Source organism: Macrotis lagotis, chromosome X (genome assembly GCF_037893015.1).
Source record: "Macrotis lagotis isolate mMagLag1 chromosome X, bilby.v1.9.chrom.fasta, whole genome shotgun sequence".
NCBI lineage: Eukaryota > Metazoa > Chordata > Mammalia > Peramelemorphia > Peramelidae > Macrotis > Macrotis lagotis.
Genome location: NC_133666.1, coordinates 39435534 through 39507622, shown reverse-complemented (window position 1 = coordinate 39507622; position 72089 = coordinate 39435534).

Sequence of the window (72089 nt, the reverse complement as noted above, 5' to 3'; positions counted from 1 at the left end):
ATACATTCCCAATTTTGTCTAGAAATTTATCCTACCCTACAGGGAAGTAGGAGGAAAAAAGCGAAAAATCCAGTGTGAGGCAGGCAACAGTCAGAAGCAAAATGCTGGTAAGAAGGGATAAGGGAAAAGAGAAAGAAAAGTGCAAATAAGGGGAAGATAGGATGGAGGAGAAACAAAAGATTTTTTCACAAATAAAACCCATGCAACAAAGATATGAAGAAACAATGAAAACTAGGAAACAATTTTCACAGCTAGTGTTTCTGATAAAGGACTCATTTCTAAAATACATAGAGAACCATGTTAACTATATAAGAACACAAATCATTCTCCCATTGTTAAATAGTCAAAGGATATGAATAGGCAGTTGTTAATTGAGGAAAGTAAAACTATAGTCACATGAAAAAATGCTACAAATAATTGGTGATCAGAGAAATACAAATTAAAGTAATTCTGAGGTACCACCTCTCACCAACAGATTGGCTAAAATGATAAAAAAGAGTAATTATCAATATTTGAAAGGATGGGAGAAACTGGGACATTAATGCACTGTTGGTGAAGTTGTAATCTGATCCAACCATTCTGGAGAGCAATTTGGAATTAGGTCCGATGGGTAATAAAACTGCTCAGGGATATGCAGTGGGATCCATGTTTGGGGAGGCAAGAACTGTATCAGAGTCAGAATTTTCACTATATGAGCCTAATAGAAGAAGCATAGGCACATGCTTTTTGTATGTGCTCAACCCAGTTTGTGAGGGATTATTCAGTTTGAGATGAGGCACAGCTCTGCCTCCTCTGCCTCCCTTGACCACACATCTGCTACCCTTTGATCTAGTAATACCACTAATAGTTCTATCACAAAGAGATCACAAAAGGGGGGGGGAAGTTCCACAATGTACAAAAATATTTATAGCAGCTCATTTTGTAGTGGCAAAGGATTGGAAATTGATGGGATGCTATCAATTGGAGAATAACTGAACAAGTTATGGTATATGAATATGATGGAAACTATTGTTCTATAAGAAATCATGAGAGGTGGGACTTCAGAAAAGCTTGGAAAAACTTACATGAACTGATGTTGAGTGAAGTGAGTACAACCAGGAGAACACCATATACATTAACAACAACATTGAGATGATCAGCAATGCTGAACTATGCTTTTCTCAGCATTTCAGTGAGCAAGGACAATCCTGAGAACCTGTTAAGGAAAATGCTATCCACATTCCGAGAACCAACTACGGAGTGTAAATGCAGAGCATAACTTACTTATGTTCATCTTTTAAAACTTCTATTATGTTGTTTCTTTCCTCTTTCATGATCTTCCACCCACCCCTTAGTTCTAATTCTTCCTTCACAACATATCTAATAAGGAAATATGTTAAACATGGTTGTACATGTAAAACCTATATCAGATTGTTTGCTGCCTTGGGAGCGAATCGAGGGTGGTAGAAAATGGGGAACTCAAAAGTTTGCAAAAGCATGAACGTTGAAAACTAACTTTGTATGTAAATGGAAAATTTTTTTTAAAAAATGAAAAAGAAAAAAGAAACTTCTAACCATTGCTCCTAATTTTGTATTCTGGAGCCAGGCAGAACAAATCTAATCTCTCTTCCATGTGATTCCTTTCATGCATTTGAATACAGCCCTCATAGTCCCACTGAGTCTTTTCATCCTCCAGGCTAAATGTTCTTACTTCCTTCAACTGCTTTTCCTATATTTTGGTTTCAACTATCTTCCAAATCTTCATCTTTACTTGGATATGTTCCAACTTGTCAAAGTTCTTCCTAAAATATTATGTTGAGAACTAAGAAAAAATAGCCCCAAAATGTTCTGGTTAAGGAATTTCTGCATTCTGCAGTCTAAGATTTTATTTGCACTTTTGAGTGCCATGTTGATTTATTGATTTATATTGATCTGGCAGTCTATTAAAAACCCAAGATCCTTTACCTCGTAATGTTGTGTAGTTTCATAGTCAATGAGTGTAATCTGGTCTTGTCCATTTTGTTCTTATATAGTTGATTTTTTTGATCATAAGGTTAAGACTTTGCCTTTATCTCTACTAAGTTTTGTCTTATTAGTTTTGCACCAACATTTTAAGATATTTTTGGATCTCAATTCTATTATTCAGTATAGCAATTACCCCTGGAAAATTGGTATACTCTACAGATTTGGTAAACATGCAATTTTCAACTAAGTCATTTATAAAAATTTTGAATATTACATGATTGTGGACCATGACATTTTACAGGAAGGCCATTGACTTATATTTCAAAGATCTTTCAGTCTACATCTCTCATCCAGGTATATTTGATTTAACCTAACCCTTTTCTCAGGAAAAAAAAATATCTAATCGATTAATTCTGTAATTATTGAATGGAAATCTGGCCTAAAGTGCTTTCTCCAAACCTGGAGTTTCTTCTGTGCTAGAAGGTGACTAACATACTCTTGGGGGAATCTAATGTAGATTTAAGGCTAAGATCCTAGATGTGAATGTAGTCTATGTTGTAGAGATATATGCATGGATTTTGCTAGCCTCTTCATATGCAGTTCAAGGTTTTATTTAAGGTGCATTATGTCTATTTTGCATCCGAAGATTGTCCTCTATATTTAAACATTTATAGATCCTCAACTTTTGCTGAAGTCTCCTTGGGTCACAGTCTCATATCTAAAAGAGTATTTTCATGTTTGCTGACTTAAAAAGACATACAAGAACAAATCATAAATATTAATACATACCTGTTGGAAAATGCTTTAACATAAATAGTGCTGACCCCACCAAAATGGCAAACTATTATTATTCCTTTTCCCTTTTTGGCAGAATCAGAAATTTGACTTTAACTACTTAAAGATGGTGGATTTTGTATTTTGTTAATATTGTTAGGCTTTTGATGCACTTACTATATTTCATTTTACAGTCCCCAAAGTATGCACTAAAGCTGTTATTACATAGTTGTTGGTAGCTTTTAAAATGATCTTCCCATATAGCTTTGAGAATTGTGTATCAATACATCTCTTATTATATTAAATCACAGTTTTCTCCTTGATGGTGTGACATTTCTTGTGTCTTGACTGAAGGAATCTAAATTTTCTGATATGCTTTTGTATTCCTGATTACTCTCTTTTTGTGTATTTTACATAGGTAATATAGTAATCAATGTGTGAGTTAGTGAGATATTAATATACTCTCTTTATGTAGACCTTCAGCAGCTCTCTCAAGTTGTTTCTGTCATCATGATATATTGGATACCTATCTTATGGCTGTTGCTCAATAGCTCCATAGTGCCCCTATGGTTCTGATTGTGACTGTGGTTGCTACATTGACTGCTATGTATTCTCCAAATACTTTTGGAGAATGCATTTATGAAGTTTATAGAAAATTATAGATTTTTCACATTCCTCAGTTTTCATGTGATTCATGCTATTCTACTCAAAAAACTTTGAAATTCTATCCTAAGTGTGACCATTTTCTTTTTTCAAAATCACGTAAGTTTTCAGTGTTGTTTTTGCTATCCATTTCATTATAATTTCTGGAATTTGTGTCAAATGATTATTTTAAATGATTATAGTTTCTTCCATGTTTTGCTCCACAAATTTTAGGTGTGGGGAACAGCTAGTGAACAAATACAGCATCAGTAGATGGAGTACAGATTGTAAGGAAGGAACAACATGCAGGTCAATAGAGCCAGGTGGAGAGGAGTCAAGGGTAAGAAGACTAAAAATGTAGGAAGAAGCAAGATTGTAGTAAACATTAAATACAAAACAGTACATTTGATATTTCATTCTGGAGTTAACAGGAATTAATATTGGAGTGAATATTTGTGCTTTAAAACAATCCTTGTGGCATCTGAATGGAGGATGAATTGGATAGAGGAGAATCTTGAGACAGGAGGGTGTGTCAATTAGTGACTATTGCAACAGTCCAGACAAGAGGTGATGAGGGCTTGGGCTTGGATGGAGGTGGTGGGAGTGGAATTAAAATAAGATTAAACAAGAGGTATTATAAAGGTAGAAATGAGTAGAGCAATGGAATGGATATTTAGGATAAGGAAGAGTGGGGAGTCAAGGTCAGATTGTGGTCATAGTGACTGGGAATATAATGCTGCCTCAAGAATAGCAGGAAATTTGGTAGGAAGGAAGGTTTTGGGGTGAAGGAAAGAAAACTAGTTCTTTTTGGGATGGAAGGAGTTTGGTAAACCTATGGTAAATTCATAATGAAAAACAGTTGTTGATGTAGGAATAGAACTCAGAATGCAGATTATGTTTAAAGATATAAATCAAAAAATTATTCATATTTAGAGAAATACATATTATATTTATATAAATTATATATATACATATATATATGTATATATATATATATATATATATATATATATATATATACTGATCATTGAATTACCAAGCAAAATAGTATAGAGGAAAAAGAAAGGAGGGTCCCAGATAGAATCCTGACAGATAACTATTGTCAGTGTTCATAATCTAGATGATGATCCAGCAAATGATATTGAGAAAGAGGAGAGAACAGTGTCACAAAAATCTAGAGGGGAGACAAGGTCCAGAAGATAAAGGTGATTGACTTTGTCACAGATTGCAGAGAAATCAAGAAGAAGGCAAATAAAAAACAAAAAAAAGATGGTTAATTATGGAGCAGGTATTCTAGAGAGCACAGTGGAAAGAGAAGTTAGATCTGGAATAGGATAATGGGATGACAAGGTTGAGGAGAGATGGGAGCAAGGAAGTGGATTTGTAGGGATAGGGAATGTGGCTTGAACATTCGTAGTTGATGGCTTAGAATTCCTGGAAAAAGTATGATTGATTGGTAATAAATTAACCTTTGAGGAATGATTCTGAGCAGGATATATGGTTGTAGAGAAGTTCGCTGAGGGAGTCAGACTGTTCAAGGACCCTCCTTGAGATCTCTCATCATGGGAATCCATTTTCTGGTATATGATGGACCAGGCAGAAAAAGCATGACTAGATATGTATGTATAGTGCTTTGGAGGCCTTGACCTGAACAAAATAAGATTAGCCATGAGTATTTGCTCTGCTCTCCTCTGTATCAAAATGATTCTCACAATGCTTTCAAATGGAGCCAGACTATAACCCTATGCCACTCCATCTATTTCTTTGAATCTTAAGAGCATTTGAATCCCAATGACTGGGGTACTAACTGAATCAATGAGCATCTCCAGAACTAGTGCATGAGGCTTTCACAAATACCCATAGCAATCTTGGAGTACATGAAGTACTCATCTTACATTGCTCTGACTGACATTTCTATATTTTGCAATTGCTCCCCACCTCCAACCTTCCTAGCATGGATTATGAGTTGGAGTTGAAGAGATTACTATAATTATTATTATATTACCATCATCATTATTATATTCACATTTATAGACCTACCACTGAACATATCCATGGAAGCCAGAAATTTCCTCTATAATAAATTTTATGCAGAACTGTACAATGTCAATTATGAAATTTCAACTGGAGGCCCAATTTGGATAATGCTATTATTAGAGTAACCCACAAGAATCTCATATGAATTTTTCTGTGCTAATCCTTAGTTTTTGTTCACCAAAATTTGTCAGAAAAGCACATTGTCCAGTTCATTTTCTAAGATAACTGCATAGGGAAAAAACCTATCTTCTCACAGTTGTTCAGATTTTTCTTTCAACATTCTTGGTTCCCTACTGTCCACAAACCCTGTCCCCAAATAAGGTCATTTGGGAAAATGTATGGTTTCAAAATGAGAGTCCGATTTGAAACATTCCCAGTGGGATCCCTGATTCCCAAAAGGTTTTTAAGTATCCAAGTTATGAGTTATGGAGAACAATTAAATAAAAGATACCTGTGTGAACTGAGGATCTTTATCCCAACTCTCTCTCTCTCTCTCTCTCTCTCTCTCTCTCTCTCTCTCTCTCTCAGAAGAGTCTTCAGCATCCATAGCTTTGTTCTCAAATGATTTCGGTTATAAATTAGGTTGATTATTTATGTGTATTGCCAGTATCCTCAGTCTATCTAAACCTTTCTCCTTATGCAATGTCATTCATTCCAAGTACTTTTAATGCTTCTTTTTAGGACTACCAGTAATGTCTTCATTTTCATTGGAAGCACCATTCTCTTTTATTTATTTCACTCTAGTTTAGGGCCTGTCATCTTAAGTTCTTGTGGCTCTTTCATCTATGTGACTAGTCACCACATCCTGTTGATTCTACCTTCTCAGCATCTCTCACATTTGTCCCATCTCCTCTGCCCCAGTCACACAGCTACCACTCTACTTCAGGACCTCATTACTCCTTTCCTGGACAACTTTAAGAACCTACTGCTTTGTCTCTTTCCTCTCCTTCTTCCAACCCATCTTCCACATAACTACCAGATTGATCTTCTTAAGTCATAGATCCCATCAGGTCTTTCTCTTGTTGTAGAAGCTTAAGTGGGTCCTTATGGTCTCTAGAATAAAGCTCAACCTCTTTTGTTTGCCATTTAAAGCCCTTCAGAACATCCTGCTTCAGCCTACCTTTCCAATTGATTTCCCGTCATACTCTTTACATAGGTCAACTGATCTATTTGCTGTTCTCCCACCTCTGAGCATGTAATGATCCTTTTCCTACTATCACCCTTCAAAGTTCAACTCAGGTTATTTTTCTTGCATAGGACCTTTCTCATTCCTTCAAGTTGTTTATACTTTTCCAAGAGTTATAGTGTCCTTACTTTGCATATGTTTTGGATTTATTTTGCTTATTTTCACCCAGGAGAATGTAAGCTCCTTGCAGGCAGGAACTTTTTCACTTTGTCTTTCTTTCTCCAGGACCAAACACAAGACTGGGCACATACTAGGCACTTGAGAAATGTTTGATGAATGACTGAATGACATTGAATGATGTAACTCTTCAAGCTTTGCAATATGCTTTTCATATATCCTAGATTCTTTTACTAGAATTGCCATTAGCTTATCGTGTGGCTGTGTTGTGCATCATTCGCCTTGCATGGCCAATTGACATAATGCCAAGTGGCCCCTCATTCAGTATTAGCTTGTGATGTTGTTGAAGCTCCTCTCAGCAAGTACTTCTTTCTCCTTCCTGTTCTGGGTGGCTCCTATATCAAGTGGACTCCTCCCAGGCCATTGTCACTTCTTTTCCACTGATTCATAAATTACTCAGCAGCGTAAATGGCACTGGCCCTGCAGCTATCACAAGTGACAGAAGTCCCTTTTGAAGAGTGACCGGGTGCCAGAAGATAATGGGATGGCTGTCATTATAACCCAGAGAGTAAAGATGAGCCAGGCTAAATGAAATTGACCAGTTAGTTCCTATCAAGGCCGGCCAAAAGGATGCCTTTAAGGTTTGACTTCAGTCTGCCCTTCCTTTGGTCTGGCTTACATCTTTGCTCTTCCTCCAGCCTCAAAATGACAAGTCTCACTTTCTAAGAATTGAACTTATACAAATAAAGCAGGATCCTCTAGAAGACAGTATGAGCAAGGGGACTGTATTCTTCACCTGGCTTTCAACTGAGCTGTTTTGTCAGTTTACATTGGATTATCAACTATATGAGCTTCACTTGAACCTAGTTAACAGAAAACAGCTAAAGAAACACAATATTCAAAGATGGGATGCAGCATAGGCGGAACTACAGGAAACCAAGCCATTTTTTATTACTCTCACTAACCCTGTAAACAATACTCAGAGGAAAAAAAATATCATAGACAATGCCTAAATATTTTAGATATCAAAGAACTCTTAGAGTTCATTTTATCCAATTCTCTTACATTAGTGAGGAAGAAATTGAGGCCTAGAGAGGTTAAGTGATTTGCCCAAGGTCATCCTGATAGTGTATGGCAGAGGCATGATTCAAACCCAGGTAATCTGGCATTAGCCAAATAAATCTAGTGTTCTAATTTCTACTTTATAGGGGCAGCTGGAGACATAGTGGATAGAATGTTGGGCCTGGACTCAGGAAAACCTGAATTCAAATCTAGCCTCAGATATTTACTGGTTCTGTAATCCTGGGTAAATTGCTTCACCTCTCTGTCTCAGTTTCCTTATCTGTAAAGTAGGAGTCCCAACAGTTATCACTCTCCCAGAGTTGTGTAAGTCAAATGGCGTAAGCTTTGTAAAGCACTTAGCTTCCTGCGGTACTTAATAAATTCTTAATAAATAAGTGCTTTCTATGTGGACAAATTAGGGAAGAAGAAAGCCCCAGGGATGCATCTCTGCTCTCAAAGGGTATCACAACTTCAATGCACAAGATCCTGGCATTCATTTAGTTTCTGAGGTCCAGAGAGTAAACAAGCCTTGTGCAAGGTCACACAACTAGTGAACAGCATAGTAGGCACATTAAAGCAAGGTCTTCCAGTCTCTGGTCTAGCATCATTTTCCTGACTTTCAGTGGCATACATAGCGATAAGTTAGTTACTCAACAGAATGCATCAAATATGGGCCCAGTAACAAAAGAAAACAAAACAATAAACTGAGTCACCAAATGAAGAACAACATGGGTGGATCAACTGGTCATCACATATCTGTAGCAGTTCAAAGGGCCATACTCCTACTCCTATTAACCTGCTCTATTATTTCTTAGAATTGTTTCCTTATTATGCATTCATCATCTTCTGCTACTGACATAAATCCTACCTCAAGGCAAATGGCACCTGATGTAATCCCTGTAAATCCTACCATACCTTAAGTGTAAGGATGTATCATTTTGTAACATAACTAACTTTATGCTTTGTGATAGTAAAGGCTGCTTGGTTCACAACTATAACTATTGCTGACTCAAGTTATCAGAAAGTCTATAATAATATGCTTTCAGACTCTTTCCAGCATAGTTACATATTACTTCACATATTCTTCACATTCAATCTATAGTCAATCTATAATCAATAATTTAATAGGTAAGTAAACATTTATTAAGGACCTACTATATGGCAGTAGGAGTTACAAAAAGAGACAAAAGATGGTTCTCAATAAGCTGATAGTCTAATGGATTACATTCTAATTACAATCAAATTCCAGTCAAACTGACCAGTTTGTGGTTTTTCCATGTCTAGGCCTTTGTGATGGCTGTCCCCCATGCCTGGAATGTTCTCCTCTTCACATCTGCATCTTAGAATCCCTGACTTCTTTCAAAGGTTGACTCAGATCTCCATGACCTACATGAAGACTTTCTTGATCTCCCAGATATTAGTGATTCCCTACTACATAGCTTTACATATATTATTTATTTGCATGTGTTTTCTTCCCAGTAAGTTTCATGAGAGAAGAAGCAATTTCATTTTTGTCTCAGTATTCCCAGCTCCTGTTTCAGTGCCTGGCATATGTTGAATTGACTTGATCCACCACGAGTTGACTCCTTCCTTGGTTCAAATGTAAACCTTGAGTAAAAAGTTTTATTGAATTGATAGAGCCGGCATAGTTTGATTTCTTCTGGTTGGCCCAGATTAACAAAATATCTTACCTGGATTATTTTGCCCAAGTTACTTTGGTATGTATCCTCCTTGGACCTGAAGTAGGGGAATGGGAGTGAACTTAAGCTTTTTACTCCAAACTCCAATTCTTTGTTAGTAAAAAATAAGATTGTAGGGGCAGCTAGGTGGTGCAGTGGATAGAGCACAAGCCCTGGAGTCAGGAGTACCTGAGTTCAAATCCAGTCTCAGACACTTAATAATTGCCTAACTGTGTGACCTTGGGCAAGTCACTTAACCCCATTTACTTAAATAAATAAAATTTTAATATTATATATTATAAAAAAGATTGTAGAGAAAATTCAAAGCTTCCTGTGTACTAAATCTGGGATTATTGAGTTAAAATAATAATCTCTGAGGGCTTCTTTTCTTCCCAGGTTCCTGTTATTTACCCTAAAACCAACAGAAGAGGTTTGTTTGAGAAGAGAATTTGCAGGGACATTGTTGAATCTTTCCCTTCACATTAGGATGGAAAATTGAAAGGAATTGAAAGAGGAAAAAACCCATGATATTAATCAAGGTACTATTTGAAGTCTCTTTATGGAATTGTAAAATATATCAGAGTTGGAAGAGACATCAGAGTTCAATTCATCCAATGTCTTCATTTTTACAGATGATAAAAGTGAAGCCTAGAGAGGGTGCAGTGACTTGCCTGTGGTCGCACAAATCTTTGTCTTGTTTTCTTTTTCATTTACTAGTAACTGGTAATTTATGCAGTTCACTTTTGCAGAATTCAATTAGATGCTTAACAAATAAATTAGGTCCTATAGGAAGATTCTATTTTGGCAGAGAAAAGGGTAAAATCTAGGTGTTCTGATCACAGAATTTTAGGGTGGGAAGGGTCCTCTGCAGTCATCTCCAGGTCAAGTCTAAGCTATAATTGGGAATCTCCTCTACCAAATCTCTGACAAGGTGTCATTCTGCCTATACTTAAAGACCTCCGGGGAAAGGGAATCCTTCTCTAGGCATCCCATGCCACTTCTTTGTTGTTCGAATTAGTCCTTATATCTAGTCCTAGATTTATCTTTTTTGTAAACACCCCCCCCAGGCAGATTGGAAGGAGCTCAAAGAAAATGTGTGATGCCTAAGTTCAGAGTACCCATCCTAGGTGTTCACATGGACTATTTGTGGTAGAACATTCCGAGCTCATAATGATCTGATCAGCCACAGTTGGGCACTATGTCTCAAACATAGTGATGTCACTTTGATATTCTTTGATAATGAAGTACACGAATCAACCAACCAACCAATTCTGATTTCTAGGGATAATGAGAATAATTGTAACCCCTCTTTCACCTGTTAGTCCTTCACATACTTGAAGACCTCCACTTCCTTCAATTGATCCTTTCATGGTATAAACTTGAGGCCCATCACTGATCTGTTTTCCCTTTCTCAATATTTTCCAACTTAGCAAATATCTTCTTAGAATACAGTATGTGTAAGTGAACTCAATACTCCAGATATGATATACTCAGGGAATCTTGCAATGGGACTATCACTTTCATATTTGGTAGTTTTTATATTATATTACTTTCCAAAAATTCTTTCTTCCACAACCCAATCCCAGCCATTTTTTGTTTTTTTTTAGGTTTATTGCAAGGCAAATGGGGTTCAGTGGCTTGCCCAAGGCCACACAGCTAGGTCATTATTAAGTGTCTGAGACCTGATTTGAATCCAGGTACTCCTGACTCCAGGGCTGGTGCTTTATCCACTGCGCCACCTAGCTGCCCCCAACCATCTTTTGTAACAAATAGAAGAGGGGAAAATTCTCCTCCACCTTAGACCTATGAAATTGATTTTTTGAATCCAAATTTTAAGGCTTTACATTGATTCCTAATTCCAGTGTCCATTGCACTTCCTCACCATGTCTTTTCAGTTAGTTGGCCATCATAACTGATGACAGTTCCATATCTATAGTGCTATAAGATCGATGAGATCCTTTCCTCATAACAACCTTATCAGATATTACTGCTACTTATTTACCGATGAGGTCCCATGACTCAGAGAACTTGGCCACAATCATGCAACTAATAAGTGTGAATGGCAGAATCAGAACCCAGGCTTCCCTACTCCAAGTCGCAGTTCTCTTTCCATCATACTAGGTTAAGTTGTTTCTACTTCCATTCCTATAGAATAAAACAAACCAAGAAAAAAACACATCAAAAAACCACATCAGGCTCATTAAAAGCCAGATGAGTCAAACTTGAGTTTTAAATTCTTCCAGTTGAATGTCCTTGAGCCTGACAGTCTGAAATAGATATTATCCTGTGAAGGCCCCTGTGTGGCCAAGAGGCTCCCATCATCCTAGCCTGTGATCAAACGCGGCTGCTCAGTCGAGATAGGATGCAAGGGATCTCTTTGTATTCCCACTCACAAGCTTCACAGGATGCTGGAATATCATTGTCCCCCAGAAGCCAAATTTGTTATTAGCTGCATGGTGGGATTAGGGTAAAGATGAATTATCTAAATTGCTAGTTGGACTGAGAAGAAATATGTTTCATAAAATAACTAGTTGTTGCTTAGAAACCACAGCTCTTACAATGTTTTTTCCCCATATACTTTGGAATCCAGTGGCTAAAATGAGAATTGTGTACATATGTGTGTTTTAGTTGTTAACCTACATTTATTAGTTGAGTTCAAAATGATTAAGGCTGATCTTAATGAAGGTTCCAAACTAATGAAACTTCTAGATTGCATTTAATTATGAGTGTGGGTGGTTTGGTGTACAGCTATCACCATGATTAGAAAAATGATTCCCTGTATGTGCACTTCAGGTGGTAGCTCACTGAGTGATCTTCACATATCAAGAATAGCATATGTTTGTTGTGTTGTTTTTTTTTACGCATAAATGAATCTGTGTTTTTATAATAAACTTCTTTTCTCTCTGTGACATTACTTAATGTCACAGATCCTGGTATACTATTTTGAGAAATTAGAAATGGTATTAAAGCATACAAGGATAGGAAGTGCAGCTGGAAGACATTGAATATATATTGAATGAGTGCATGTTGGGAGTTTTGAGGGAATGAAGAGATCAATTTTCAATATTTCATTGAAGGGAAAAAAAGCTTGTTATAGAAACAGATTCATATACCAGTGAAAATGTGCTGTCCCTTTTTGCCAGTGATGTTGTGTGAATTCCATCAAGTTCTGGTTTACATTCCCAACCACTGAAAATTGTCTGACCCAACTATTCCATAGAGAAAAGCACAAGTGAAAAAGAATGCCTAATGTCTAGACTAGGGACAGCCCATGAGCTGGTCCATTAGTACATATATCTTGGATATATGTTATAGGGAGACAGTGAACTAGGATCAGAATTATATAGGGGAAAAGGAATGGACTAGCTGGCTTCTTGGAACTAGTAAAGAACTTCCAATGACCCCCCGCCCCAGATTCTCCCTGAAACAAAACCCTATATTTTTAACACCAGTATTCTTCTGTTGATGCTATGTAGCTCTGAATCATGGAATGTGACAATCTTTCAGGAATCACAATTGTGAGTCACCCAAGGGCCAACAGAAAGACATATGGCAGGTATAAATAGGCTGTAGCATATTACCAACAATGAACTATGAGCAAGAAGAGGTATAAAAATATCATTTGAGATATGTGGAACCAAAAAATGAGTAAGGGCAAGAGATAACAGGTAGATAGTCTGTGCATCACCTTTGGTATCCACATAATCTTAAGCTATTTAAAGGAAAGTCCCCAGCATAATGGGTAAACATCCTGTGGAAGCTTTATAGGGATATATGGACAAGAGTACACAGGATGACAAATCATGGATGGGTCAAGATCTGTGACATTTGAAGGGAAAGGCCATGTTAATGAGATCACAGCAATGTTGCAGTATTAACTTCTGTTAATTAGAAAAGAACTTACACACTCACACACACACATCACTGGATTGTTCATATTTTCTAGGAGAAACTATAATACATTCTTAATAACTCAGATGATTACAAATTTGTGTTCTGATCTAAGGACAGTCACATAATGATGAGTGAAAAAACTGTCTGATAACTGTGTCATTTTGTTTTTGAAGCAAAATATCACACTTTAGAAATTGAAAGAGGCTCCACCATTACCAGAAAATTCCACAAGCTCAGATACTAGTTCTCTCCACCAGCATCACTATTTTTTTTCTGGCAGGCCAAATGTTTCATAAATTTAAACTAGTAGGTTCGATGTAGTTTTCTTCCCTAATAAATTCTCCATATCAATTCAAAAGGCACAGCAGAAACTGAATGGCAATCTGGCATTCGTTCATTTAAGTGTTAAGTATAGATGACTGAGACAGATCAACCAGGCCCCAAAGCAGATGTTTTTCCCACTGTAAAAGAACTGAACATCTATTCAGGGCAAAGGTTAAACATATAAATGTACAACTATGGAGAAAATGGCTACATATTTTTGCTCTAAAACCATATAATGTTCCATTTAAAGGTCCAAAATGTTCTTGACAAAGTTAGTTTCTTGAAACATAAGCAATTGTTCTTAACCTTAGCTGATATGTCAGCATGGCATGTAGGTGACCTTGAATTTTGGGACACTTTGCCAGTGGAGCATACGCTCTGTCACAGTGCTTTCCCATATGCCCCATGCTGTAGGTCACCCTGTGTCCCTTTAGGCAATCTCTTCCTGAAAAAAGAACTCAGAAAAACCATGATTTAGATAAGCTGTACTCTATGAGGCAGAATCTTCTCACTTTTTTTAATCCCCACTCTCTCCTGTTAGTATACCACTATGTTTGGGTAGAAGATGGGGGCCTTAGGACAAAGATCACCATCCTCTCCCCATATACAATCTCTCAGATTTGTTGTCCATGTATGGCTCGCTATCCTAACTTGTACCGCAGCATATAAGACAATAGTTCTTTCTTCCATATATAGCTATGGAATTCCTCTGGCACTGACCCCATTCCTCAACTGCCAGTCCTTCAACTTCCAAACTAACCAACACCAACATTGATGTTTACATGTTCTTAAATATCCCTAAAAATCTGAGACTTCTCTTTCTTTTCAACCTCTCTCATGATAGCTCCTTCCAGGTCTGATAGGTTATATTAAGATGGAAAAGCCTAAGAATAAACAGATGGAAAATTATATGGCTTCCATTTGAGGACTGGCCTAAGGTCAGAGAGGTCCATCATCAGAAGGTTGATCACCAGCTGACAATTTTTTGATCACAGAAATTCATGAAGATCTTTCACTAAAGAGAGAAGTGATTGTAATCTACAGAGAAATGTCCACATTGATATCCTCAAGAAATATTTATATGAAAATGCAGGATTCAAACATGGCAGTGCCACTAAAGGAAATGAAGTTACCTAACCGTGATAGCCAAAAACATCCTCAGTTATCAACATGGAGATCTAGAATGCAACCCTGGATCTCTTACTAGTTAGTGGTGTCATATTTGAAAAGTTAGTTGTCCTTTGGGTTAAAAGTTAGTAGCACATAACTTAATGCCCTAATCTAGTGAGTCTTATTGTAGAGTTGATAACTTGAGTAAAGATTTATATTTGAGAAAAAGAGAAATGGTGGGTTCTAGAGCTTTCCCATTGATAAAAGTTCTAGAAATATATCATTTATGGTCTTTAACTTTTATCCAGTAGGACTAGAAAATCGCAATAGGTGTCCTGAGCCCTAATATGAAATTTGTCCAGGGAAGACACTATCTTGGAATAGGAAGGAATGCTGGTTTCTTCTGCTAATGGTTTATTTCTTCTAATGTATATGTGCTAATTTGTGATAGTCATTTATTCATTCATTCATTCACTAAGCATTTATTAATTGACCAAGTAATTGTAGCAGGATAGGGCCATAGCAACCAGGGAAGAAAATTAGAAAGGGCCTCTTAGGGGAGGTGGCATATGAGGTGAACCTTGAAGGAAAATAGGGATTCTACTAGACAGAATTCAAGAGGGAGCACATTGAAGGTGAGGGGAACAACCTGTACAAAAGTGGGAGGTGGGGGCGGCTAGGTGGTGTAGGGGTGGCTAGGTGGCGTAGTGGATAAAGCACCGGCCCTGGAGTCAGGAGTACCTGGGTTCAAATCCCGTCTCAGACACTTAAAAATTACCTAGCTGTGTGGCCTTGGGCAAACCACTTAACCCTGTTTGCCTTGTAAAAACCTAAAAAAAAAGTGGGAGGTGGGAGATGAAATACTATGAATGGGGAGCAACAAGAAGGAGAATATAAATGATAATTCTGGGAAGGCAAGCTGAAGTCATATTGTGAAAGAGTTTAAATACCAAGCAGAAGTATATGTATTTTATCCTAGAGGCAATTTGAAATTACTTGAGTCTTGTGAGCAGGAAAGTGACATGGATAGACCTAAACTTGGGTAATATCAGTTTGACAACTGTGTGAAGGATAAAGTTGAAATGAAAGATCCAGAGGCAGGGAGGCCAATTAGAAAATTGTTACAGGGGCAGTTAGGTGTCACAATGGATAGAGTACTGGTCCAGGAGTCATGAGTTCAAATACAGCCTCAGACATTTGACACTTGCTTACTGGCTATGTAATCCTGGGCAAATCACCTAACCCTGATTGCCTCACAGAAATGAAATGAAAAAAGGAGGCTTTGTCATTGTCTAGGCCTGAACTAGTAGACTAGGACTGTAGGAGTGGAGAGAAAAGGGTGAATGTGGGGGGGGGGGCTTAGAACCAACAAGGAGGGGGTGAGAGAAAGAGTTGAGGATGTTGCTAATTTGAGGAAGTTGTAGAAGTAGTAGCCTGGTGAAACCCTCCACAGAGATAGGGAGGTGAGAAAGGGAGAATGCATTGGAAGGGGAAAAGGGAAGAACATGTTTAGTTTGAGGCCCCTGGGACAAACAGTTGGAAATTGTAATCCATTGGCAGTGAAATGAGACTAGACCTTGGGAAAGGGGTTAAAGCTAGAAGTGCAGCTCTGCTCATCATCCTCTACTTTCCCCTACCATAGAATTTTAACTCTACCCCTGGGGTCTGCAGGCCAAGATTCTACATTATTTTGTTTAGGACTATGCCTCCCCATGACTTACAGGCTATTTTTAAACTATGTCACTCGGTCCATGCCCTCCTGTCTCTTCCCAACTCCTTTTGATGTGTTGTCTGCCCCCATTAGAATGTAAGCTCCTTGAGGGGAAGGAATTGGTTTTTCTATATCTCTACTTCTCAGCATTGTGCTTGATACATAATAAGAGCTTTAGTTTTATAGAGACTTATTCTTTCATGCATTCATTCATCTGAATTAAAGTTCTATAGCTAGAAGGCACTTTAGAAGCCATCAAGACCAATACCCTTTCTTACAGATTGAAACTGAGGTCTAGTGAGATTGCCCAAATTTACAGGATTTAAACATGGCAGTGCTGCTAAAGGAAATGAAACCACCCATCTGTGATAACCAAAAACATTCTCAATTATCAACATGGTAATTAAGGTTACAGCCCTGGCTCTCTTATTAACTAGTGATGCCATAAGGCATCAGAAATGATAAGGCAGCATTTGAATTCAGATCCTCTTGATCCAAAGTCAGAGCTCCCTCCATTGGATGGCACTGCCATCTTCACAGAGGTGATAGTTGAATGAGTGGTAGCATGCAGAAAAGGGGCTAGGCATGCTTTAGCAATGCCAATTTAACAATTTAATGAGTTGGAGGCCTGACCTTACCTATGTTATAGGATTGTAGGGTTATAGATTTATACCTGAAAGGGGTGTCAGAGGTCATCGGGTCCAACTCTTTCATTTTATAGATGAGGAAAAATAAAACTCAGCAAGTATAAGTTTCTTGCTCAGGATGATCAAGGTAGCTTAATGTTACTTCAAACCCCAGGCCTCTAACTTCAGATCTTTGCATTCCACAATAAGGTCTCTTGTCTCTTTTCTGAATCTCAGTGACTTCATCTGTAAAATGGGGAAAATTCTGTCAGAACTGTAGTGAATATGGAATGAAAGATTATAGATGAGAGCCCTTTGCAAACTTCAAAGCACTCTACAGATATATTCCTATTGGTGCTGTTAGGTTGCTTTTACAAGATGCCATCCAACTGATGGGAAAAGTTAAAAATTAGTGGAAAAACTAATGGAGGTGGCAGTAGTAGTTAGATCTTCCCAAAGCTCAAAAAAAGTAATTTTTCTTTTACTAGTTTGGTTAGTTGTTTACCTTGACAAAATTGACCAGGAAGTACAGAATACTTGTCATTCAGTACACAGTACCTTTATGAAATGAAGGTGCCATGAAGACCTAAGTACTACATGTTCTTCTGCATTGACAGCACCAAATTACTTGTTTAGGTTCTTTTCAATCATTGGTGACACACAGATTACAGGCCCCATCTTCTTGATTTTTTTCTTTCCAGCTCTTGAGATGGATTATGGTGGTATTTTTAGGCACTGTTAAAGTAAGGGTTATTTGAAACATACCAGTTCTTTTTCTTCACAGAAACTTGCATGGATTCTAAGTATTTTTGTTGTTCAGTCATTTCAGTTGTGTCTGTCTCTTTGTGACTCCTTTTGGGGTTTTGTTGGGAAAGGTATCTAAGTGTTTTTCCATTTCCTTTTCCAGCTCATTTTGCAGATAAGGAAACTGAGACAAGCAGGGTAAAGCGAATTAGTCAGGATCACACAACTAGTAAGTGCTTGGAACCAGATTTTTTTCTCAGAAAGATGTATCTTCCCAACTCCAGGCCTGATGTTCTATCTACTGAACTCCCAAGCTGTCCTTAATTGAAAGCATGCCGGGGTGTAATTTAAATAATTGTAGGGTCACCATACTGTTGTTCTTCAATCAGACAATGATTTTTAATAGGAATAAAATTTTAAGATAAAATTTGAATTTGTTTTTATCATCATTTATGTAATGATTCTATAAAAGTCTTACTTCTCCTGGCATAGAAACAATTCTGTGTTCCTAACAGTGATCCCAGGGAAACACAAGCTTTAGCAGGTCCTACCATGATAAGGAATTATAACTGGAATAGGGCATCCAGGACTTTGCATCATGATAGAGAATTTCCAAAAGGTTAAAAAAATTGCCCATGGTAGGAAATGTAAAGGATTTAAAGTGATTAAATTTCTCAAGGGGGAAGATGACAGGGCCTGGACATGGTGGTGGAATAGGAGTAGATGTATAGCCAGGAAGAGCTGGTAAGGAAAAGCAGACCTTATGTAAGGGATTGTGTGCACCTGAACTTTGAAGGAACCTAGGAATTATCAAAGGTGGAAGTGAGGAAGGAATATATTCTAGGCATGTGGGATAGTCAATAGTCTGGGTGAAAGCAGAGAGATGGCAGAGGAAGATTATATAGAAGTGATAGTAAATACGCCAGTTTAGCTAGAATGTACAATGCATGGAGGGAAATATGCAAGAAACATCAAAAGCTAGGATGGTGTATGATTGTGAAGAGTTTTAAAGGTAAGACAGGAGATAAGTGTCAACAAACAGCATCTAGATGAAGGAGAGTATAGAGCACTAGACTTGGAATTAGAGAGACCTGAGTGCAAATCCTCCTTCAGACTAACTAGAGTGTCTCAGGAAAGCCAATAAACCTCTGTATGCATCATCTTTCCTCTGTATGTTTATATGTAAAATGAGAATCATAACAGTATGATTATTGTTAACACCAAGGAAAATAGCTTAGGTAAAGAGCTTTGAACACCTTAGTTTATATATTAATATGTGCTAGCTGTTAGTATTTTTAGTTTGTATTTTATCCTAGATGAAACAGGAAGTCACTGGGGCCTTTCAAGGAGGAGAGAACTGTGGTCATTTCTGTGCCTTAGGAATATTACTTTGACAGATCTGTGAAAGATGGGTTGGAGAAGGGAAAAAAGACTGGAGGCAAGAAGACAAATTAAGAGGCAATTACCCTAATTCACACAAGAGGTAATAAAGTAGTTGGTGGTTGTATGAGTGAAAAGTAGTGTAATAGGCCTGAGAAATGTTTGTTATGACTTGGTAACTAAGCAGATATGAAAAGTCAGGATGAAAAGGTTGGGGATGGAGGAAGACTTAAGGGTGGAGGATGATTCTGAGGTGATCCTGGTGACTGGATGGAGAGATTAAGCCTCAAAATAAATTTTATGTAAAGTATAGATATACCTACATGTGTGGAAATTCATGAAATATAAGAGAAAGTAGAGCGGAAAGCATCTGGGTAAGAGAAAATGGAGAGGGCAGAAGAGATGATATCATTATGGAAATAGTCTATAGCTTTCTCAGGCAGATATAGGATATGAACAATACTTTCCTATTATAGAATACAAAAGGAGCACAGTAACAAGATAATATAAGGATAAGAGACTTCAGCTATGTGAATGTTCTGCTAAAGAAGGTATGTGATCCATATTTGACTTGGGTTGCCGGATGTATTATCACTTAGGAAGGCATAGAAGCAATGTGGGCACTGTTGGCTTGATTTTGTTTGATTTACAATGAAGAACTGGTTGGAGAAATGATGTGACTATTGGAAGGAAATGACCAAGTCATCTTGGAATGCGTGATAGCAAATGAAGGAAATGCTATGGATAGCCAAGAATGAAAACCTAGTTCAAAAATTTGAAATGCTCTTAATTGGACATGCAAAACTAGAGAATGATAGCATCTTAAAGTACGAAAGGACTCATAGTCTAACTTCCCACCCAGTGAAATAATCTCTTTTACTCCTTGCTGTATCCTTGAACTTAGAACCCTTTGAATGACAGAGAACTCACTATTTTATAAGACAGCTCTTTTCACTGCTGGACACCTGTAATTATTGGAAAGTTTAATGTCTATTCAATATTTTAATCGACAACTTGACTAAATTCATGCTAGATGGTGTCCTTATCAAATTTGCACACGAAACAAGTTCAGGAATAATAGTGAATGTATTGAATGACAGAATCAGGATAAAGAAAAGTTTTGACAGACTAGAAAATTGGACCAAATTTAAGAACAAATCTAATGCAGTTAAGTGAAGAATTCTACACTTGAACTCTAAAATTGAGACATAGCTAGAAAATAGTGACTGAAAACAGCATGCTGACCTTACCATTCAAAATTCATTATAAGACAACAGTAGAATATGGCAGTCCTAAAAGGCATACTATATCAGGTTGTACTGAGAGAACCATAAAGTTCAGAAAGAGGGAAGTAATAGTTTTTCTGTACTCTGTCCTGATAAGACTTTTGTTGTTGGGGTGTCTAGGTGGCACAGTGGATAGAGCACCGGCCCTGGAGTCAGGAGTACCGGAGTTCAAATCTGGCCTTAGACATTTAATAATTACCTAGTTGTGTGGCCTTGGGAAAGCCACTTAACCCCATTGCCTTGCAAAACTAAAAAACATAAAAATTAAAAAATTAAAAAAATACTTTTGTTGTTATTGTTCAGTTGTACCTAACTTTTTTTGTGACCACATTTGGGGTTTTCTTGGCAAAAATACTGCAGTGGTTTTGTATTTCCTTCTCCAGCTCATTTTACAGATGAGGAAATTGAGGCCAAACAGGGTGAAGTGACTGTTTGAGGCTGAATTTGAACTCAGATTTTCCTGATTCTAGGCCTAGTGCTCTATTGCAGTGTCATCTAGCTGCTCAGGCTCCATCTGGTATCTGATGTTCTCTTTGCATCACTGCTTATTAAGAATGAGTTAAGGACAGCTAGGTGGTACAGTGGATAGAGCACCAGCCCTGGGGTCAGGAGGACCTGAGTTCAAATGCAGCTTCAGACACTTAATAATTACCTAGCTGTGTGGCCTTGGGCAAGCTACTTAACACCATTGCCTTGCCAAAAAAACCCTCAAAAAATAATGAGTTAGCCAAGAGGAGGGCTACTAGTATGAAGAGAGGACTGGGGACTATTCCAACCACATGAGGATCTGTTGAAGAAATTGAGGCTGTGAGTAAATCTTCTTCACCTGGAGATGAGAAGAATTAAAAGAAGACTGAGAGAGCTATCTTCAAACTTTTATGGCTGTTTTATTGAAGAGGGATTAGGCCACCTGACCCTGGATAGCAGAGGTAGGAGTATTTTATGGAATTTACACACAGGGAGGGTCAGCTAGATGGTGATGCAGTGGCTAGAACACTGGTCCTGGAATCAAAAGGACTTGAGTTCAAATTCGATCCCAGACAGTTATTAGCTTTGTGATCTTGGACAAATCACTTAACCTCAGTTGTCTCATAATAAAAAAAAACAAAGAAAAGAAAAAGAAGTTACACAGGGATTGATTTAAAGGTGATGTAAGGAGAAGCGTTCTAACAATGATAATAGCTCTTCAGAATGGGGAGGGGCTCCCTAGGGAGGCAGTAAGTTTTCCTCTCTCTGGAGATCTTTTAGAAGAAGTTGGGGGAGTTGGGGGAAGAGAATGATGCAGGTTTGATGTATACTTTGAATGTCCCTTTCAGGAAAGAAAGGGGAGGGTGTGATATAGGAGGGCAAACACACTGAAGGGGATGGTATTCAGAAACAAAATACTGGGGAATATGAATAACGGGGGGAGAAGGGGGAAAAATACAAACAGAGGGAAGATAGCATGGAGGGCAATAAAGAATTAGTAATCATAACTTTGAATGTGAATGGGATGAACTCTCCCTTAAAACATAAGCAAATAGCAGAGTGGATTAAAAACCAGATCCTACAATATGCTCCTTACAAGAAACCCATTTGAAGCAGAGAGATACATATAGAGTAAAGGTAAAAGGTTGGAGCAAAATATATTTTGCTTCAGCTGAAGTAAAAAAAGCAGGGGTAGCAATCCTTATCTCAGACAAAGCAGCAGCAAAAATAGATAGCATTAAAAGAGATAAGGAAGGAAACTTTATCCTCCTAAAAGGTACCATAGACAATAAAGTCATTTCAATACTGAATATATATGCACCCCGTGGGACAGCACCCAAATTCTTAGAGGAGAAGCTGAAAGAACTACAGGAAGACATAGACAGCAAAACTCTACTAGTAGGAGACCTCAACCTCCCACTATCAGATCTAGATAAATCAAATCATAAAATAAACAAGAAAGAAGTTAAGGAGGTAAATAGATTGTTAGGAAAATTAGATATGGTAGACTTATGGAGGAAACTGAACAGGGATAGAAAGGAATATACCTTTTTCTCTGCAGTACATGGAACTTATACAAAACTTGACCATGTACTAGGACATAAAAACCTAATGATCAGCTGCAGAAAGGCAGAAATAGTGAATACATCTTTCTCAGATCACAATGCAATAAAAGTCATATGCAATACTGGGCCAAGGAGATATAGACCCAGAACAAATTGGAAACGGAATAACCTCATTTTACAAAATGAGTGGACCAAAAAAAACAAATTATAGAAAGAATTAACCATTTTATCCTAGATAATGATAATAATGAAACAACATACCAAAACCTATGGGATTCATTGAATCTCACTTTCAGATCTAAAAAGACATTATGCTGTGCCTCTACAATATGAGTTTCAATTGTAGCAATATGTTCTTAGCCAAATTTTTTTAGAACTTTTCATTTTCTCTATTCCATTAAGTGGGAAATAAGAAAAATTGCAGCATCTAAGTCATCTAAAGCAGGGACATGGAATATTTGGCTTATATAAGGTCCACAAAATCATTTGGTCTGTCATTTCCCTGGCAACTTCCGGGGAGACTTGAAATTCAATAAATCTAGGAGTGCATTAATTAAATGTTTGATCAAATATAGCAAGCTAATTTTTAAGTTGATAATACTGAATGGTCTGTCAATGATGTTATATTTAAATGGCCCTTGGCAGAAAAAAGGTCTCCACTCCTGATCTAATTCTATAAGGCTCACTTGTGATAGTGTTTGTAGAAAACTTTAAAAGCATTCCATAAATAGAAGCTATTATAATTATTTGAGTTCTGAGATGGTGTCATTTTATTGAGCATTGCAAAAATGGCCTCATGTGCAATAAATGCCACAGAATGGTTCCTGTGAAAAGTTTAACCATTGATTAGTTATGTAGTTCATCAGAGAATGTCAGAGGTCATCAAGGAGAAAGTTGTTAGATAGATACACAGAATAGTGATGTTTCAAGATGGCCTATAGTCACTGAGCATTCATTCAACAACATTCAACAAACAATGAAGAATAGGGATTTTATTAAGTTACCCTTATAATGTGAAGAGATTGGGATTCGTCATGGCCTTGGGGCTTCCCAAAATATTAAGAACCAAAATGGCCTCTGTTATGTGAATATTTGGAAGGTTAGCTTCTAAAGGATGAACATTTCTCTGGATGATGTATGCGTCTTTTCAACTCAGATTGAATTGCCATCAGGTACTCAATGAGAGAATGACATAAATGGAGAAAGTGATACATAGACCACAGATCAGGGTCCATAGATCATTAGAGTCCAAAGGTCCTTAGAAGACACCTATTTTAATCCCTTCATAGAGTAGGAAAGTGAAAGAAAAGAATGGATGAAACTTCCCCAAAGCTACACAGCTAATTTGCAGCTGAGCTAGGACCTGTAGTTTGAACTCATGCAAAATTCTTTCCACCATCCCATAGTGGCTCTGGCACTTTATGTGCTGGTTATGCTCACTGTCCAGGGCATGGAGAAAAACTTCAACATGGAGGACACTGAAGACTCTAATAGTTTGGCTGTCACTCTAATTGGGCCAGTCATTCCTGGGGATATGGGGCTCTTGTAACCACAAAGTCCATGGAGTATTGAGGTCTGAGGAGGCAATGCCAGTGATGGAGGGGAAAAGGAGGCTTGTGCCTGGAAGTTTAGAGGAAGCAGAAGCTATGAGAGGAGGGTAGTTATGAGTATGGCAGGGTCATTAAGATGCTCCTTTGTAGTCACTCAAATTCTCTGAGGTAAAGTATGCTTCATGATGTTCCAGTACTGTACCAACAATATGCCATCAATTTTGTGTGATTTCCCTTCTGAGCTGAAAAGGATATTTGTTGAGCAATCTCCAAGGTAGAAGATCCAGATTTCCACTTACCTAAGAAATTGGCTTAAGTATGAAATCTCCATATTCATGCAAAGTATGGCACAGGATCAGAGGCAGTTAATAGGATCAGGGAAGTGGTGAAATTCGATTGTAGTATCATAAAAGGATAATGGACAAGTAGCAAAAAGAAAAAACCCGACAGAAATCTATCAAGAAAAGAATAAAAATACTATTTAGCTCTGAATGAACAGATACTCTAATGAATGAAAAAGAATATGTATATATATATATATATATATATATATATATATATATGGATGATAAAGTATTTTTTAAGTATATATGCTTGTATGCTAAATGCTGGGGATACAAAATCAATCAAGGCAGTCCTTTCTTATCTTAGAGCAGCTTATATTCAGATGGAGAGATTGATAAGGATGCTTTGCAGGCTTGGTTTGGAGCTGGGAGCTGAGAAGTGATGAGAAGATTTGGTTTGGGGCAAGAAAATAGGAGTATGCTCCTCTCTTAGAGCCCAGGATGGTTCTAGAAGCAAAGTCACAGATTTAGTGGGAGAGCAATAATGACAATGATTGTCAAATAACATGAGAATGATTCTATGTAATATGTAAAAAGCCTAAAATTTCTGGACTAAATGGGGCCTTAGCGATCATCTGATCAGCCTTCTCCCCACTCGTCACTCCATTTTTATTTTGTTAAAGAACAGACAAGGAAACTCAGCAAGGAAAGCCATTTCTTCCATTTCCAAAGATAGGGGGAGAGATCTCTGGGCATATCTTTGACTGCCTCTTGACTTCTTGGATGGGAGCTATGATGATCTATCAGCCACAATGGCTCTTATCTATTGATAGCTACTATCGTTGATGGTAGCAATCCACAATTGCTTTTGTGGATGGCAGCTCTTGATGGCAGTGCCCAAAAGCAGCTGATCCTGGACAACAAATACAGCTCTAAATGAGTTTTAACATCTTCTAGTGGGGTTTCCCCAGAGGCAACTCTAGTTCAACTGTCCAGCTTTTTTGAGCACCACCCCAAGGGGGCAGCTGATAACGTTTAACTAGGGGTAACATTTTGTTTTCTTAAATAATGATTTGTATTGGTATCTTTTGCTTTTATATCATGGTCATTTCAGGATATACCCCTTCTATTGTAACCAACAGAGTCCTGCCTTAGAAAAGGAAAAATAGTTAAGCAAAATCATTCAATATAAGGACTGTGTGGGACAATGTATGCAACATCCTCCCTTCTCCTCTCCCTCCCCAGATGTTCCTCAGCTGTTCCTGAAAAGGCAGAAGATACAATTTCTTTTTATTCGGGACCAACATTGGTCATATCAATAACTCAGTGTCTAGTTATTTTTAATACTATTTCCATTTACATTTTTGTAGCTATTGTTTTCCTGGTTCTTCTACATCAACTTTTCTTTTTTATTCTATCCCTTCATAGGCCTTCCGGTGTTTCTCTGAATTTGTCAGGTTATTTCTTATTCCACTGCACATAGTCCATTATGTGGCACAATTTGTTAAACTCCTCAGTTTATGGGCATCTATTTTGTTTATAATTCTTCACCCACACAAGGAATGCTACTATGGACATTTTGGTACATAGGTAGAACTGTGCTGGAGCAAGCTCGGAAAGGCTTACCAGTCAACTGATCAATTTCAGAGTCAACATTTACAACTTGGAAATCAGGAAATGCTACAAATCAGGTCTTAGTTTCTTGTTGTGTTGATTTCTAAATTTAAGAAACTGGTGGATAGAATATTAATAATACAGAATCAACTCAAAAGTATATCACAGATCCTTATTTCTTAGAGAGGCAGTTGTTAAATATGAATCATCAAACCCATGTAAGCATGTATACAATTATGAACAAATATCAATGACCTTGTAAAATGCTTTTCACATAGTACCTTACTTGAGCCTTAGAACAACTTGGGGAGGTTGGTTCTATTATCATCCTCATGTAGACTGTTTTGTGAGAGGTTAAATGGTTTTCCCAGGGTTCAACATATCTAAAGAAGAATCAGAACTTAGGTCTTCTGAAATCTAGCACTCTTTCCATCATGGCTGCTTATAACTTTCATTATTCTTATATTAAAATGAAAACTTCTTGAGGGCAAGGATTGTCTTTTTATATTTACATCTTTTGTGCTTAGATTGGTGTCTGGAAGATAATAAGCACTGAATAAATGCTTTTTCATTCATTTGTTCTTATCCAATTCTTAATCTGATATTCTGTACATGAGCCTTCCCTTCTTTGTACCTTAAGGTTCCTCTTTAGAATTAGACAGCCTTTGAGGACCCTTCTAGCTATAGATTTATTATGTGTGACCTTGGACAAGTCACTTGACCTCCTTGGACCTCAATTTCCTCATCTATAAAATGGGAGGGGGATGGACTACAAAATCTCTGAGGGACCTTCCAATTTGAGATGTAGTATCCTACATACATTTGTGGAGAGAATAGCAGTGTTTTGGAGTTTCCCTCAACGTGTAACTCCAGATTTTTTTCTTCATCGCTCCAGATTGAGAATCAGCAATGAGTTGTGAATGACTCTCCTGATGCAGCAAAAATGAAAGGAAGGTGGGGTTGAGAAAGCATAACCAACAATGATGCAGATTCTCCTATATTTAAAATATCATTCACTCCCCATCCCAAAGAATTGATGAAAAAAAGTGATCAAGTAAATTTGTAGTTGATCTGGACACTCCCATCTTTAAAATCTATTCTTATGTACCCCACCCCTCAAACTCCACTTTAATTTGTTATCAACCAAATGATGGGACTTTAAAGTACAGCAGATAAATTTCCTTTTTCATTTGAGTATACAGAGATATCTGCTTAGAAATCTCTGGTGTGATAATGCAATCTGAATTTGGGGAAAGCATAGCCAAATGCAATTTATATCAGTGCTCAGAGAAAATTGATTGTGATATTATTTATATCATTTCCCCCTGCATTCAGTTCTCAATGCATGCATATAAAAATGTTACTTTCTAATTCATGAGCTATAGACACCATAGATAATATGAAATTGGTCATACATTTAAAATTTTTAGCATCTTAGAAAAATCATGTCTTACACAGTGATCCATCTCAAATAAAAATATCTGTATCAAGAAAACCAATATCTCCTGTGCTTTCACTACTCATGCATTAGCATGGTATGCATTCTAATAATTCTAATCACTAGCTACTGAATAATGGTATGCACCAATTACTAAAAGCCATAAATATGCAGTGCAGGAAAAGGGACACTGTGTATACATGTGCACGGGGGCGGGGTAGATTGGGCCAAGGGTTTTCCTAGATGCATGTCATAGAGGGGGTAGTAGAGAAAGCTCTGATTGTGCTCATGGAAATTGTTTCTTGTCCCAGCATCATTGTTGACTTGGACTTTCCTAAGCTCAGCCATTAATTCTGGAAGGGTTGTTATAAAGGACCAGTTTTTGTTCAGTGAACTTCCAGTTATTAATATGAAGAATGGTACCCATCTTAGACTTTCTCCAGACACGTCTAGATGTTTGTTAATATCACAACAGCTGGTAAAGGCAGAGATATAAAATACCCAGGTAATTTGTGGAGTTCATTCTCTTTCTTTGTTCTGGTGCTTTAGTTGCTCCAAGACTGCACTAACGTTGAGTCAAGCCAATCCCAACTTCTTCCCAGCTCCTCTTGGGACCTTTGAGCCTCTTGGGAGACCATTTACTGAGACTGACTGATTGACAGAACTTCAGAGATGGAAGGAACCTCAGAAGTCATCTGGTCTAACATACTGAAAAAAAGAATCCAATCTACAGCCTTCCTGAAAGTGGCTATCTGGTAGAGAGGGGGAATATATGCCCATTCTACTTTTGGATAGATTTTAGTGGTAGGAGTGTTTCCTAGTGATGGACCTCAGTTAGCCCCTTTCACAACTTTCACTCATGACTCCTAGTTCTCCTCACTATGGACAAAAAGGACAATCTAATCTCTATTCCATAAGAAAATCTTCAAATACTTGAAAACAACTCTCATGCACATTTTCTTCCCTACCCACTGTTCTCCTCTTCATGCTAAATAGTCCTAGTTCCTGCAAGTGATGCTAAGATAGAATGAACCTGAAACTTTCCACCATGTTGATTGCCTTCCTCTGGACATTCAATGAGCATTGTTCATATTAAAGTTTTATACCCAGTGTCTATGACTGAGAGAACAAATTATGGTGTTTGCATATAATAAAATACATAGCTTTAAGAAATAGGGAAGAGGATTGATTTTAGGTGACACAGTGGATACAGTACTAGTCCTGGAGTCAGGAAGACCTGAGTTCAAATGTGACCTTGGATTCTTCCTAGTTGTGAGACCCTAGGCAAGTCATTTGAGCACTATCTGCCTCAGTTTCTTCATCTATAGCATGAGGATAAGAGTACCTACCTCAAAGAGTTGTTTGTTGTGAGGATCAAATGAGGTAATGAATATTCATGTGCTATCTCAATAGTAGTTATTATTTCAGAGAAACCTGAGAAGACTTAGATGAACTACTATAGAGTTACTTTCTTAGCTTCATTCCCTTTATCTAAAAATACATTGCTACTGTTTTTTCAATTCTTAATTGTCACAGGGTTTGCTAGCATTTCCTTCCAGCTTTGTGTCATGAAAATTTGACAATATTTTCTATGCCTTCATTTAAATAAAACTGGGAGTAGTAGAGGAAATTGGACAGATAGATCTCTGAAAGTCTACCAGAGATCTCCCACTAAGGTCACATTGACTATGTATTAAGTTTAGTCATTTAACCAATTGGAGTCTACCTAATCTATACTACCATTTAGACCACATACGTTTTTATTTCTTTTTATTTCCATCCAAATCTCATTTATCTTGACAGAGAGAATAGCAGCAAAAGTATGAGTAGTTCAGATTTCACTTTTTTTATCTCTCACCATTGGGTCATCTACTAAAAAAGTGGTCCAATGCATTATAATGTCACAAAACACACTGCTCTTAGAATTTGTTATGAGCTTCAACTCATTCTCAACCTTTGCACTCCTAATTATGGCATATTTTTAAATGATAGGATACCATCTCGTGCTTTTGCATTCATCCTCTGCTACCTGCTCTTGTTTCCATCTTCTATCAATATCTTCTTCTATTTTTAAATATGAGTTGGTTGATGAGCTCTTTGTACATCCACATTAGTCTCTTTGGAGACTGCTCCTTTTCTTTCTTAATGGAATGGTTTCATGTCTCCAGAATTTCAATATTTATTTCATTAACAGCTTTTCATCTTTCTTGGGGTCACTCTCCCCTGTAGAATTATAGACACAAATATCCTACTTAACATTTCTCTGAAACCCATTCTTCCAAAATCTAGGGATTATTTCAAACTCTGCCCAATTTTACTTGCCTTTTTTATCATGAATTCTAAGATAGAATGATTACTGTACCCGAAAGTTCCCATCATTTCTACTTCAGCAATTTGCTCCTTCTTTCTTGTCAGAATTAGGCCTAGAATCACAGTTTGCCTTGCTGCATCTGCAATTTTTGAAAAATGAAATTAGAATTAAGATAAACCAAGAATTTATGAGGGGGTGAGGAGGAGGAGGAATAGGAGGAGGGGGAGAGAGGGGGAGGGAGGGAGGGAGGGGGAGAGAGAGAATTGGAGAGAATGAGAGAAAGGGGAAAAGAGGAAGGAGAGGTAGACAGATTTTGGAAGTTGTAGACATATAGGGGAAGCCAGTTCCTGAACTGTCTCTGATTTCCAACTTGCCTTCCTAGAGATGGAGATTTGGGAGAATTTCCCCTAGGGAAATTAAGCTTATTAAACTGAGATCTCATCTCACCTCTCTATAATGAACTTCTTTATTCTGTGTATTTTCTAGTATATTCTAATCTATATGATGTCTCTGATTCTAATCTATATAACTTCTCTGATTTCTGTTTACCTTTTGACTGGATAAATGAATTTGTTGACTATTTGAGACAATGTTTTGTGTAATGAGCAATTGTTGGAAAGGAGTCAAACTGGTGAGCATGTCCTAAAGGTTACCTACTCTCTCCCCTAGTGGCTATAGAAATAGCTTTGTTTTGAATCTATGTACTTCAGACAAGCAACATTTAGTAGGGGGAGGGAGATTAAAAGATATTATTCTAGTTTAGTTCCTCTCTCAGAAAGTAAAGGAAAGAATGCCTTTCCCAATAGCATAATACTTGGTGGGATGGGAATAACTGTTCCTGTTTGCATTTCTTCTCTCACTAGAGGTGATCCAGCATTATTTTATACATTATAAGCATAATCTTATAGGTGTATATATATATATATATATATATATATACATATATGTGTATATATACATATATACACATATATGTATATATATATATATATGTTTGTGTTTGTGTATGTGTGTTTTCAGTCACTGATCTGCATTGGTAGAAGGAAATTCTTCACTGAGAGTTCCTACATTAAGGGGTTCAAAGAAAAAAAGATTGGACGCCCAAGATAAATAAGGGGTTAATAACATAGTATCTAATGGAAGTAATCATGCTAAAATGAACTATATTCTTTTATGCTGAAAACCTTTCCAATTGTATTACTGAGGCACTGGTCTGTAAAGAGCATGAAACAGGAATGGAGTTGAAAATTTGAGAAGGACTCATATTGCCCAGATTCTATCACTTTTCTCCAGATATGTGCCATTGAAATGCATGCAGGAAAAACTAACATGAAAGTATTTGGGTCAACTCAGAAACTCCAGCTATTTCCTAGGTCTGAAGGCTTTGAAGAGGACTTCCTTAGAGAAATCGAGGTGATCTGGAGATAAGACCGAGGAGAAAGACATACATGGTTCCAGATTCCATTCATAACAACTGAGCAGGGAATGCAGTATTGATATGAGGAGAGTGGAGTAGTGGAGATTGGGAGGGGAGTATAATGAGAAAAGTTAAAAGGAGCTGAGGCAGCTGTAAGCACAGTAGTAAATATAGTAAGTACTATACTTTTGTTGTTTTTGAGCCATTTTTCAGTCATGTCTGCCTCTCTGACCCCATATGGGGTTTTCTTGGCAGAGCTACTGGAATGGTTTGCCTTTTCCTTCTCCAGCTCATTTTATAGATGAGGAAACTTAGAAAAATAGGGTGAAATAATTTGTCCAGAGTCACAGAGTTCTTAAGTATCTGAGGCCAAATTTGAACTCAGGAAAGGGAGTCTTTCTGATTCCAGACCCAGTATTCTATCCACTATAGGACCATCTTGCAAGGATATGTAGCATGATAAATGGTAAAGACCTTCTGCATGCCACTCTCACATATTCTTGGCAGGGGCAGAAGAGGATCACCCCCTGCATCCAAGTTTACATTGATAAAAGGGAAGAGAATGGAGATACCAACAAAACTGAGGATGTTTAGTGTGGAGAAGAGAAAACTTGGAAGCAGCATATCAACTGTTGAAGAGCTAGCATGTGAAAGAGGGGTTAGACTTGATCTCCTCCACTCCAGAACTAAGGACAATGGGTGGACATTACAGAGGAATAAAATTTGTTTTGATGTAATATAAAATTTCCTCTTCATTAGCACTGTCCCAAAATAAAGTACACTGCCTCAGGAGGTTTTTGGGAACATTTCATTTGTCCTGAGAGCCTGGGGCATAGTCTTTTGAATCTCCCCCATGCTGGCAAGTCATTCTGTTTTGAGAGTGTATATGACTTTTGAAATATGCCAAAGTCATTGGGAGTCAAGGCCAACTGGTTTTTGTCAAAACAATGTGTGACATAATTAAGTAATAGAAATGACTTTGTTGCGTAGCTCTGAAGGCCATTCCCAAATAGTAATTTCATCAATGGTTGGGGCAACTTTGGAACAGGTGTACAGTTCTGGGGGGACTACTTTAATTGGTGACATGTCTTTGGATGAAGGCATTATGTTACATATATTAACGTATCAACCTGTAAAGAAACAGGAACATAGCATAATACTCCAAACCACTGTACCCTTTAGCAACATTTTTTGATCTTTAAAGTATATGTCCCACCTGCTCGAGGTTACTTCTCCAACTCCTCCCTACATGAGCGAGTAAATCCCTAGAGGAAAACTACTCCAACTCTCCGATTTTTGATGGGTAGCGCTGAGGGGATGAGTTTCTAGTATTGTCATTTATGAATTCTCCAACAATACAAGCAGCCATGTTATCAGCCAGTAGCTTCAGTATCCTTTTAGAAAAGGTATTTACTGAGAAGGTATAGAAAGGGCAGTATTTACAAAATACTTTTCCCAACTATTGTCATAATCTCTCCCATGCATGCACAAGGTCCTGGGGAAAAGTCAGTAGTCAATAAACATGTATTAAGTGCTTAGTGTAGGCCAGACAGTGTGCTAAGAACTGGGGAGTACAATAAAAGGCAAAACATCCCAGTCCTTAGCATCAAGAACATCCATACGAATTGAGAGACAACATGCAAATAACTAGTTAATAACATAAAATATCTACAGAGTAGATGGATGTAATCAGAAACAGGGAGGAAGAAAAGGGATGAGAGACACCCAAAGATGTGGAAATGGGAGATAGAGTATTATGTTCCAGAAACTGCAAGTAGACCAATGTCTCTGGATCAGAGAATAAATGGAGGGGGATTTATAGGAAGGAGATTATTTTTTCCTCACTGATCTACATATACTTCCTCTGATATTGCTGTTTCCTCAACCACCACTATTGCTTTTAAATACTGGTAGAACTTCTAATGGGACCTCTGGATTTCTATTTAAATTTTTTTTGCAAGGTACTGGGGTTAAGTGACTTGCCCAAGGTCGCACAGCTAGGTAATTAAGTATCTGAGGCCGAATGACCTCTGGATTTCTAAAACACACATAGTTCCCTGGAGATAGAGGAGGGCTTGGCTAGAGCTTCTCCACTATTGACCTGTCTGATCCATAAGTGGCTTGTGGTTTTATTCAGTCATAAGATATTCCCTTATGGCATCATCCAATGAACAAAGCACTTTGTTCTTTTCTAATTTATTCAGGATTTGTTTCTACTTAGTTTTTTTTATACTTTTGATTGATTCAACTGAGGTGATTACATTAATTGGAGTGAGCAAGCAAGACATGGTCACACTATCATATCTATACTTATGACAAGAAATGCATTATTTAGGTTCCCTTAGGATTATATAAGCACTTTTATTCCCTTTAAAATTTAAAATTCCATTTGTTTTCTACATTTAATGGCTAATGCCCTTAAAAATAAGAAAAGCTGAAATATACAAAAGAAAGAAACCAGAGACTAACTAGATTGCAGCAATCAGGGCTTTCAGCAGGGTACCACAATTTAGAAGATACTCAACAGAGCTTGGAGTCCTTCAAAACAAAATAAAACTTCAAAAGATAATTAATTAAAATAGTGACCTGTCAGATGCCATATTTCCTCCTCCAGCAGTTCAACCCCCCCCCAGGTTAGTTCTTCCTTGGCCTAGCTCTGCTCTGCTCCATTCTAGCACTCACAGCGATATTTGCTATTACCTGATAGTGGCCCAAGATCTCTCCATGCCAATCAACTGACTAATTGTTTTTAATGTGTGTGTTTTTTGCTGCCAGTCTCTATCACAGATAACTAAATAATTACTTTTGACTCTGCCAAAAAAAGAGTCATCCTATATGTTAAATCTAAAATAGCAGTGGAGTGGGACAACTTCCATCCTTGAAGCATCATTCCACCTCTACAAGGACATTACGAAATGACTTGTTTGAGGAAAAATGCTCTGTTGTAGCAAAATTAGCATTGGCATACATTTGTAAGAGCTATTTGGTGTATATGAATTACACAAAATCAACTGTGATTTTAGGTGACCCACTCCCTCTACCCCCCCACAACTATAGAGAGGGACCCAAAGTTATAGAAATAACATTGGCTTGACTAAGATCTAAAGGGCAGATTCAGACTTTGAATCTAGGCCCCTAGATACTAACCCTAGAAGCCCTTCCACTGTGTCTCACGGTCTTTTCAGGAAAGCTCCTCTTGGAAAACTATCATAGAACCTATTGGTATTGTATGGAGCCCTTCTTCAAGAATCATATCTACTTCTGTTTGGGACTTGGACTTAACATATACCATCTGTTCAACATATTCTTTTGGTTAAAGAGAGCATGACTGGCAATGAATTTGCGTGTCTGTCAGTACATGTATTTTTTTCTTTTCATTCAGTAATGTTCTCTAAAATTAATTTTAAAATAATCTTCATGCTTTCTTTCCTGCACATGTTGACAGATCTTCACTGGTGAACTTTTATTTTTTCTCTTTTGGAACAAATAATCTAAATACTAAAAAAGCACAGTATTTGGGAAAAAAACATAGTGGTGCCATCACAATGTAGATAGCTTAAGCTCATTTCTTAAAGCTGAGGTGTGACTTGTATGTAGGGGCTCCCCAAAGGAGACAGTAGAAATGTTCTAAGTATTCAATGTAAAAAAACATGGGACAAGTATTTATTTCCTCTACTCAAAAGAAATAATTAGCAAAGAAAATTCTTACAAGGTCTTTTTGATAGTAATATTGACTACTATTATAAGCTCTAAAAGGTTGAGACATAAACACTAGAGTGAGAAGCATTTTGAAGGACTGTTGAATAGTCTACTCATGTTTAGATTTTTCCTCAGCTTCTTTTATATTCAGGACTTGGTTGTCCTCTAGCTGGTGTTCATCTTCTCCAAGAGCAGAGAGTTACCTCCTCATCAGGTGGAAAACCAAACTAGGTTTTTTTCCCCCATAATTCCATACAGCATTAGTGTAATCCACACCTTTCCTCAGAGGATCTCCTTTCAGGCCAAAGGTCCATCCTAGTGGAGCTTCTGACAAATTTCTCCAGAAGTATCTGTAAAACAGAGGGTAGCCTACTTTTTTTCACTGCATTGATGGCAATGCAAAGACCAATTCAAATGGAGGTCCAAATTCACCTAATAACACAAGCAGGCTTAGTTCAAAAGGAAAGCAAACTATTCATTTGCAATATACTTTGTTCTCATATGTATTTGAAAGGACCTAACTATAAAGATTCTCCATCCAGGACTCTTCTTTCTAGATTCCCTAATATTTTAGGAATATCTAGAGAATAATTGGCATTTTTCCTTATCTTCGACCAGTGTTTCGTATCATTTTTATGTGTCATGGACTCTTTTGGCAGACAGTTGGAACCCATGGACCTCTTCTCAGAATAATATTTTAAAGCATAAAATAAAATACGTAATATTAAAAAGGAAACCAATTAGATTAAAATACAATTGTTAAATAAAATGCATTTATGAACTCCCTAAGGTCTGTTCACAGTCATTCTGAACTGTAGCTTAAGAATGTTTTACCCTGTAATTGTACAGTCTATTTTCTTTCTTTCATAAATTTATCTATCTGTGTATCTATGTATCTATCTATGTAAGGTGAGAGCTAGATGTTCCTTACATAAATTAAGATCTAACTCTTTCATTGAAAAGAAGTAAATGAATGTTTTTTGATTATGAACTTGTCAGTCATTAACAAACATTAACAATTCCACTTACATATGGAAGAAGATTCCATATGAAACCATTAGTCTCCCAATGCCATCCAATAAATATTAATTCACTGCTTACTATGTGTTAGGCACTGAGCTTAATGCTGGGGTTATGTTGTTCCCTCTTTCAGTCATGTCTGACTCTTTGTGACCCCATTTGGGGTTTTCTTGGCAGAGATATTAGAGAGATTCCCCATTTTCTTCTCCAGCTCCTTTTGATGATAATGCTTGTCCTTCTTATTTGGTGAAGATCATGACAAACACATGAACTGGATTTGAGTGAAGAGGATGCTGTGTTAAATCACCAGCCTTATTTTCTCCTCTGGAGCCATCTGGGTCCAGTGACCAGATATGGATCAGGAGGATCAGGAGGGTAAGTCACTTGCCCAAGATCACACAGTTAGTGTCAAGTATCTGAGGCTGGATTTGAACTCCCAACCTCCTGACTCCAAGTCCAGTGCTCTAGGCACTGTGCCACCTAACTGCACTGCCCTACCCAGCTCCTTTTATAGATGAGGAAACTGAAGCAACTAAAGTCATTGGCTCAGGATCACACAGCTAATCTGAGGCTGGATTTGAACTCAGGTTTTCCTGACTCCAGGTATGGTGCTCTATCCACTGCTATGTCATCTAACTGCCCCAGTGCTAAAAGGTTATGATTAATAAAAACAAAGAACTCTCCTCAAGGAACTTACAATCTAATGGGGGGAGATAATGCATAAAGGAGGTAGAAAAGCAGGAGGGGCACCCTTCAGGGGTATTCCATGAAGCTCAAACCAGAAAGAGCAGCAGATGCAAGGTGGAGTGTTAGGGCTCAGAGAAAGGTCGTATGCCATATACAGTGCTTGTAAAACCAACACTGCCCTTCTTGTCTCTGAGCCTTTTTGAACTTCCCTCTGATTTCTTTTGTGCATTTAAAAGTTCCATGGATACCCTTTTCTTCTTTTCTTTCTTTGTTATCCCCCCTTCCTCTCTCCCTCCTTCTCCATAGCCTTGCAGTTGCAAAAGGCTGCCTTATAAAGTTAGTTTTCAAGGCTGAAGTCTCTTCCTCTGGACTAAATTTCCAACTAACTTGGTATTTTACACATAGGCTGATTCTCCCCAACAATCAGTGTGCCATTCTTGAGAAATTTGTCTACTAAAGCAATCAGGGCTTAAACAATACCTAGTTTACCCATTACAAATTAATTGTGTGTGGTTATCTTGTACAGTTGTAGGAACATTCCTTAATATCTAGTATTTGATTGATTGTTTCATTGAGGTACCTCAGACTCTTATATTATCTTAATTGAGATAGGGTTAGAATCTTCCATTGCATAAGCACTGTCAAGCTGGGGTGGTCTAGAGAGTGCAGTACCAGACCTGGAATTAGGAAGACTTAAGTTCAAAACCCATCTGAGATCATTACCAACTGTGTTACTGTGGACAAGTCTGCTCTAACCCTCACACAACTCACATCATCCCACTAAATTATGGCAAGATTGACTTATAGGAAGTTTCCTATATCTAGGAGATGACAGATTTTGGAATTATCAAGGTTCAAAGGAATATAGATGAATTCTAGATCAGAAATAAAAAGACATAAATATCTTACTCATGGGTTCTGAGTAGTTTGACAGGCTCATATAAAAGATAAATGATGTCCCACATCTGCTACTTCCAAATTGGCACATTTATTTATTTAAGGTTTATTTAAGTCTTTCATTTTTATATAACAATTATTTTTAAATATTACTGCCCCTCCCATCCCCTTATCCAGTGAGCATTAATTTGTAGCAAAGAAAAACACTTAAACTGAAATGAAATTACTGAGTGACCACTTCAGACACCATATGCAAAATCCTGCACTGAGAATTTCTCACCTCTTCAAAAATATGGACGAAGTGTATTGCCTCACTTCTTTTCTTGAGTCAACATTAGTCAGATAGCCTTTAGCTTCTGCACTAGACAGCCATGAATTGAGAACCACTAAAATTTTTTGAACTATCTAGATATATTTTGTAGATTTTATTATTGTCATTAATGAGGGCATAATAACATACATCTAGCCAATGGATCTTGTCCACATGAATCTTCTAATCTTCTTATGGTGCCCAAAGGGAAGAAAACACTTTTCTTATACATAGATCTGATCATTACTCCTTTGCTCAAAAATTTCTTGGTGTCTCTTTCTTGCTTATGTTTTTATCTCCCTTGATAGGGGCATTCAGGATCCACTGCAATGGGATGCCATCATACCTCTCCAGTCTTTTATCATACTTTGCTCTTTAGGTCTGCTATACTTTAACCAAAGTTGTATACTCTCTCTCTAATGAATCCCTACATTCTTCCACCTCCATAACTCTATACATAGTCTCAATTACTGAAATGCCCTCTTTTCCCTGATCAGTAACGATCTTTATCCCTCTGACATAAATGTAGCACATTGTTTTGCAAATCTTTAATGCTTTTATCATATGTTAGGGACTGTTATCATTATTATAGTTATTTGTGTTTGTATATGGTGACTATAAGCGCCACGAGGGCAGGAACTCTAAATGAACTTTCTGAATTCTCTGATTTCTGTCTCAATATAGAGCTGCCACTCAGTAAAGACTTACCTTCAATATAAATCAGTCCAATCCAACCCAGTGAACATCTAAGTTCTTACTACATGTAAGGTACTGTGTTAAGCACAGAGGCAAAACAAAAACAAAAACAAAAACAGTTCTTACCCTCAAGGACCTTCCATTCCAAAGAAGCAATAAACCTCATAAATGGAAAAGCATATATATATATATATATTTATATATATATATATATATATATATATATATCACTCCAATAATTCATGTGTTGTTTCCTATTAAAAGAAGACAATTAATCATTTTGCTACAAAGTTTTCTCCTCACAAACAGGCCTGCACATAAAAATTCTCTCTCTTTTCTCTGCCTGTTTGTCTCTTTATGTCTCTGTCTGTCTGTCTGCCTGTCTGTCTGTCTGTCTGTCTGTCTCTCTCTCTCTCACTCTCTCTCTCTCGCTGTTTCTCTCTCATATACATACAAACACATTTTAAGCTGTAAAAGAAAACTATCTGAAGGACAGATTTCTCTCTGAGAAATGTAGCTGGGTGCTTCAGCACACACTGTGATCTCATCAACTAAACTATTATTATAAAGCATATTTGATAGATTAAGTATGGAAAACATAATATATTATTCTAACTTTGACTCTGAAATCTGTAAAAATTCAAGGCAGAAAAATCTGTCATTAATCTATTTCGTTCTGCCTCAGTACGAAAGGACATATGTTCTATCTGAATCTTACAGTTCTAGGATGTGCCCAGGATGTGAAATTCTGGAGCTAGGTTTGTGCACAATTTTTTTTCCTTTTGGAATCTCAGAAGAGACTATCTATGATCATTACAATATTTACGTATATCTGCACTGCCATTGTAGGGGCACATACAATTACGTCTTAATTCAGCAGATGGAATCCAAAGGCATATTTCTGATCTTAGGTCAGGACAGAATGGTATTGGTTTTGTTGCAGAACTTACAGAGTCAAGCATAGCTTTAGTATGATCTTTAGAATAAATTAGAAAGATCAAAGCAAAGTTAGAGTGCATTTCTGACTATAAGAAGAGGAAACATTTTAGAGTTGAATACATTAAAGGATTCATCCAACCAGTACCACATGTTTTAACAGGTTTTAACTGTTGCATCTGAAGTAGCTTTAGTCTCAATTTTCAAATCTGGCAAGGCATGAGAATTGGAGACTGAGAAAATGCTTGAGTTGGGAGGAAAGGGACCTCAGAGCTGTCTAGTATAAGTCATAACTGACTGGGAATCACCCCTTATAAGAGACCTGACAAGTGCACATCCAACCTCTATTTGAAAAGCTTCAGATAGGGGAAATCCCTTACTTCTAGAAGCAACCCTTTCTATTTTTGGTTAGTTCCAATAGGAAAGTTATTATTTACATGAAGATGAAATATGACTATCTGAAACTTCTACCCACTGTTCTTTGTTCTGCCCTTTGATACTTCTTCCACACAGTAGCCCTTAAAACATTTGACAACACCTAGCAAAATCCCACTAAATCTTCAACTCTTCCTCCTATTCTATGTTCTATAGTCATTTTACCTTTGTGGTCAAAGTGTTATAGGATCATACATTTTGATTTGAAGGGGACCTTAGAGGTCATGTCAAATCCTTCATTTCAGAAGGTTAAGTGACTTTTCTCAGTATCATACAGGTAGGATTCAAAGGCATGACCTCTGACTCTAAAACTCTTATGAAAGTCATTTCTAAAATATAGTGCCTATAATTGAATACACTAACCCTAATCCTAATTCCTCAAGATGCAATCCAACCAAGGCAATATGTAGTAAAATTATCACTTCCCTTATACTGGGTACTATGTTTCTTCTTTACAACCTAAATTACTGCCACTTAGTTCTTACTGTGATCCTTCAGCACATGGTAGACATTCAGTTCATGGCTGGACCTTTGAAATTTGTTTTGAACTGTCAGAGTGAATGTACCACCTAGCTTAGCCTTTGAAAATTCTGAGTCATCTCTGTACATGATGAAGCACTGAAGGAGGATTTTTAATAATGGACAGATAAGAAATGATTTTGACTATCAATCAAGATGAATTTAAGGCACGGGGTAGAGCCTATCAGAGGAGTTTCCACAACCAATTTGAGTATATCTTTTCCCGATAAATATGGACATGTACTTTGGTACCTTTCTCCAAGATGATTGGCTGCTTAGGAATCAAGAGAATGGGCTTGAAAAAGAATGTCTCTTCTCCATTTTCTATAAATGATCAGCTGAGCCCTTGTTCAGAAGACAAACTAGAATGCAACTTGGGCCTGTATTTTGTAAGGATGAGGATATGTCTATAAATGCATGATCTCCTAACCTCCTTCTCCCAACTTCCACAGATTTTGATGATGGCTGTCTTTGAGTAGAAGTGCATGGAAATTGTATGAGTTTGCCCAGACAGTTTGAGAGGAGATGATGACACTTGAGGGCATTGGTAGATTTGCTGAAGAAACAAACAACAGAAGCAGGTAAGTGGATACCCACTTGGTATGACAGGTAAGTTCATGGACAATATTTCTGAACTCCAACTTCCTGTGTAGAGGGAGAGATTAATCTCCTAGACTTCATGATACAATAATATAGCCTTCTAATCTGATCAGAGAGTTCCTGGGCAGTGTCAGCCCTGGAAGTTACCTCATCAGTGGTTCTAAGTACAAGAGTTAAGAGATATAGTCTTATAGAGTCGGATAATATTCTGGATGATATAGATTTTCAAGAAAAAAATGACATTCCATGTGAGCGCCATGGCTGAAGGAGAAAGGATAGGAACTTATTACTTGAGCAGAGGACTTGGCTCTTAACACCTCTACAAAGCGGGTTTGTACCACCCAAATATGACTACCTTCTCGGGTTGTGATGAGAGCGTGAACTATTGGGCCGCCTTATGGTTTTTTGTATTCATTTATGGATTCTCATGAGTCTGTGTCTTGTGTCTCTGGGGTGAAATAAAGGCTGTTCCATAACCAATTTGAATTTGTCACTTTGAATACTAATGTGGGAGCTGGGAGGCCTGTCATCCAGATTTGAAGAAACAGACATATTTATATTATATTGTATTATAATTTTATTATATATCTCATATCATATTAGACATAACATATATAAGGAAATATATACACATATGTGTGTACATATATACATATACATATACATGCACATATACATATACATATACACATATAAATCCCAGGTATGATGAGTCAAAGAGAGGAAAAGATCTTCTTAGCCAAGCTTCTAGGCTGAGATCAGTCTTGAAAGCCAAGGGTTTCAGGAGCCTTGGGCCATGGGTTATAGCTATTTAGGCATTATAAAATGCCAATCCATTTTTTTCAAGTCAAAGTAGTGGAAAAGGGAAAACTTTCTTTTTTCCAATCTGTATTTATGGATAGAAATCATAGTCTATCAGTCACACCACATCAGTGACCTCCTGAATCTTGATTGCTGAGCTCTGTTTGCATCTCCTCCAGTGCAGAGGCAAACCTAAGTGACTTCTCTTCTGTTTCTCAAATCCCCAATCTGGCATCCCAGAGGCCTAGCAAAAGACCCATCTGTGTAGTTAAGCATGTGCCTCACGGATGTGGGAGGATTAGCAAGTGTTCGACCACAGAAGTAAGTCTGGGAAAAGAAGAACTAAATGCATATTTCTACAATTGGTACATTTTTAAAACAGGCCTTTAAAGATGGAATTGGCAAGATCTTCAGATGCAAAATATTTGTGTTGTGATTGCATTTGTTCCTTATATTAGCCATGGCAAGCCTGGGCCCTTCAGTCCCATCTTCCCAGGCTCCCACTTTCAGTAGATGATTTTGTTTCCTGCTTTTCTGAGAAGATGGAGATTCCCATCTTCCCTCTTCTCCTCATAAAAATCTTTCTATGCCTGCATTCGTTTCTTCCTTTCTCTCTGGAACTGAGGATGAGATTTAACTTCCAATTGCTAAAGGAGAAGGTTCTCTGGCAGAACAGGCTGGAGAAGGAGAATTTGAACTGAATAAGAAGAAGGAAAATAAAGTGAAAGTGATTTGAGGGGACTGGCAGTACTTGTTAAGGCCAGAGGTTGATTGGAGAGAGTAGAAATTGAATGAGAAACACTTGCGGAAAAATTGAGCTGATGCATGAGAAGGGCTCAATTTCAAGGAAGAGTGAGGAAGAGAAGGAAACCTGGAGGAGAAGACAAAGGGGCTAGTAAAGCAAGGGTTTAAAAAAATAGGTAAGTAAGACAAATTGATAAAGCAGTCAGAGCTTAGTGTGGGAAGGTGGAAGGCAGTTATGTGTGGTTGTCTAGCAGGCCAGAGGCTGTTAATTAGGTGCTAAAGGGGTGACTGGTACAGAAACAGGTTCAAAGACTCTTGATTTTAGTAAATATCTAGGACTTGGGCAATTTCTCAGTGACTTGTATTTGAGGGTGGGATGATATCTGTCTTTCTGCCTTGGACAAGTGACTGTAGTCTATGCTCAAAGTACAGGCTGGTCCTCAGAGACAAAGGGATGGGATATGGCTGGAGGGACAATGACAAGCTTCCTCCAAAAGTGGAAGATAAATAAAATGATCTGAGGAAGCTGAGAGGAATTCTAACCAGAATTCAGGCCAGGAAGTTGGAGAATGCACAAATGTCACCCCAAGGAGGAAGTAAAAAAGGACCATTGCAAATATAGTGTGGAGGAAAAATAAAATGGAGGCTCATTTTGAGGAGGTGGGTTAGAACTGGTTCCTTTGAGGAAGAAGTAGCTGATTACCTTGGAATAAGATCTGCAGGTGCTTTCAGGTGAGAGATTATTCAGTAGAAGTCAGAGGAGGAAGTACTTTTAGTTGGCATTTGTCTCCCTGATGAGTGAAACCAAGGCCACTGTCTACCTGATAATAGCAACAGAGAGGCCTACTGCTTTCCCAGGGCATGTATCCAAGCCTTGACAGAGAAATTCCCAATGCTCATTAAAACAGATGACTACTCCTTGCTCCTGGTGATCCACATGGGTAAAAATGACACTACCAGAAGGAGCTAAGAAACCACTGCCAAAGAATATGAAGTCACAGAGAAGAAACCGAAGACCACAGGATCACAGATGGTGTTTTCATCACTTTTGTCTAGTATATGTTATGGATGAAGAAGAGAAAAGCAGATGTGGAATATGAAGACCAGGGTAAGAAGATGCTCTCTGTGAATGGGATTTGGATTTCTGAACCACATCATCAAATATAGAAATGACAGGCCAAGGACACATCTAATGAGGGCTAGTAAGAATATATTTTCCTGTTCTTGCAAATCTTGTAAATAAAGATTTTCTTAAAAATGAGAAAGAAAAAAGTCGTGTACATATATTCACTAAGGTAAATATCAAAGTGAGTAGGTACAGCATAGGAAGATAAAAAACAGATGAAAAACCAACAAGCTGACAAACTAAGAAAAAGGAGTCAGTAAATTTGTAACTAGCATATTTGAACTCATGGATATCACTGAGTCTTGGTGATTTGGCACATGCAAATAAGATGTAGTTTTAGCTAGATATTCTGTATTTTAAAAAAATAATGCAAATTAAAAGGGGTAGGGTATCCTGGTTAATTAAGAAGATATACTTATGTGAGTAAATCTACAAAACCAGAGGGGAAGCTCTGTGTTGAATATTTGGTGACAGATCATTAGTGGCAGAAACAGAAATGATTTGTCATTGGAGAAGCTATAGATCACCTTGGCAAAAAAAGGATACAGATGAGGAATTTGGGAAACAAATCACAAATCAGCTAGGGAAACAAATCACAAATCAGGTAGGGAAACAGAATAGTTTTAGGAGATTTTAAGTATGTGGACACCAGTTGTAGTTCTCACTCATCAAAAGACCTTTTGGACTCACCTTTAGAATAAAAGGTGGGAGAACCAACAAGGGAAGCATTCTAACCTGAATGTGATTCCCCCTAAGAAGGGAGGAACTGGTTGCTGAGGGAGAAATATTCAAATGTACAGGTAGGATCTCAAAGCTGTAGCACTTAATAATTTACAGAGCCTATAATTCATAATAACTCAGTTCAAGTATCTATTTGTTCCCATTTTATGGATGAAGAAATGGAGGCACAGCAAGGTTCCTTGATATGCATGCCTAAAGTCACACAAGTAGAAGCTGGGGATTTCCAATCCCCAGTTAGGGGACTCTTTAGTTTCACCTACTGCCCTAAAAATTATGATTGCTCTTGTCTTTTATAGCAATGTCATCTTGCTTGGTTTTGAATCTAGCATTCTTTGGAGCACAAGCTTCCACCAGCAGTTTAATTTATCAGGACTAGATGATCTGTCAGGAAGTGCTTTATGGTAAATACAAGGGGCCATCACTAGAAGTGCAGATTACTGAGTTAGAATGAAATTCATCTCAATTTGTGGTGAAATTTTGAACAATTTTGAAGTATAAGACATTTGAAAACCATACCATCCATTTACTCAGGTAGGGGAATAAAAGTGGACTTTGCCAAATAGATCTATCCAGATTTGCCTCCTTTTCAACCATTCTGAATACTTTCTGCCTCAGCCAAAGGAGTGAAATGTGTAAACACATACCTGGTTCCAAACCTTCTGAAAGGCATTAAAACACAGAGTCCTTGACGCTAGAACATACTGGTGTCATAATCAAATATCAGGATTTAAGCCTTTGGGAATTCTATGATTAAAAAAATTCTTGAACAAATTTCCATTTTATTACAACGAAACACAGAAAATCTCAAATCAGCATTGTTTAATGTACTTCAGCTTGAAATAGAACTGACTCAAAACCCCCCCAAAATTGAATTAAGTATTATTATAATATATAATTCTGTTCTTCAGTGGGTCTGTGATCATATTAATTCATTCCATGAGTTTTGGTCACAGTGGTCTCGTATTCTGTGATTTGTCTTCATGACCTCTCCGAATCCCTCCATAAGAGGTCCACCCATGTCCTTTATATATTACAATATTTCTTGGACACCTATGATATGACACTTGGACCATCCATCTTTTGACCCTGACTCTCGCAACATGATTGGCCCACATCCTTTTTATGATCATCAATTTCCCTAATTATACTCTTTACCCCAGAAGTGACAGACAGGCACATAGCCTATAACATTCCTGAGTGTGGCCCAAACCAAATTAAAGTATAATTGGGAAATATTTAGCAAAATAAATAAAAATATGATAAAACTTAGTACTAATCTTTAAACTAAGTCTATATGTGGTTCACAAGGCCTCATTTCTATTTGAGTTGGATATCATTGTTTTATGCTGTTTATTGTATGCAAGTCCTCCTTGGTATTCCCTTTCTCTCCCATTTATTCAAGCAACATTCCATTCTTCCTAATTACTACAGATGAATTTTACCCTTTCAAAAACTTATCTTAGGGAGCTGCTTAGAACACTAAGAGGTTGGTTAAGTGACTTGCTCAGAGACATACAACCAGGATTAAAGAGTGGGAACAAAATGTGCTTTGACAAGGAAACAAAGAGGCAGAGAAGAACCCTAATTTATATCAGGAATTTGGGTGATGGAAAAATGTGCCTCAAAGGAGAGAAGGAAGAAGGACTATATGTGAAGAGAAATATTATTATGAGACTCTTCCTGTAGAAGGGGGATGTAGACTATTTTAGGAAGATAGAGAGGTTTAGTGGACTCCAAGGTGAAAGGTCATCCATTAAGGGTTAGAGGAAGAAGAGGAGAATAATGGTGACTGAAATTTTCCTCCTGAGGGTTACCAAATTTCCCTTATCAATTTGATATAATCAATAGAAAGGTCCACTGTCTTCCTATGGCATGGATCGAGAATGTGATGGAAAGTCTCTTGAAATGTGTCGACCACCTACTTATCCCACATGAGGACAAATGATGCCACTAAAAGGAACTTATAAAGTATTGTGCAGAATGGGAAATTCTTGGGTAAAAAAGCAGAAGACCTTTGGGACACAGGTGGTATTTTCATCAGTCCTGCCAAATGAACATAGAGGTTTCAAAAGAGAAGGTTGGATTTGGGAAATGAACACTTGGCTAAGAAGATTATGTCTGAGAAAGGGATTTGGATTTCTGGATCACTGCTTAAGACATAAGAGCAATGAAGTTTTGGCTAGGGATGGAGTGTACCTAATTTGGGCTGTTAAAGATACATTTTCCTGGAGCTTTGTGAATCTGATTAAGAGGGCTTTAGACTGAAAAGGGAAAAGAGAGGAGGAAATTGACTTCATATATCTGCCAAGCCTGAAAGAAAATAGCAGTTACAATACAGGATGAAGAATAACAGAAAAAAGATCCAGTAATTCACAGGGGACAATATCAGGAAGAGAAGCAGCAATAAAACAGATAACCTCAGATGGAATAGGGATTAGCTTTGTAATTTCATTAGCATAGGGTAACCCTAGGTGACGGAATTCCTTATATCAATACATGCCAGAACTTTCTCTGCAAATTAATGACTTAGAGAGTTTCCTAGAACACTGAGAGGTTGGTTAAATGACTTGCCCAGGGTCACACAACCAAGATACGACAGAGATGGGACTTGAACTTAGACCTTCCTGGCTCTGATGCCAGCTCCCTCTTTCCACAACACCATTGTGCCTTTCAATATCAGATACACATACATCCATGCATATATATAAATTTTGTTGCTTTTGTTGCTGTTGTTCAGTCATTTTAGTTGTGTCTGATTCTTCATGCCCCAGTTGGAATTTTCTTGGCAAAGATACTGGAATGATGTGTCATTTTCTTTTGCAGCTTATTTTACAGAGGAGGAAACTGAGGCAAACATGGTTAAGTGACTTGCCCAGGGTTACACAGCTAGCAAGTGGCTGAGGCTCGATTTCACTCAAGTCTCTTTGACTCCAGACATAACACTTTATCTACTGTACCACCTAACTTCCATAATATATTTAATATGATATGTTCATGTACATGTACATGTATAATATATGTATATAGATTTATAAAAACATACATGTAACATTTCTATGGTGCTTTAAGGTTTGCAAAGGACTTTACATATATTACCTCATTTTATCCTCACAACTTTTTGATATAAGCTCTATTATTATCGCTATTTTCCAGATGTAGGTAGAGAAACTATACATCTCTATCTATGTAGATATACATACATTTCCATATATGTATACTCATGTCTATGTATACATATGTGTTTGTGTGTATGCTGCCATAAAGCAAGATAAAACAGAGTGCCTAATGCAAGAAAGCAAATTTGATGTCATCATCATTGGTCAGACTTGGTGGGATGGCACAATGACTGGAGAATGCCTCTAGAAGGGTTAGTTTCATTCACAAAGAAAGAGAGCAGATAAAATGCCAGAGTAGAATAGCATCGCATATCAAGAAGATATATTTATGAAAGGAGATCCAACAACCTGAGAAACATAATGGTGAGCATTTAAATAAGTATTAATGGGAGGTAAAATGGAAGAGATAATGATAGAAGGAGTAACTAGATGAGAGTATTTATAAATTAATTCCAGTTGTTACAAGAAGGGGGAAGAGGAAGATAGTAAGCAATATGCTTCAGGCACATGATGTGGTAGTGATGGGGGGATATTACCTTACCAGACATTTGCCAAAGTTATCTTTCTGTCCAAGGTGGACAAGCTGATCAACTTTTGATAACATCTGTCATTTGCTTTAATTATAATTTCATCCTTCAAAAGGAAGCAATAATGATAAATTCATTTCTGGGCCTGATTCTCACCAACAAGAGGGGAGTTGCTGATGTAAGAATGATGGCAACCTTGATATGAAATGACCATTCATTATAAACCTTGAAATAGAGGGGGGGGAAGTAAGATGAAATCTGGATTTGGGGAAAGTAGATTTTGACAGATTAGAGAAATAATAGGTAGGATGCAATGTTCTGTTGTTTCTGCTGGGGAAACCAGCCTGTGAAGGATGGAAAGTTCTTAGGAATGAAATACTAATAATACAACCACTGATATGACTATAAAAGAGAAACTGTAAGGACAAACAAGGAATTTTGGCATATGTAGGATGTAGCTAACTGCAAGGATTGACAGGCTCAATTATATGGCTTGTAGATTGGTTGGGAAATTATGTGAAAACCCATGCTAATAACTTATAAAGACCTTCAGAGGGACCTGGCAGCTAAACAGGATGTTAGTGATTAATTTTAGATGTGTCATAGGCTTTTTGAATTTGTAAGAATAGCAAGAAGACTTGTACAGACCTACAAACAATTGTTAACTTTCTATGAAGAAGAAACAATGCTTGCCAAAGGCAAGACAATAAAAAGACTGGAGTACAATACAGATTGTAAAAAAAAATTTACTGATGAAATTCACTTCATTTCAGTTTCAAAGTCATCATCAGAAGAGTCTAGGTGAACCTAGAAGCTCTGGGGCATCTTCATCAGACTGTCAGACATCCACCCTCCTAAAATGTTTGGGGCCTGGAAGACTTATCTCTACTGAAGGAATGATGAACTATTATAAATGTAATATGTTAAGAAGTAGAATTGTTCCAGAATTACAGATATTCACATAAAGAAACTGAATACTTCAATATGACCCTGTACCATGCCACACATCATGAATGGTTAAGAGATTGAGCCAAGAGACAGAGCTAGACATGTTTCATCAGCCTAGAAATTCACCTGATTTGAACCATGTTGAAAGTGTCTGGGCTCTAATTAAGGTTATACTGGAAGGTATACATAATTTACAAGGTGATAGATGTTTAGTTTTATGATTAAGAACTAAAGCAGGGGCGGCTAGGTGGCACAGTGGATAAAGCACCAGCCCTGGAGTCAGTAGTACCTGGGTTCAAATCCGGTCTCAGACACTTAATAATTACCTAGCTGTGTGGCTTTGGGCAGGCCACTTAACACCCATTTGCCTTGCAAAAACCTAAAAATAAATGAATAAATAAAGCATATGTATTAAAATCTTAGCAACTTGTAAAACAAGTCATTGAAGCATTTTGCTTACTCTTAAGTTTTTTTAGATAAAAAGTTGTAATGTTTATTATTTGTTAATAAATTTAATCATTGCGCTTAATCTCAGTTACTTTATATGGCAGTGTAGGTGTCTTTCTCTTCCAAGGAATGGAAGTTGGAACTGAAGACAAGTGAAGAGCTGTGTTTGATGAGTTGAAGTGACCAAGGCTCTGACAACTTCATAGTAACCTCATAGTAGCGTCCTAAAGGAAGTGGGGGATAAGAATGAGAAGTCACTGTGATTACATTGGATGAGATAGGAAATAGAGAACTGGAGTAAGGAATAAGTCTCAGCTTTCAAAAAAAGGAAAAACAATAATGTCTGCCAACTATGGCCTTGAGGTTATCTTCCAAAGCTGGTCACATTCCAGAACACATAATAAAAGAAATGGCTTATTATCACTTAGAAAGGGACCACTAAAAGCCAGCATAACTTTATCAAGAACAGGTCATACTACACTAACTTAATTGCCTTGTTGACAGGGTTGCAAGATTAGGGGGATGGTGTGGATAAAAACATTTCTTGAATTTCAGCAAAGGACTTGCTCTCCATTGTTCTGAGAAGTAGAGGAAGCTGGATAATAGTAGAATTAATATATGTGGAATGGGTTAATGATTAGAGGTCAACCTGAAGGACATTCTCTAGTAGAAAAGATATCTTCTTGAGCTTGGGCAGTTCAACATTTTCCTCAAGGAGGGATGAAAGTACGGAAGGTATGTATATATTGCAATTTTCTGATAACAGAAGTCTGGGATGGATAGTTAACATGTTAAATAAATCAGAATCCAAGGGAACCTAGGAAGACTGGAATTACAGAGCAAATCCAATAAGATTGTGGGGTGGCTAGGTGGCACAATGGATAGAGCACCAGCCCTGAAGTCAGGAGTACCTGAGTTCAAATCCAGCCTCAGATACTTAAAATTACTCAGCTGTGTGACCTTGGGCAAGCCATTTAACCCCATTTGCCTTGCAAAAAAACCCCTAAAAAATAAATACATAAAAATAAAATAGAATCCAATAAGATTAAACTGAATCGAGAACAGTGTAAAGTCCCTAGGTTTGCATTCCCAAAACAAACTCCATAAGGACAAAGTTGGGGAAGGCTTTCACAATTAATGTGAAAAAGATCTTGAGGGGTGGTCTTCAGTGGGTTACAAACTGAATATGTGTTAACAGTGTGTCAGAAGACTCAAAAAAGTTTTTGCATCCTCTTGCCTTCTTACCAGCCTATCTTTTGTCCTGGCCATAGATTTCTATCAGTACATCCTTTTCATCACTTCTCATTTCAAATGACATTTACATAACTATGGCTAATTACTGACTTCAAGATGTTCCCATCTCAAAGTCTCCATTATTAGATACAAATAGGAGTTTATGGAGGCAGGTAAGCAAGTGAGGCGGATAATTCTTAGCAAAACAGAAGGACAAGTGAATATTTGTAAGAAAATATAACCCACCTGAAAACCTTAATCCTCTTCCATAGTAACCAGGCAGTTTTGTGATGTTAATTCAGTGTTGTCCCCATATGAAGATGACACAGTTGACATCTTGTCATTTGGATGTGTGCTTTGACTGATTTTGTTAGTCATTGGACCAGGAGGGACTGAATCCGCTAAGCTCTCTGTGCCAACTCCCTACAGACTGTAAGTCTCTATGTGTGAGATTGCTGGTTGGGCCTAGGGGTGCAGGCTATGACTATGGAAAAGAGTGGAGCTAAATGGCCTCAGTGGGGATTGAGGCTGCAACCTCGGCCTCATTAGCAGAACTCTTAAACCATCCAGTAAGACAGTCACAAAGCTCTCTAGCCTTCCAATCCCACCCGCTTGAGTTTTCAGTGAATGACTTGAGACAGTTTTATTTTGGCATGACATGCACTCCCAGGTGCATGTGGTGTTTGAGTTTACTTTCAGTGAGAAGTAGAAAGACTGGAGCTGTGTTCATAAACAGGTTTTTAAAGCCCCAGATGTACCTACTTCTTTTCTCCACTGGGAACCAAGAAAATTCAGTTCGAAGAGAAGGAATGTTTGGAGAACAAATCTTTCAAAAGGCTACTTCTCTGGAAATGGGCAGGTTTCACTGTGAATCAAACTCTATGTCCAAGTAGAGTTAAAGGCATTTGGGTTTTAATAACTGCTTTCTACATTTCTTTCCATCATATTGAGGAAAGAGCATATTTGAGTTTTGGTCATTTGTCCAAAAAAAGGCAATTTACTTATCCTGGTCACAAAAATGAGTTTGAGTGACTTGAAACTCAAAACTTGATGGAAGACATGATCATTTTCTTTTAGTATTTGAAAGGCTGTTATGTAGAAAAGGGAGTCTACTTTTCTACTTGTCCCACAAGATTGAACTAGGAACAGAAGGTGCAAGTTGCAAAGAGGGAGATTTCACTTCCACAGAGAGAAAAAAATTCATTACAATTATGGCAATCCAAAAGTAGAATAAAGTGCCCTAGAGGTCTTTAAACAAAGGTTAGATTGGCTGTATTGCAGAGGAGACTCTTGTTTCCATACTGACTGAGAGAAGTAGAAGGAAGGCTTTTGCTTCCTGAATGACTTTTTCCCACTTACTCTCCATTGTTAGGAAAATGGAAACAATCATAAATAGAAAGATTCACAGCAGATATATTCCAGTTTCAGACATCTAAGAATGGAGTGACCTTGGATACTTAATCTCTTTTTGCCTCAATTTTTTCAATTGCAAAATGGGGATAATAGCACCTCCCTCCCATGTTGGTTGTGAGGATCAAATGAGATCATTTTTGTAAAGTGCTTAGCACTATGTAGTTAGTGCTATATAAATGCTTAATCTCTTCCCTCTTCCCTTCCCCTTCCCTTTCCCTTTCGCTTGCCATCTCTTTTCCCTTTCTCTTTCTATCCCTTTACAAGTTTCTAATGGAACACAGAAGCACCGCTTTGCATTCTGGAACAGGAAGAGCATTGGTTGACATTTTCATCTGCTTTAGGCTGTGGTTACCTTTGAGAGCTATCTAGTTGTTGATGAGCAAAAGGAGCTGCTGAAGATAGAGCATATATTATTGAAGCACTTCATTTTCTGATCAACGATGTGTGTCCTGCTCTGGATAATTAGTTTTTGCCAGAAATTATTTATGAAACACTGTAGTTTTTAGGTGTATGGCTTCCACTGCCTGTACCTAAGCTGAATCAGTAAATAAATATACCCATTTTTCACAGAATCTTGCAATCTGAATGCCATGGCATCTCCCATTGACTTTTTTTTTTTTGCAAGGCAAGGGGGTTAAGTGGCTTGCCCAAGGCCACACAGCTAGGTAATTATTAAGTGTCCGAGGCCGGATTTGAACTCAGGTCCTCCTGACTCCAAGGCCGGTGCTTTATCCACTATGCCACCTAGCCTCCCCTCCCATTGACTTCTGACATCATTCACATAGTTTTGCTGTTATATGTCTACAAACAGTCTATTGTTCATTGTATCTTCTACTGCCCTTGTGTAATTCCATTTTTAATGTTATCCCATTGCTTTCACTACCAGATAATCCTCTCCTTCACCCACTCAGAGGAACAGAAGAGGCTCTTTTCCCTTTTACATCCTAGGATTAGGTTATCTAGATAGGACAGGCTTCCACAAACTAGAAGAGACTCCCAAAATTCACTAGCTCAAGCCTGTCATTTAAAAGATCAGGAAACTGAGATTCTAAGGGGCTTTTCCTCTTAAAGGGAATTTACTAATGAACTTGAATATAATGCCCTATTTAGCAACTATTTCACCCCAGGGTCATATAAAAATTTAAAGTCGTAAATTATTTTAGCCATATGACAACATGAACTTCACAAAGAAACTGGTGTCATCATATAGAAACTTGTAGGAGATGGAAGGAAGGAAATACATATTTATTCACAGCCTATTGTACTAGGTATGATACTAATCACTCAAAAATATTCTCTCCTTTGATTCTTACAATAGAACCCTGAAGAAGAGGGGGCACCTAGGTAGTGCAGAGAATAGAGCACTGGCCCTGGAGTCAGGAGGACCTGAGTTCAAATCCGGCCTCGGACACTTGATACTAGCTGTGTGACTTTGGGCAAGTCATTTAACCCCACTGCCTCATGAAAATAAAAATCAAAAATCAAACTCTGGGAGGTAGGTGCTAATATTATCCAGATTTTGTAGTTGAAGAAATCATACTATAAAAGTTAAAGACTTGCTCCAAAGTGAGTATTTGAGACTAGATTTGAACTCAGACCTTCCTTACAGATAGCTTTATTCAAATAATCTATTGAATAACGAATTAGAAAAAGATAAAGAGTGCTTATTGGACAGATCATGTTATACAGCTCAATGAGCAACCCATTGAGTTAGTTCATCAGTACATATTATTAGGACAGGAGCTCACATGGACAATAGAATGGCATTTGGGGAAAACAATTGGTGATCCTGGAGTTCTGTATGAGCCCATTTTATTAATAATGACATTCTCCCAGTACTCCCAGTTAGGTTGTTAAATATGCACCATGAGAAGTTCTGAATAATATTCACTGACATTTATAAGGTGCTTTAAAATATGCAAAGAATTTTATATAGAATAACCCTGTGAGGTAGTTACTACAAGTATTACTACCAGCATTTTACAGATGAGGGAACTGAGGTCCAGAGATGCTAAATGATTTGCTGTGGTCACACAGCTAGCAATTATCAGAAGACACGTTGAATCCAGTCTTCCTGACTCCAAGTCCACTTCATGAAGTTAAACTTCAGGTGACCCAAAGGGCAAAGGAACACTGAATTTTGTGTGTAGTAATCATATTAACAAAGCTGATTTGCATGAGAAGGGGTATACATCATCAAGGACATGGATGACATATATGCCATCTTTTATACAACATCTTTTTTGATTACCCCCCATTTTTAGTGTGACCTCCTTCTTGGAATTTATACTTTTGTTTGTAATTTGCAGTCACTTTATGCAGGTACAGTTTATATTCATTCCATTAGAGTGTAAGCTCCTTGAGGGCAAGCATCTTTTATTTTTGTCTTTATACCTCCCAATGTCTAGCCTAGTGCCAAGAACATAGTATTTCCTCACTAAATATTTGCTGAATTGAACTGAGTTGAATTGAATTGAACTGAACCACCAGAAAAGGAGATGAGTTGGTTATGTAGTGAGAGTGAGGGCCAAGAGATGAACACCACTCTGGGAGCCCCAAATAGTAAAGACCTGGAGGAAGGCCTTGACATGCTAGACATGGCTACTCTCCCTCTTATGATGAGATGGAAAGGTGGGGCACTCACACAAACAAAGTCATGGACTGAAATTGCCAAATGTTTGCCATCAAACATTCCTACAGAACCTATGCATGGAGTTAACCCCTCTATTACATTTCACTGAAATTTTGGAGGTAATATAATTGCTATTGTTATATCACACACACACACACACACACACACACACACACACACACACACAAATTCCCATTTCTGCTTCTGCATAGATTGATGAAGTGAGGGGTGGAGCATCTGACCATATTCTGTATTATGAGGTGTCTTAACAAGAAGCCTTAGGCATCCTCTACACTGCTAACACATTGTATATGCCAACCATGAGATTTGCAACTTTAACTTTGCTTTGAGTTAAGACATGTGCTTTAGAAAGTCTGGCAGCTTGATGAGTTAAAAACACACTAATCATTTGCCAACACATAAAAAAATATATGGTCAAGTATTCAATGTTTTTATTTTACTGGATAATCACCCATGTCATTGGAGGAGGTATTGAGAAGCTTTTCTTCTTAGAACTGTGTTTTCAAATTCTGCCCTTGGAAGGTCTGTGCTAAAAATCATTGCTGGTATTATTTATGCATCATATAAATTGTATATCTGTCTAAGAGATGAAAAATATGTTTCTTTGAAAACTATGTTAAAAACACCTTTTTACCATTTCTTTCACATTTTTCTTTCTATAAAACTCCCATTTTCCCAGTCATGAAAAAGAATGCAGTTGTCAGGAGAGAGTGGTGAGTGTGAATGCATAATATTTTAAATTATTCAAAGTAAATGTTCTTTTAGGGAGGAAAAACATTAGAACAAACTGCTGTATTTCTCCTAAGTGCACATTCTAAACATATAATTAGAAACTTTCATTTTAAAGGCAGTCTGTGAAACCATGTCAGTTTCAAACTGATGGCATTAGATCTGAATTCTAGTCTTGGTTCTGCTATTAACTAGCTGTATGACATTAGGAACATGACTTCCCCTCTCTTTACCTTAGTTTCCTTCACTATAGAATAACGAGATTAGACTAGATGGACTCTGAAAGCACTTTAAGGTTTAACATTCTATGGTTCTATGATATTTATGTACTGACTAGCAAAATGTCAGTAGTTATAAATAAATAACAGAGGTGTGCTGGTAAATGTTTAACAACCAGCTCTCTGAAAAATAAATCTATTCACTACACACTTAAGTTTAATATGTATTATTGACATTTTCTCCAGTGATTTCTTAAGTCTAGACAATCAACAAAACAATAAATAAATTTCTGACTAGTAGTATTTGCCAGTTTTTTAGGCACAAAGGCTCACACTGAAAATTGCATAGTTGGCTCTCATTGACCAGTATAAGCTGGCTCTAGCATCCCCCTACATCAACAACCAAAACTATCGTTAAAGCACTTTTTTGCCCTGGCATCAGGTAATATATGTGAGGAAAAGGCTATCCAGTTTTGTTTACCATTACTACTAATGGAATACCTGCTACTCTAGGATGGTTGCTGAACTAAGCCTTCAGGACACAAAGGCACCAGTCCTGGCTCTCAAGGAGAGCTGAATTGAATTTCATAGTAGAGACAACTTGGAAACAATTATATACAAATCAGGTATATACAAGATAGTAACAATAGCTTGTAATAATAGTAAGGAAGAATAAACAAGACCCATCATACAATCAGAAAGACAGCCTCTGTTGTCTAACTCTTGTATAGGGAAGACCCCCAATGTCTTGGGGTGACACCATGTGATGAAGATCATACAGAACAGGCAAGCCATGAGAGATTGCAATCAGAATTGCCCTCCAGACCCACATCCACTAAAATAGTGCAATTATATTACTACACACCATCAAAACAACACCAACAACATGAGAAGTTAGCTGGTTTTTATGTAATTTTTTTAAGGTTTTTGCAAGGTAGATGGGGTTAAGTGGCTTGCCCAAGGCCACACAGCTAGGTCATTATTAAGTGTCTGAGACCGGATTTGAACTCAGGTACTCCTGACTCCAGGGCCGGTGCTCTATACACTGTGCCACCTAGTCACCCCTTATGTAATATTTTTAATATAATTTGTATTTTATTTTAATCTTTCAACTTAAAAGCTTTCATTCTTTTTATCTCCCACCTTCTCCTCACCTCAAAAGGAGAAAAAAACTCTCTAGTAACAAATATGGCTAGTCTAGCACAATGCTTTTTTATTTCTAAAATGCCTCACAGACATGATCTTAACTTACTCTTAAGACAATATTGGGGGTTGGTAGAGTAAATAAATATCCCTTTTAAACTGTGTAAATAAGGAGTTAACTTCTCTCCCAGCTAGTGTCTGTCAAAGGACTCCAACCTAAGGTTTCTGATTCTGCGAACATTTTCTGTTCAAGTATGCCTCTAAAATGCTAAGGAAAAATAAAAAAGACAAACTCTTTATTTAATACAGCACCATAGAAGAAGGAGTGATCTACAAGCCAGTTGTCAGAGAAAGCATGCCTGTGGGGAAACAGTCATAGGAAAGTGAAGACAGCAAGACTACAGCCTATACCCATGATCTTTCCTTTCTTTTTGGCTGGTCCATATTTGGAAGTGTAGAAAGTTGTCTCTCCCAGCTAAAAAAGTATGCTCAGGAGGAACCACTTTGAGAAAGAGGAATATTACAGGGGCAACTAACATCACTTTGGTTTGTAGGGCTAGAAGGTTGAACTGAGCTGTATGCACCAGCTTCTGAAATACTGACAATATGTTTATCACCACAGTGAGTCTAGCCCAGAAGACATCTGACCCTAAAAATGAGTGAGTTTGGTTACTGGACCTCAAAAAAAAAACCCAGAATGGTTAATCAATACTGGTTTCATTTGAATGAGAGGAAGAATTGAAATTGTTTCTAGAAGCTAATTTTTCTTTTGATGTTGCTATAAACTGAGTCTTTCATCAAAAAATATTGTAGAAAAGTTAGTGGTTAGTATTGAGCACATATTCATCGTGTTGTTTCTAAGTTTATTTTTTATAGAATTAGAATTTCAAAATCATTTGTCGTTGTTGTTCAGTTGTATCCAATTCTTTAAGACCCCTTTTGGGGTTTTCTTGGCAGGAATAATGGAGCAGTTTGTTATTTCCTTCTCCAGTCCATTTTATAGCTGAGAAAATTGAGGCAAATAGGGTTAAGAGTCTTACCCAGGGTCACATAGCTTAGTAGGTAAGGTCACATTTGACCTCAGGTCTTCCTGATTCCAGGTCCAGATTTTTAGTGCTGGAGTTTTTCTAACTTATAGCTGAAGCAAGAATCCTCTCAACAATATCTTCAACAAGTGATTATCCAAACTCTTCAGGAATTTCTCCGATGCCAAGGAACTTACCACTTCCCTATAGCTGTCCATTACACTTTGGGATAACTGGAATTTGGGAGTTATTTCTCCTCTTTTGAACTGCTATTTGCCTTCCTATAGTTTTCCCTCATTGGTTCTAGCTCTGCCCCTAAAAAAGACCAATCTAATCCCTTTTTACCATGGTAAACTTTCAGTTATTTGACAGCAACTATATTATTGCTACAAATGTCCTTATTTATTTCCCTGTCTTTCCCTATTTTCTGCTGATGACACCACTATCCTTTTAGTTACTCAGGTTCATAAATGGGGGTGGGGGAGTCATCCTTGATTCCTCTCTCTCTCTCTGATCCCAAACTTTATTGATTATGCCATGATTACATTTCAGTTTCTATCCCCTCTCTTCTCACATGGCTTCTACCTCAGTGTAGGTCTACATGACCTCATGTCTATACTATTGCAATAACTCCTTAATTGGGTTCCTTGTTTCTAGTCTGTTTCACCTGCAATGATTCTTTCACTTATAATTTACCAACTTATGTTTGTAAAACATAAATGGCCATGTTGCTTAACTGTTCACAAACATAAAGGCACTCTAAAATCATCAGTGACTCTCTGTTGCTTATAGGATAAAATAAAAAAAAAATCCAAAGCCTAATACATAAAGCCCTCCAAAAATGACTCCTACCTACTACCTTCCTGATTTTTTTAATTCCCTTTCCTATATTTTCCATTTATCAAGGTGGTACCTTGATAAAGCACTAGCCTAGGAGGATGAGAGTTGGAATCCAGCCTCTGACACTTGATACTAACTAACTATTGTATGACCTTGAGCAAGTCACTTCACTCTGATTGCCTCCCATCTAGGGCCATCTCCAGTCATCCTGATTAATATCTGACCACTGAACTCAGATGACCCTGGAGGAGAAGGTGAGTCTGGTGACTTGCACAGCACCCCCCCCCCCAAACCAATTCCTGTGCTTGTCATGGTATCACTTCCCTGATGTCATGGCCTTCTTTGAGAACAAAGGATAAAAACATCAACATCATATTACATTTTCCATTGCAGTCAAACTCTGTCCCACCCCCTACAAAGTCATGTAACATTCCATATCCTGCTTTTGTGTCTTTGCAAAGATGGTTCCTGTGGACTAGAATGCACTACCTCCTCATCTTCTCCTTAGAGAATCCCTGACTGCCTTCAGAATACAATTCAGGTGACATCTACTGGTCAAAGCCCTTTCCATTTGTCCAAGTTGTTTATACAGTTTCTTCTTAAAAATTATTAGGTTTTATTTTGTCAAATACAAAGATACTTATCTGCACATGTTTTATCCTCTCAGTAAAATAGAAATGCCCTGTAGATGGACATGATGCCATTTTTGTTTGTGTGGCCCCAGAGCCCAATGTAATGGCTTCCATGGAGTATGTTCTAGGTATGTGTTAGACTTGATGACTTCTGAGTTATTCTGTAGCTTTGAAGTTTTAGACTTTTGTATACAGTTCCATTTAACTATATTCACAGGGTAGATGGAGGAGAGTAGTGGACATGAAAAACCACATGATGCCAGATTGTGAATGCCCTTAAATACCATACTATAGAGTTTGGATTTTATCTGCTTGACAGTAGGAAGTCACTGAAATATCCCGGTTAGGAAAAAATAAACAAATCTCTCTAGAACTGGCCTGGCAAACGAGCTATAAAGTATCTATAAATGTCCCAGGACTATTTGGATAAGTGTTGTTGAGCAAAGCCATGTTTATTCTTCTATCACATATTAGGCCGTATGGATGCACAGGTGAGTTTATGAGTGTTGACCTTCCTTCCATCTCCTCTTATCCTGTGCAACTCTTGTATAAATCCTACATTGAGGATCCATTCAAGGGGCTATAGACCTTGCTTTAGGCCAAGGCTTCTTAACCTTTTCTGACCCCTCTTCTGGCAGCATGGTGAAGCCCACAGACTCCTTCTTAGAACAGTGTTTTCAAAGACATAAAATGAAATATATAGAATTAAAAGGGAAACAATTATATTTAAACAGTTATCAAAATATTTTTAAAAACCCACGGTCAAAGATTCCAGATTAAGAACTGGGATTATGGATATCTCAATGCGGGGGGGGGGGGGGGGACACTAATTGAGCATATCTGCTTTCCATTAGCTGTTACCCTTCACAAGGGTTATGGGCCAAGCTGACCTCCTTTTCCATTAACATGTGTGCGTGTGTGTGTGTGCGTGTGTGTGTGTGTGTGTGTGTGTGTGTGTCTGTGAGTGTGTATGTGTGTATATGTGTGTGTACATATATATATATATATATATATATATATATATATATATATACATATATATGATACTATGACAGCTTTTATGTGAACTCTTCTGTATATTCTCTATTGGTAATGTGTCATAACCTGTTCATGCCCATCATGCATCTCTCCAATGCCCTTTTGATGATCCCCCTGTAACTTTAATTCTGTAATAATTTTAGTTTTCCGAGACTGGTAGCCATATAGCATCACTGTAAGAATATTGATGTTAAAAATTCCAGACCTTTGTTCCAGAGGAATCTTGTGGTCATTAAAAGCATTGCACAGCCCCCCCCCCCCCACCAAACCAATTCCTGACAAAAAGCAATCTAATCCACTCTCAGCAGTCATGGGATCATAGGGTGATAGCTTTAAGCCTGGAAGGAACCAGAGAGGTCACATAATCCAACTATTTCATTTTCCATTTGAGGAAGCTGAGGCCCAGAGAGGGTAAGTGGAATACCTAAAGGCACTCAGCAATGGGATCTGTAAGAAGGTCTTCAGAATCAAAATCCAATAGCATTCTATTAACTATATCATACCTCTACTTTCCTCTATTCAGCTGAGGACCCATCCTTTGCCATTCTACAGAATCCCTCCAAAATTTATATACCACCATCACAAGCACTAAATATTCAGGGCTATTCTCAGCTTTGGCAACATGGCCAAGTCACTTCCATGTCTAGCAGGGAAATAAAATCATGTGATTGATTACACAGTGTGGGAAGGATTGTGAGAAATTACTTCTTGTGTGTAGCAATCGACAATTTGAAATGTATTGAAACAAACACTTAATATGAGATTGTTGAGTTGAATTGAATTCAGGAGAAAATTGAATTGGAATGGAAATGGTATGTTTTGAGGAAGCTGTATTAATTCTTCAACACCTTGGTAGAAGCTACCTTGGTAGCTGCCTCTCTGCCCAAGTAGCATGGAAAATATGGCCTCTAAATGATTTGTTTGCCCAAAAGCCTTTCATAAGTAGAAGGGATTGGCCTGACTCTTAAGCTATATGATACTGCTTGCCTGGAAGCCTAGAGGGATGTTCTCACAGGAGGGCAGAAGGGCACCGCCATCTGGCCTCATTGTCATGCCCCTCTTTCCTGTATGGGACCCCTTCATTCCAGAGGCTTGATACTTAGACTAATGTACTGAGAAATGGCAGAGAAGAAAATGTTTGTACCCCATCCACATTGGGAATTAGGTCTTTTCCTTTCTCCCAACCTCCACATTCTAGGAAGATGTTTAAAATATGATTCAGAGAATTTTTCAGCTCAAAACAAACTTTGGCACCCTGTAGTGTCCCTAATCTTACAAATGAGAACATGGAGGTTAAAGGACTTTACCAAGATCATATGACACATTAGTCACTGCCCAAACCTGAATGAATTTATTAAACACTATGTAGAAAACATTATGCTAAGCACAGGGGATATAAAGAGAAGAAACTAATCCCTCCTCTCAAGAACCTTACAATCTAATGACAGAAATAAACCTGAGTTTTGTCATGTCTTTCCATTTTTCAATTCTGTTTTTTTTATTATTTTTGCATTGCACCAATTTCCCTATAAACCTCCTCCCCGAAAAGAGAGCCAACCCTTGGAACAAAGGATGATAATTGAACACAACTGGACAGTCTTGTTCCTGTCCTGGCTTTACCTGCCACACCTGTCCCCCACTGGCTTCTAACCTCTGGATACAGTATCAGCTGTTGCATTTCTTTTGAGTTCACTTGCCATTTGGAGTGGACTTTTTTACATAATTGGAATCCCAATGCATAGAATTCTATTTTTCCCCCAATTTGTCTGCCCATATGTCTTTCCACAGTTCTCTGAACTCTGTAGTTCAACAGTATTACATTACATTTGTATGCCAGTCCTTAACTGGTGGGCATCTGCCTTGTGTCCAATGGTTTTGCTATTTGCTACTCCAACCAAGGACTGCTATCAACCTTTTCTGGGTGTGTGTGTGTGTGTGTGTATATATATATATATATATATATATATATATATATATATATATATATATATATACACACACACACACACACACACACACATATATATATATATATATATATATATATATATATATATGGAGGACCTCATTCACTTTTCACATTATTGACTTATCAGTTTAAAACTGATATCTCCCCCAGATCTAACATAATACCTTATCCAGGAAAATCTAGCAGCTGGATTATTGCATCAGCCTAGAACAACCAATAAATTTTCTCCAAGAATAATAACTAAAGAGATTTGAAACTGGAAGTTTTAAATAAGCATGGAAATACAATATAATTGTATCCTTTTATTTTTTTGCAAGGCAATGGGGTTAAGTGACTTGCTCAAGTTCACACAGTAAGTATCAAGTGTCTCAGACCTGATTTGAACTTGGGTCCCTCTGACTCCGGGGCCAGTGCTCTATCGACTGTATCACCTTGCTGCTCCCAAATCCATCCTTACGCAGGTGTCTCTTCCCAGGAAACATCTTCCAAGGTACAGCCCTGACCATGTCATTTCACTTTTGCTAAAAATCTTCCATCGTTCTTTACTGCAAATATGGGTAAATCTGTAATTTTATCATGGAAAGGAATTCACTCAATCCTTGGCAGTGCTTCCAGGGAAAAATGTAGCACTCTTTTCATCATCTCCCAATGTTATCTTCAGGATAAACTGTATGCACTCAGTTTGGGATTAAAGTCATTCACAAGTTAGCCCAAGTACCCCTTCCTGGGCTTATTTCTGTTTGTTCCCTTTCACCTTGCAGCTCACCATTCAGCCCTGTTGGCTGACTTTATGCTCCCCAAACTTAGCATTCTTTCTCCTACCCCTGTGCCTTTTCAGTGACTGTCCCCTATATCTGTAATATATTCCTTTCTCATGTCTGCCTCTTAGATGCCATAGTTCCCTTCCACCTCTCACATCTCCAGGAGAATGGAAGCTCCTTGGAGATCACCAATGTCTAGAACACTAACAAACCTAGCTAGTACCTCACATATTCTTGAGTTGAGATGAGATGGCCCTAAGTTTCCTCAACTGGATCATACTCCAAAGATCTCTAAGGTCCCTTTCACTTTGAAAAGTCTATGGGGGGCTGATGAGGGTGAAAGAGTTCTGCCCATTAATTCTACTTAATTCAAGAAACATTAGTAAGCATTTTTTATGTGTCATGCTCTGAGTTAGGGGTGGACTATGTAAGGATAAAAGTGAAACCAGACTGCCTGTCAGGAGTTCTACAGGTTCTACCCATGAGCAAACTTGTGCATCCAGGTCTCCAAAGTGGATGTGGTTGAAAGGAGTTACAGGAGGAAGGAAGAAGGGTGGGGGAACAGCCCCACCACCCTCATGCCCATCACCCTGGGTCTTCCAGTTGCCCAAAGTGAACATCCCTGGGAATGCGGCCTGCTGTGACATGGGGAATTACTTATTCTACTCTGCACCGCTTGTAGAAGAGGGCTGAATTTCTCCCAAAAGGCAATAAAACTTTGATCCAGCAATACCACTAGTAGGTCTGTATCTCAAAGAGATCATAAAAAAGGGAAAAGGGCTGATGTGTACAAAAATATTTATAGTAGCTCTTTTTGTAGTGGGAAAGAATTGGAAACTGAGAGGATGCCCATCAACTGGGGAATGGCAAAACAAGCAAAGGTATATTAATGTGCTAGAGTACTATTGTTCTTTAAGAAATCATGAGCAATCTGACTTCAGAAAAACCTGGAAAGACTTGTATGAACTGATGCTTGGTGAAATGAGCAGAACTAGGAGAACAATGTACATATTAACAGTAACATTGTGAGATATTGGACTTAAATCTCCTCAGCAGTACAATGATCAAAGATAATTCTAAAGGACTTGTGATGGAAAATGCTATCCACATTCAGAGAAAGAACAATGGAGTCTGAATGTAGACCAAAGCTTATTATTTTCTATTTTTTTTTAGGTTTTTGCAATGCAAATGGGGTTAAGTGGCTTGCCCAAGACCACACAGCTAGGTATTTATTAAGTGTCTGAAGTCAGATTTGAACTCAGGTACTCCTTTGTCCAGGGCTGGTTGCTCTATCCACTGCGCAACCTAGCCACCCCTATTTTCTATTTTAAATTTGTTTTATGCTTTATATTTTTAATCTCAGTTTTTTCTTTTTGTTCTGATTCTCCTTTCACCACATGGCTAATATGGAAATATTTTTAATAAAGTTATATTTGTATAATCATATCAGATTATTTACTGTCAAGGGAAGGAGCAAGAAAGAAAAATGTGAAACCAAAACTCATACCAAAAAATGAATGTTGAAAACTATCTTTGCATGTAGTTGGAAAAATAAATAAATTCATATAAAAAAAGAAAAGAACTAAATTTCTAATTCTATGATGTGATAAACATTACTATTTTACATAATAGAGCAAACTAGGTAAAGATAAGAACTTCCTGAACACACACACACACAAACACATACACAACATACACTTCTCTCTCTGCTACCTATTAATGACAGAATGTCAGAGTTGGAAAGGAGTTAATCCAGTGTCCCTCTTTGCCTCATGTCTCTCTCAGCCTTAATGACTGAATGGGCTTTGCTTCAGTCATACTGAGACCTGTTAAAGACCTTGGCTTAAAAAGACCAAGGTCTCTCACTGCATCCAGGACTATCTCCACTAGTCCTCATTCATATCTGGCCACTGGATCCAGATGGCTCTGTAGGAGAAAAATGAAGCTGGTGACTGCACAACATCTTCCCTTGCCCATTTAAATTCAATTCATTTTCATATCATGGCATCAGTCATGGCCTTCTTCAAGAATGAAGGACAAACAATAATACCAAAGAAACTGAGGTGAGAAAAAAATGGTCACATATTGATGAGTAAGGGGCAAAGCCCAGAGCACCTGACTCCCAGTTCAGTTTCCTGCCCTTTGCTTTGCATCGCCAGTCCTTGGAATAACAACTAAATAGAGGAAGAGCTATTTATATGGAAAGATTAGACTGAGATTCAGAGTATGGCAGATTTAGAGCTGGTAGAAGTCATTAAGATCAGCTAATCCAAGCTCCTCATTTTACAGATGGGGAAACTAAAGAATAAAAGTGGGGAGTGGTCAGCCCAAGAATATTGACAACTTCACCTGATAGCAGGTGAACAATGTGAACAGCTATCTGGCCATTCTATCTACTTTTAGCTGTCATAACACTAGAGACAAGGGAGAAATGATGTGATACAATTTTAACCAGTCCAGATGTTGTCAAATTTTGATAATATGTACATACTTAGGGGGGAGTTTTTTACCTTTGTGATGATAAAGGTGTTTCAAGACAAATGAAAGTGAACCCAGACCATGTAGTTTTGGGACCTTCCTGGCACTACTGACTAAACAGACCTCAGCTGATCATTCCAGCTTCCTTTGTGGTGGGAGCTAGAGTGGGGCTCACCTTGATGAAGGACCCTTTCTGTGCTTCCTCTCTATTTTATGGGCATGGTTCCCCATCTGAAAAATTCATCAGATGGGCTGCATTTCCTAATCTTGTTGCCCCTCCTGGATTCCAAAGATGTGGATACACAAAGTTATGCCTGGCTGTTTCCATGAATACTCTCTTCTCCCTCCTCAGTTCTGCCTCTTCAGATCCCAAGATCCCTGGAGGTTCAGGTCAGGGACCAACCCTGCATGAAGTCTTTCCCATGTAATAAAGTCTCCCCCAAAAAATATTTTGTATATTTTTCATATTAAGTTGTTTAGGTACCTATTGTATTTCTTCAAAAGAATATAATCCCTTGAAGGCCAGGGATTGTTTCTTTTTCCTCTTAGGATTCTTGTTATTTGCCTGGCACATTAAGTCGGGACTTACCATATGCCTGCTGAATGACTGAATGTTGTCCTGGATCTGCATTATGCTGCCAGTCTATGCTTGTAAGTCCAAGGTAACATGTTGCTGTAAATATGTTAAGACAGGAGCAGCAAAGGTCATAACTTTACTTATTACTGAGGATAAAACTTAATGAGCTGGCTCAGGGGCTGTTTTAAGACTGACTGGGCCAGGTTAATGGTTCTCTGCCCCCTGAAGCCAATTACCTTGGGTACCATTGTTATTCCGAATAGATGGAATTCAGGACCACACTAAGATTCTGTCTTTGGGTAATTGCTAGTCGGGAGGCGAGAGAAGGAGAATAAGCCAAGTGTCACAGATGAGACAAGAGACCTGAACAGAGAGATGAGCCTTAGCTATTCCAAGGCTAGGTGTTGGTTGCTGCTAAGACTGAGCTGGATTTGTAGTCACAAAACCCTTTTGGAGCATATTACCAATAGGAGATCTAATTTCAGCTTACTTTTGCACAGGAATCAGATGACTTAGGTTCCAATACTGCCTCCAAGGCTTATGGGCAAATTATATCTTTTCTCTGAATATACTTTCTCTGAGAATAATAATACATGCATATAGGAATTTAAGATATGAAAAGCACTATCTATATATTGTGTCATTTGATCTTAACAACTCTATGAGTGGTAAGGTGATGTGTCTTCCCCATTTGACAGAGGGTTACTGAAGCTCAGAGGAGTTATGTGACTTGTCCACACAGCTACTAAGTGGCTGAGGTAGGATTTGAAACCAGGTCTTCTTACCTTTATTCACTATACCACCACACAGCATCTCATTATAGCTACACTACCTGCTTCAGAAGGTTGTTGAGAAAAAAGCATTCTGTGAAAAGTAATGTGGTTTTTTGGCACTGGGTAATTTTCTGCATAGCCTTTTAGTATTGTTTTTGCCATTATTATCCTGGTCAAAGGAATGGCTTTTTGTGATTATATGTATTTTTTTCAATTAGCACAAAGGGGATGTTTAGGAAAAACAAACAAAATGAATCAGCAACAGCAACAAGGTAGAGAAATCCAAACTGCAAAATACCTAAATTGGGGGAGGATGATTCACTCAAGAAACTGATCTTTTCTACTAGTTCCCTCTATGATCTTGGATAATCCATTTCCTTTTTCTGAGTCTCAGTTTATCTATTTATAAAGTGAAAGGATTGAATTCAAAGATATCTAAGGTTCATTTAAGTTCTACTGTCAATTGTGACAACTAAATATAAATCTGACAGTCAAAGCAATGACCTTGAGAGGTCGATCAGAAATGAAGACAAAGGGGTGGCTAGGTGGCAGTAAAGCACAGGCCCTGGAGTCAGGAGAACCTGGGTTCAAATCCGGTCTCACACACTTAATAATTGCCTAGCTGTGTGGCCTTGGGTAAGCCACTTAACCCCGTTTGCCTTGCCAAAACCTAAAAAAAATGAAGACAAAGCAACTCTGAAATAAAAGGAGGCCACAGGAAAATTGGGTTTTATTTTCAAAATACTGGCTTTGAGAAGAGAGGTAAACTTATATTTATGCTTTCAAAGTAAATGTATTTAAAAAAAGGAGAGATCATGTTTCATTTTAAGCAGAAGACTCATTTGTTAAAACCATGCTCCATTCATTGCTAACATGTATGTGGAGGCCCAATTTTTAGAACTAATTTTTGCTAGCGAAACATTGCTTAAAGAATATGCTTATTAAGTATAAGACACGGGAAAAGTATATGAAAAGGTAGGTTTCCTATCCCAGTCCTTATTTCCAGGAGCTTGAGGTTAAAAATCATTTATATAATTGGGGATGACTGAGGCTAAGATTAGGAAGCATTCCAACATGATGCATTTGTCTCTTAAAGATCCTTTCAAAGCAATGAATTAATTCATAGCAGTGTAGTAATGGTAGAAGCAGGATGAATGTTAGTCAAGTGCACAGTCAGATGAAGTCACACCTGATGGTATATATTATAACGAATCTTAGTAAGAGACTAAAGTTGGAAAATGATAAGAGGAAGGAATAATGCTACTTTTTTGGCAAGTATTCTGTTCTCTCTTCTCCTCCTTAAACAATTCTCATGCATCTGGATTATGCAATTTCTTTAACATCCTCCTAAATCTTATTTTATTCCTAATTTAAGATTGCTTTTCCTATACAGATTAGCATCCTCAAATATATTACCTTGTAATATTAAAATGTGCCAAGTATTTTTTTCTATTTTGAAATAGCCACTTTAGGATTTCATGGCTCAAATATACAAGGAATGTCTATGGTGCATTTGTTAACCTTCCATAACATGCCACCCAAGACATAGTCATTTAATATTCAAACATATCTACAGATGACTTAGTAGATAAGCAAATTCCACAGATCATGATTTTAGAGTCTTTCCAGAAATTTTTTGACGTCCTCTCAGTTAAACAGTATCAGTATGGACTGTTTGGTCCAATTCTTCTTAGATATTGGTACCATTCTCAAGGTATGGCCACCCTGTGCACCAAGATAGCTAGCTTTCTCAATTGCTTGTGATTGTCAAGATGAGATGTCAGAGAATCATAGAATCTTGGAGTTCAGAGAGACCACAGTTAGCATCTATACCAAAATACAACTAAACCAGAATCTAACAAATGCTCATTTAGTCTTTGCCCAAACACCTTTAGTGAGATATTCTGAGTCAGGGATTAAGAGCCATTCTTAGTCAGGATTCCCTGAGTTCAAATCTGACCTCAGACACTTAACAATTACCTAGCTGTGTGGCCTTGGGCAAGCCACTTAACCCCATTTGCCTTGCAAAAACCTAAAAAAAAGAGCCATTCTTTTGGGAGTCCCTAGTATATGTGGAAGGAGGGGAGTGACAGAGAAGGTAAAAGAAAAAAAAAATATATATATATACACAGTAGGGGAGGGTTACCCGAAGTTGACTCGGGTGTCATAGTTTGGTTGTTTGCAATCTAACACCAATTTAGTTCTGGAGATTAGACAAGACGAAGTTCATAAATGAATACAGTGGACACTCTATTAACATAACTATTGGTGACCCAATAGTATAAAAAATCTTTTATGTGTTAATAAAGAAAAAAATTAGAACAGCTAGCCTAAATCAAATGAACACAAAGGATATTCATTTAGGAGGGGCTATAATTTTGAGGGAAATAAGGGATCAATTCTCAAGGAATCTGAAAAAGGGAAAGATACCAAAGGCTTGGGGGGAAAAACTTAGATTACCAAAAAAAGGAACAAGAAAATATGTTCCATAGGCTCTTTTTAGTGTCTTTAAAAAATTTATTTTTTAAACAAATCTAAACATTTTCCCCCCAATTATGTGCAAAGATAGTTGTCAATATTTATTCTTTTGCAAACTTATGAGTTCCACGTTTGTCTACCCTCCCTTCCCTCCCCCCTCCCCATGGCAGCAAACAATCTGATATAGGTACATGTATAATCACGTTTAACACATTTCCAATTAGTCATGTTGTGAAAGAAGAATTAGAACTAAGGGGGGGGGCATGAGAAAGAACAAAAAAACATAAAAAGTTTTAAAAAGTTGAACATAGGATGCTTTGCTCTGCATTCAGAATCCATAGGTTTTTCTCTTTATGTGGATGGCATTTTCCTTATCAGGTCTCAGGAATGTCCTTGCAATTATCCTCTCATGTTGAGAAGAGTTGTGTGCATCCTAGTTGATTATTTCATATTATTGCTGTTAATGTATACAATATTCTGGTTCTGCTCACTTCACTCAGTATCAGTTGATTCAAGTCTTTCCAGGCCTTTCTAAAGTCAGATCACTTATGATTTCTTATAGAACAATAGTACGTTAGAAATTTCATATACCATAACTTGTTCCGCCAAACCACAATTGGTGTGTATCCCCTCAATTTCCAATGCTTTGCCACTAAAAAAAAGAGCTGCTATGAATATTTCTTTAGATGTAGGTCTTTCCCCCTTTTTTTACGATCTCTATACAGACCTAATAATAGTGGTATTGTTGGATCAAAGGTTGTATACAGTTTTAGTGTCCTTTGAGCATAGCTCCAAATTGCTCTCCAACTTGGTTGGATCCATTCACAACTCTACCAATAGTGAATTTAGTATCCCATTTTTCCCATTTCTTCTTCAACATAGGTAATTTTAATTTCTTCATCTGAAAACTGCCTGTTCATATCTTTTGACTATTAATTGATGAATGATTTATATTCTTATAAATATGAATCAGTTCTCTATATATTTTAGAATTTATCAGAAACATTAGCTTTGAAAATTGTTTCCCATCTTTCTGCATTCCTTCTAATCTTGATTGTATTCATAGGTCTATTTTTCCATCCATCACTATGCAATGTTTGTGATAATAATATACAAAGACATCAGAAGCATCATTGATAAATTATAATAAGGGGAATGGGGGCTGACAAATAATATTCTAGATCAGTATCCATATTAACCATCATACAACTGGCTTAAAATATCATGGAGAAAACAAGATACTCCTCTTTTTGTTTGTTGAAGAAAGATTGATAGACACATACACAAACATACTACATATCTATATCTATCTATATCTATATCTATGTGTGTGTGTGTATATATATATATATATATATATATATATATATATATATATATATATATATAATTGATTTGGTAGAGTAAAATACTACCTTGGGATTCCCTTACAGCAAGGTGTCTCCCAAGCATATGACAAAATCATACAAGATTTCTTGGAAGATGTGAAAAAAGTTTCATAATCATCAGTTTTTCATATCAGGTGAGGCATAAAACAGGGCAAGGTCTGCTCCTCAAGGACATTGTCTACAATCAATGAGGATGTCCAGGGCAGAGTCTAAATTAATGAAGGATTCCTTATAGATGGATAGATCTTCCAGACATTCCTGTTTGTTGTGCTGATTGCAACAAGCTCCAGAGTGCTGCAGAGCTTCCAAGGTTCGATCCATAATCCTTCAAAAAGAGTTCAGATGAACTAATCACACTGGAAAAACCAAATGGATGATGAATATTGATTGTGCTGACTACAATCTGCAAGTAGTAGATAGCCCACTGTGTGGTTCATCAGTGTATTAGTCTTAAACAGATGCTACACATATTATAGGTGTAAATAGCTTTGATGTTGGAACTTTTCCTGGAGTCTCCAGTATGTTCACTTTTCTCCTCTGGGTAACTATGTAGATCATTAATTCAAAGAAACTCATGCAACTGTCATCATACATTTGAGGTTTCTTTTCCCCTAGAGCAAGTCTGCCTTAGCCGAGGGTGGAAAGTTACAAACATGCTTGACCAGACTGATATTAGTGGAAGTTAAACATGTCAAGACTGAGAAGCTAGGATCTGCTTAGTACAAAGTCCTTTCCAGGACTTCCAGTCCCACCACATAGGTGGAACATTTTTCATGTAAACCTAGTTTCTATTAGAGGTACCCCAGAGATCCACAGTTGCTTTTTATGACCATCTGTCAAGCAGTATGCCCCACAGGAGTACTGAGTTTTAAATAACTCTATGGAATTGTGGGATTGCCTATCTGGAGATCTTTGCTTATTTAGATGTCTTCACCAATTTAAAGTCAACAAGTAAGTTCAGAATCACCTCTGACTCATTTGCTTTATTGAATTCAAAAGAATGACCCATTTATCAAGGAGAGAAGAGAGTAGATTAGTGGAAAGGATAGGTGAGTAGGAAAATCTGTGTTCAAATCCTTCCTTTGATACTTTCCAGCTGTGTGATCATGCCTGGATTACTTAATATTGCTGAGTCTCAGGCAATTAATTTTGCAAGTTGGTATGTTTTAAATAGGTTGCAATTTCTCTCATTGGAGGGAATTCTGACACTGATAAAAATCACATACCTTTGGCATGTGTAGACTGTGCAGAGCACTGAAAAGAGACAAGTCTGAAGTAGACCCATTCCTTACTTTCAAAGAACTCCCAGTCTAGCAGGATCTACATTCT